The 72,089-nt window shown below is 29.0% G+C and overlaps 3 protein-coding genes and 3 long non-coding RNA genes across 6 annotated transcripts; 1 reads left to right on the plus strand and 5 right to left on the minus strand.

The window, feature by feature from the left end:
- Nucleotides 1-5,019: 5,019 nt before the first annotated feature.
- Nucleotides 5,020-5,934, minus strand: LOC133035460 (uncharacterized). The gene is made up of 2 exons (XR_009686665.1): nucleotides 5,549-5,934; nucleotides 5,020-5,453 (listed from the first exon to the last, which is right to left on the minus strand). It is a non-coding gene; the product is annotated as an uncharacterized LOC133035460 (long non-coding RNA).
- A 3,705-nt stretch (nucleotides 5,935-9,639) lies between these two features.
- Nucleotides 9,640-10,674, plus strand: LOC133035338 (uncharacterized). Its single transcript, XR_009686603.1, has 2 exons — nucleotides 9,640-10,081; nucleotides 10,179-10,674. It is a non-coding gene; the product is annotated as an uncharacterized LOC133035338 (long non-coding RNA).
- Nucleotides 10,675-11,385: 711 nt separating this feature from the next.
- On the minus strand, nucleotides 11,386-12,620 carry LOC133036072 (uncharacterized). The gene is made up of 5 exons (XM_061112539.1): nucleotides 12,573-12,620; nucleotides 12,331-12,459; nucleotides 12,068-12,199; nucleotides 11,813-11,989; nucleotides 11,386-11,658 (listed from the first exon to the last, which is right to left on the minus strand). Exons 1-5 carry the CDS (start codon nucleotides 12,618-12,620, stop codon nucleotides 11,386-11,388), a joined length of 759 nt encoding a protein of 252 aa, XP_060968522.1.
- Nucleotides 12,621-12,646: 26 nt separating this feature from the next.
- On the minus strand, nucleotides 12,647-13,959 carry LOC115723730 (uncharacterized). The gene is made up of 4 exons (XM_061111311.1): nucleotides 13,871-13,959; nucleotides 13,621-13,758; nucleotides 12,888-13,528; nucleotides 12,647-12,801 (listed from the first exon to the last, which is right to left on the minus strand). The coding sequence occupies exons 1-4, from the start codon at nucleotides 13,937-13,939 to the stop codon at nucleotides 12,666-12,668; spliced, it is 984 nt and encodes a 327-aa protein (XP_060967294.1). The 5' UTR covers nucleotides 13,940-13,959; the 3' UTR covers nucleotides 12,647-12,665.
- Nucleotides 13,960-14,812: 853 nt separating this feature from the next.
- On the minus strand, nucleotides 14,813-16,121 carry LOC115696521 (uncharacterized). Its single transcript, XR_009686666.1, has 3 exons — nucleotides 16,069-16,121; nucleotides 14,949-15,057; nucleotides 14,813-14,854 (listed from the first exon to the last, which is right to left on the minus strand). It is a non-coding gene; the product is annotated as an uncharacterized LOC115696521 (long non-coding RNA).
- Nucleotides 16,122-34,489: 18,368 nt separating this feature from the next.
- On the minus strand, nucleotides 34,490-35,399 carry LOC115708788 (auxin-responsive protein SAUR71). Its single transcript, XM_030636797.2, has one exon. The coding sequence runs from the start codon at nucleotides 35,243-35,245 to the stop codon at nucleotides 34,802-34,804; it is 444 nt and encodes a 147-aa protein (XP_030492657.1). The 5' UTR covers nucleotides 35,246-35,399; the 3' UTR covers nucleotides 34,490-34,801.
- Between the last annotated feature and the right edge of the window lie 36,690 nt (nucleotides 35,400-72,089).

The raw sequence follows: 72,089 nt of genomic DNA on the forward strand, positions 1-72,089 counted from the left end.
GATTGAATGCCTCAGATTGTAGAGTAATATGGGTTGGTGATCACATTTAAGTGTGTTGGGCTGATATTAATGGGCCTCTCAAATATTGGAAACTCTATTCCACTCTCTTCGTACGTTTGAACAGTAAAATAGTACAATTACATTTACTTTTGAATAAATTAATTGGAAAATAATGTTATTGTATGATTTTTGGGTTTAGATATTTTGTTGAGTTGTATGGGTTGGTGGTAACATTTAAAATTGTTGGGCTTATATGAATGGGCCTTTACCAACCTTTTTTAATGAATTAAACCACTTCGTACGTCAGGATAAAAGTAATAGTACATTTTTGTATTTCTGGACAATAAAGATTGAAAAGTAAGGATGTTTTTTTTTTGTATGAATTGATGACATTTTTTAGTAGAATGGGTAGTTTCTCCCATTTATATATGTTGGGCTGATATTAATGGGCCATTGACCTACATCTTCTTATGAATTAAACCGTCGTTGTACGTTAGAACAGTACCGTAGTACATTAGGTTTTCTGGGAAAACGGGATTGATGAATAATGTTGACATTTGACCATACTACGTACGCCTACACGTGTATTTAACTGTGTAATTCAGAAATTTAACCACCCCTCTTTTGACACATCAGATGTGCCCAATGGAGTACATCCCAGTTGAGTACGGTAACTAAAAAACGTACTGTAGGGTTAGACTCCACGACTGTTATAAAACACTTGACACGTTTTCCAATCCAGCCTCAAGTTTATAGAGAAATTAACTTGTAATTTAGTTATTAGCATTACATATATCAAGTATGAGTTCGAGTCCACAAGGGTTATTTTCAATGGACCAAATGAAGGTATCTATAGTAGGTACGAAGACGCTGTAAGCAAAAACACTAATTCTGATGCGTCCATAAAAATAATTCGTTATGAATCTTTCATAGAAGCTTTCTCTGCTTTATGTCTACATGGAGAGACGGGACAATGCTTCAATGGGCAGCAAGTTAGACAACTTTGCTGTGTTAATGAGTTTCCCTGCATGTGGGATTCTGATGATGATAATGATGAAGAGGCTATCCTGAATTCTGTTTCCTCACTGTTTGATGAGGGTGAATGCTCTGGTGCAAATAAATCACCCGAACAGGACAACATGAATGATTCGACTGACAAAGGTGAGGACCGAAATGGAGATGATGTAGAAGTTGGGGACAAAGAAGGAGTGGATACTTCTCCAAAAAACAGTAAATGATGCTTTGTGTTAGTGTCCAAGTTATGTTATTTTATATTTTGATGCTATAATGTACTATCAGTATTTGTTATGAAATCTGTACTTCGGTTTATTTTGCAGTATTAATGTCACTTTCCTCATTAATTAATTGTGGAATTAAAAGTGAAGTGAATCATTGTGAAATCACAACTGCAAACAGAAAGAAAATAGACTTAAAATAATATAGTAGAGTTACACACAACTATATATATAATGGAGGTAAGTTCTTCAATCTCATTAAATGGCATAACAAAAAGTTGATAGAACGGCCATATGAGATGAGTTGTAACAAAAGTACACTACATATATATAAAATACCACGATTGAAACCGAACGGATGTTCAATCAAGTTCTATAACTTGAGGGAACTTCCGTTGAGACGGAGGGCTATTGTCTCTGAACGGGGACTTTGGTCGTGAAGGAGTTTCTCTTGGAGTAGTGATTGGTGATTCTTGTTTTACATGAAGTGGGTAGTGGGGTATGGACACCTCGGTGTAGTCGAGAATGTCATCCATGATACCCTCTAATTTTTGTCTTGAAGTGTTGGCTTCTTGCATGAAGTGGGCTGTATGGTACAGGTGTTCCGCCAGTTTGTACGACTCCTGCTTGGCCTCCGTGGCTCGTGAATGAGCCTTCCTTGTCAGCTTTTCGTGTTCGTGGAGAACAGACTCCAGCCTTGCACAGTTTGGACATCCTGACATGGAGGCTGAACGGAGTCTTGGACTCCGTGACGGTGTACCTACGGGTCTTGTGGAAGAGAAAGGATGCGGTGGGGATTTTGGAGGACTTGTTTCAAAAGGGTTGAAGTTTTGGTAAGGGTCCATTTGATTTAGGAAATAGTAAAACGGGGTTTCAAAATAAATGCTTAGTTTGTAAAACCTAACCTTTACTTATATAGTGGTTTGGTGGGTTGATGTACACGTAATTCGGTTCATGTAATTTAATAATGGATTTTTTTTTTCCCAATTAAACCATTTAATAGTTAATAAATTTTGACAATGGTAATATCCACTTACGACAATCTAAAAAATCCCAATTTACCCATTTAGATAACCAATGTTAATAGAGTGAATCAAATCCAAACAAAATCTAAGTAATATAAAAAAAGTACTATGTGATGTGACATTTTTCTATTAAAAAGAATAGTACGTACGGTTTTTTGATTTAAATAATAATTTCCAGATTTGAAGTAAAAAAAAAAATGTCACATCACCATCTTGAAATAATAAGTACATGGTTTAAATGGTGAAATAAAAAATGTGATATGACATCCACTCATTTCAGTAGTCAATAATTTATTAACATTTCACTTGTCCAAATTTTAATAACAAAAATGTGATATTAGTATATTACAGCCCAACAAATATTAAATCTCCTTAAGTAATATACCTAGGTTTCGTGTTTGCATATAGTATCTTAATTAACTCAAATCAGGGAATCCCATGAGATCTGCATGTACTGAATTTGATTTGACGTTACACTGTGACATCTCTGACGTACGTTATTTAAAGCATATGAAATATTCCATTTAACGTCAGTGAGTACACTGTAGGACGTAGACAGAAAATTAAATATTGATAAGACAGCAATTGGTTTTTTTAGTGAGTATGCAGAAATTAAAATTAGAGGAAATTAATAGTCCATACTTGGGTAAGAAGATTACAATATTTGGACAATTTTGAAATAATTCCCAACAATATAAGAATGTGGACTATTAAGAATGGGTAGTAGTCCAAATTTAGTACAACTCGTAAATAGGAAATGGTTGAAACTGTATTAAAATAAGTATTTTACGAATAAATATGTACGAAATTATAGTTTACATTTGACAACAACTTCTAATTATCTCATTAAATTCAAATATTGAGTAAACATAATTGCACCATACTGTATTTACGGTGTGACGTACTGTGCACAGATATTGATGTACTTTATTTTCAAACTTGAACTTATTGAGATATGGGAGATCCATCTTCTGCCGTACATTGAAATACGTCACAAATATATTTGCTAATTAATTTTTGGGAACCACATTACAATTTTTCACATATTTATTTAAACATTACAAATTTCCAATATTAAAAGTGAACACCCAACTACCATTACCATTAAGATGTTATGAATCCGTGTTGGTAAAATTAATATTAAATATTTTCATTTAAAACCTGATTTGACTAGACTGTACACCCTATCAATCAAGATGACTTTGTCAATGCATTGGAAAAAGACATTTGGAAAATCCAACCCAAATTGTGAAGTGAGTTCAAATTTCAAATTAAATAATATTTAAAAATAATAATTAATAATTTCAAAGGTATTACTAATTACTTGATAGTAATTATATGTCATTATTTCACTAATTTTGTACCATTAATCCGTATAAGGTCACAACATTAGGGTGTACCATCTACTTTGAAAACCCTAGCTCATCCACTTATTTTATTTTGGAATTATTTTTTAAAATCTGACATTGCAAGTGTTGTTCGTAACTTATTGGAAATAGTGAAACTCAATGGCACATATTGAGTGAACATATTTCCATTCCAAATAAAATTTAAGTTTTACAGTTACAAAGACATACACAATAGAACGAAATTTGTACATAACTTAGTTGTATCCCAAAATAAATTAATTAGGATGTTTTTTACACTGAAAAATGTAGGTTGTATTGAGATATACTATAATATCAGTACTATTATCACATGATGCTTTATCTGACTCAAGACTTTAGTTTTCCACCCCGCGTGTCGATTTTCGTCCAGTGTTTGGCGCACCGACGGCTGTGTCAAATATGATTACACTCATCCGCCGATGGCCTTGTGGACTACGGGAGGTTGGGTAGGTTCGGTTGGGTGGGAGATTTGGCGGCGTCTCAAGTAGTTCCCTCCAGCCTAATCCACCAGTCCGAACACTTCGTCAACATTACCTGAATATACATGTAGCGCGTACATAAAATTTCTAAGAATCAATTTGTAATAATATAATATTGAAAAAAAGTAGACAAAAATAGTTGAGTTATTACCCAGATTTATTATGAGATGATTGATTGAATTGCTGAAATTTCCTTAATGCATATACAACACACGGTTGTATTGCATACCAATCCTTCTGTTTACACATCTTCACTTCGGTGCAACAACAATACATAATTTATTTTTTCATATATTATCCCTACACATATGTGTACAGGAAGGGAGTGAGTTCTCTAGGAAAGAGAACAATACTAAATTGAGGTGTGAAGGAGTAAGGACGAGTAGAGGGGTATATATAGTACTTGTGGATGTGATTGTGTTGTGTAGTCTTTTCAAAAATTAAAAAATAATAATTAATAGAAACTAGTACGGCTAAAGATGGGGTGATATGACACCAATACAAACCTGATTTTGTCAATGCATTGAAAACCGTTACTTCAACATACCCAACCAACTAATAAATTTTCCTTAGAAGACGTAATTTGAACCAACCTATTGACCGGTTTTGTTATGGTTTGGTTCAGTTTGTACGTGTAAGAAATTAGTACAATTTGTGAGAGAAAAAGTTGTTATTAGTTTGTATTTGAATTCTAATGTCCAATAATCAGTTGACATGTGTAGGATGTATTACCTTCTTTAATAAAATAAAAAATAGTTATTTAAATATACAAACCTTTGAAGTCAATATGAATGAAAATAATGTGTGTCATTTAAATATACATTTTGAATTTTCACTGGGTTAATATCAAAGAAACTTAATGTTAATAGAATCTCAAACAGTACATACGATGTGACATATAACTATGTAAAACTCAGCTAAGTACGTTTTTACAATAAAATAATAATTTCAACACTTAAAGTAAACAACAAATCCTTCAAAACCCTAAAAAACAATTTTAAATAAATGAGGAAGACCTTTTTTGTATTTTAAAATAATAAACATTTTAATAATATTTTCCCATCAATCCATATACGGTCAAATCAGTAGGTTGTACATGAGGAAGCAATTTGACCTAAGACTGTAAAAAACGCTGACATTCGCCTCCCGCATATCTTTTCTTCAAGAGTCTGGCGCACCGTTGTGTCAAATATAATAACACTCATTCCTCGGTCGCCTTGTGCACTCGGGAGGTTAAGGTTCGGTAGGATGACATATTTGGGTGGCCGTTTTGGAAGTAGTTCCCGCCACCCTAGTCCACCCATCCCAAACCTTCGTCAACATTTCCTGAATACACATGTACCACATACATAAAATTTTTAAGAAACAATTTGTAATAATATAATATTGAAATAAATAGACATAAAGAGTTGAGTTATTACCAAAATTTGTTATGAGATGATTTATTGAATTGCTGAAATTCCCTTGATGCACCTACAACACACGGTTGCAGTGCATACCAATCCTTCTGTTTGCACATCTTCACTTTGGTGCAACAACAATACATAATTTATTTTTTTAATATATTATACACACGTCTACATATAGGGAGTGAGTTCTGTAGGGTAGAAAACACTACGAAATTGTGAAGGAGTAAGGAGAGGGAGAGGGGTATATATAGTACTTGTGGATGTGATTGTTGAGTGTAGTCTTCACAAAAATTTAAAAATAATAATTAATAATATAACCCTAGGTACGGCTACAAATAACCTAAAGCTATTTATTTGACTTTTTCAATCCCTTGAAAAACGTAGTATCAACAAACCCAACCCCCTACTAACTTTTCCTTGGAAGACGTAATTGGAACCAATATGCATGCTCTCATGGACAACATTGAATTGGTTCACTGTGCTAAACAAAAATTATGTATTTAAATAAGGTAAATGTTGCTCCCATTGTTATCACATGTAGCAACAAATATCCTAATATTATGTCCAATTAAACATGTGTGGCCAAATGAATAAGAAATTAAATTAGGATGTTTACTAATAATGAAAACTCAATATTTATTTAAATACGATTTTAATATTTCATTAAAATATTATTCGTTGGAGTAAATATTGCAATATTTTTTGTAAGATTACATTAACGTATCAATCGTTGGAATCAAGATTACAATCAGTGGCGGAACCAGCCCTTAGTCTTAGGAGGGGCCTAAGTATGTTGATTTTTTTAGCATAAGGATAAAGATTTTTTGTTCTTTTGTAGGACAAATATGAAGAATTTAGTACATTGAGAGCATAGGGTAAATTTATAGTATACCCCTTAAGGGGTTGTATTTGTTTTAGCATTCAGGACAACTTTTAGTGAACTATTTTTCCATAATTGCGTACATTACAATTATTGAAAATTTTTAGAAAATTTCGAATAGTATATAGTGTAAAAAATAAGGTTTAAATATTTAGTTGAATATACGAATCGTTTTTTCTTATACGTGTGGTAAATAACTATTTGAGCTTTATTTTCGGTACTGTAAACTATTAAAAATTTTTTGAAAATTTTATATATGGTCCTAAATAAGTACATCGTATGCGATTATGAAAAAAAAAAAAGACCAAAAATTTTTGGGTGATTCTACAATGCACCCCCTTAAAAGGGGTGCAGTAATGCACCCTTACCTATTTCGACATTGAGAATAAATTTGAAGTGTAATTTTTTTTCATATTCATATTCGTTTACGTTATAGTTAATTAAGATATTCTATAAAATTGTGACAAATTCGGAATAATTTACAATATAGAAAGTAGTGTTCAAACAATCTATTTCACACGCTTATAAAATAAAATAGTCACGTGTGCAACACACTTTTTGAATCCTATTTTTCGGCGTGTTAAAATTTTTCAAATTTCTTAAAATTTTACAGGATATCTTAAATAGAAATAACGTACACGACCATAAGAAAAAATTTGACTAGAAAATTATTTAGATTCTAAAACAAATATGGTGCATCAATATATTCATTTAAAAAGGAGTGGTGTATTGTAAAATTTTCCAAAACTTTTTTAGATGCCGAAATAGATAGCACGTCTACCAGAACGATATTGATACAATTCTAAACAAAATTGTTTTAGTATAAAAGCATAAATAATCATTGGCCCATTTATGAGCTTTTGAGTTTTGAAATAGTCAATTTTCTATCAAGAAATATATATTTAAAAAAAAAGCAATTAATATAGATATACATTTAAAAATCAAAATGTGAGGAGGGGCCATGGTCCCAGCAACATAGTACCGCCATTGATTACAATAATTTTTTGAATACTATATAAATATAGATATTTAATAACAAAACTGTATAATGTTATGAATACAATAGTACTTTAAGACAAGAAGTGACTCTAGTTGTTGACCGAGGTTTTCGGCAACTAATAAAATATGAATATAATAATGAGCTATAAGAAAGCGAGATGAAGACTTTTTACGTGGTTGGGGCGTTAATGAGCCTTAGTCCACGAGCCACTGATATTTATGGATGTTTTAATACAGCTCTTACACTTGGGAGAATGTTTCTCTCTTTAATACAAAGAATGTTCTTGGTGAGTTTTTTCTCTGTTTGCTCTTAAGCAGCCAAGATTCTCCGACCCCATTAAATGAGCTTTGAGGGGGTATTTATAGTGTTTGAGTGGGGCAATCCCTAGAGTTGTACTTACACATGTGTCTGTAAGTATCCATAAAGTTGGGCATTTCCGATGAATATACCATGGGTGATGCATGGTGAAATCCCTAGGTGCGTAGGGTTTTTATGGAGAATGTCCTTTTTTTCTTATGATTGACGTGACTCTTCGCGAGTAGCCGTCGCTAGACTTAAATGATCATTACTGTAGAATAGTGAATCCGGTACGCTTCATGATGAACTGAGTACACACCCCAGTAACAGTGTGAGTGCTACGAAAGGTTGACTGCCGCTCATTACAACCCTAGCCCGAGAGGACGTTCAGTGAGTTGATCCTGAGGATAGTGACTCTGCTACGCAAATGCTAACCTGAGTACTTACTGTGACTCGCATTAACCGAGAAAACACCGCACCGTAACGGTGTGAGTGATGTGAAAGGTTGACTGCCGCTCGTTAGAACCCTAGCCCGAGAGGACGTTCAGTGAGTTGATCCTGAGGATAGTGACTCTGCTACACCAATGCTAACCTGAGTACTTACTGTGACTCGCATTAACCAGAAAACACCCCAGTAACAATGTGAGTGCTACGAAAGGTTGACTGCCGCTCGTTAGAACCCTAGCCCGAGAGGACGTTCAGTGAGTTGATCCTGAGGATAGTGACTCTGCTACACCAATGCTAACCTGAGTACTTACTGTGACTCGCATTAACCAGAAAACACCCCAGTAACAGTGTGAGTGCTACGAAAGGTTGACCGCCGCTCGTTAGAACCCTAGCCCGAGAGGACGTTCAGTGAGTTGATCCTGAGGATAGTGACTCTGCTACACCAATGCTAACCTGAGTACTTACTGTGACTCGCATTAACCAGAAAACACCCCAGTAACAGTGTGAGTGCTACGAAAGGTTGACTGCCGCTCGTTAGAACCCTAGCCCGAGAGGACGTTCAGTGAGTTGATCCTGAGGATAGTGACTCTGCTACACCAATGCTAACCTGAGTACTTACTGTGACTCGCATTAACCAAAAAACACCGCCCGTAGCGGTGTGAGTGCTTGTGAAAGGTTGACTGCCGCTCATTAGAACCCTAGCCCGAGAGGACGTTCAGTGAGTTGATCCTGAGGATAGTGACTCTGCTACACCAATGCTAACCTGAGTACTTACTGTGACTCGCATTAACCTGTGTGTCAGAGATACTGATAGTAACAGGATGTTCATTGTTACCATAACGAACCCCCCGTGAAGAATTGTAAATTTGTAAAAAATATTCCAACATGTAATTTTCGGCTTCATGACAGAGATACTGATAGTAACAGGATGTTCACTGTAGACAACATTATTTTTTTTTATATATAATATTAAAAAAAACTACATAATTATAAAGAAATATTAATCAAGACTTTTATAAATGTATTTGTTTGTATTTTTATATCATTAAGTGTGGTAATAATATATTCGGGTGTTTGCAGTGTCGGTAGTGTAGTTTTTGACCCTTTTTTTTTTAACCAATCCATACATGCGGTTTTTCCAATTTCTCAAACCGCAGTCGCACCGCGAAACTAAAAATCGCAGAACTCGCACTGCGGAAAATGGTGCGATGCGGTACTGTTTTTTCCATTTGGACTATTACCAATAATTAAACTATCACAAATACAACAAAACTTGAGTAACAATTGTGAAAAATTAAATTTCAATCAACGTAAATTAAAATATTTAATGTTTACTAATATTGGCATCCCTACTAATATTATTTAATGGATTTAACAAATATTTAGTAATGTAATATGGGACGTACACTGTTCAATTGATGGACCTTGTCAATTCACACAACACTAAAATATTATTTTAAAAGAAAGGAATAGGTTGAGACATGACATGATACGCTTCCCAACGAAACAATCAGCCATGCCCTATTATGTTGTACGAATTAGGTTTTGAAATTGGGGTTTATTTTGGCACCAAGATTGATAATGTTAGAAAACTTTTTAAAAAAATTCATTTTCCCACCACTAACTCATTTGGAACAGCCTATATATAAACAGGTGCCCCCTTTACTTGTGAGTGACACACATTATCTCCACCATAGTTAGAAAAAAAAAAAAAAATTTGTACACCTCACTCAGAAATTATAGTACATCGCACATGGTGGCTGGTGGTGGAGAAGACTCATGCGGGTTCGATGGGGGTGGTCCGCCTTGGAGAAATTCACTTCAGGGACACCCCCATTGCTACTGTGGTGATCTAGCTTATGTTTGGACTTCTAGTAGTAGAGCAAATCCTGGTCGTCGATTCTTCGGATGTCCACACTATGTAAGAGTTTTGTCTTTTTAGATTCAAAAGTACTTCTCATTTATGTTTTCTGTACTTAGGCAGCCATGATAAACTAATAGGGTTATTTTCAACTCAGGAGAACGATGAAAGTCGAGGATGTGATTACTTTTGTTGGATCGATAAATCACATGGTAAGAGAAGTACAGATGCTACACCTGGATTGCGAAACCAAATCAAGATTTTCGAAGAAGATAAGAAACGCAATGAGAATGTTATTAGAAAATTAATTTTTATCATTTTTATTTGCCTTCTCATCATTGTCCAACTTATATTGCGTTGAAGATATGGGTTGTCCCAAAATGCAAATGTTTTGTATGTCTTATGTTCTCAAAACTTGTTTAACTTAATTGTGTAGATCTTAATAGAACCGTGTGGATGATGACGAAAATTTCATTTGGTATGAAGTACCCACAACGTTCTCAAAATTTTATGTTTTCTACATTTCTAATTTCTGTAGCAAATTTCGTCAATGGGTTCAATGTGAAGTTGCAAAATTGTATATTATTCACATCTTCGTATTTGTTATGTGAAGTAGCGCAATGAGAATGTTCTATATTCCATATTTTTCCTCATTACTATGTTATGAAAAACCATATTTAAGGGGGCTATTGTTTATTTACATTTGGTTAGAGTAATGGTACATTTGGTTAGAGTAATGGGAGTTGATATGGTATGGTTTCAATCTTTTTTTTTTTAAATGTTCTCAAAACTCAGTTTAAAGTTGAATGACTACAAAGATTTGGTAACTAACATCAAACAATTAACAAGTGACCTTTGTCGTTATTTGTAATGTCATAGTACATGTGTTTTGAAAATACGGTTTAAGGAAAAATCGGTTTAAAGTTTAATGACTACAAAGATTTGGTAAGATTAGGCAAGTAACATGATTTCCTTCAAATAATTAAGAAGAAGTCACCTCTTCACCAAAAAAACAAATAAAGAAAATTAAGAAGTCACCTTTGTTTTCTGGTTAAATAATTTCTGTGAAGTACAGTCAACTACTTTCAAGTATGGGTACATTGTAAGAGTTGTTATGGTATGAGTACAAAGATTTGCTAAGTATGGTTTAATATATTGTCAAAACTAAAATAAACACAAGTCTGTCAACATAATAACCAGTTCCAAACGTGAACTAATAAAAACAGATGTCTAAATCCAAATGCTCCGAAATCCAAACTAAACAACACACAAATAACACAACCTATGCTCCCAAATCCAAACTACACAACACACTAATCACACGACCTATTAATAACACAACCTATTAATAACACAAGTGTTTTTCACACACTATTCACCATATGAAATCTTAGTCTTGGTAGACCGAAGCCTAGGGGAGGCTCTTGACGGGGAAACATGTTTGCATTGCGAGACTTCGCTGTACTGAACCGAGGATCGCGTGGAGACTTTGACGGACTACGCAAAGGGGCCGAGGACGATGCAAATGAGCTGCCTTGTGCAGCCCTACGATCTTCAACCACTTTGGTACGAATTTCATTTTGTTCATCAGTTATGATCCTCGCAGCGATTTCCAAACGTGCCTCAACCGGGTGAAACTGTGCCACAATACAGAAACAAAAACAAAAACTTAGAAAATGTAATTAACTCTAATCAACTTCACAGTAAAACACCGAATAAAATTTAAATTACACAACGTTAATCTCAATCAAACTTGCGTAGTACATTCGAAATATTTAAAAAGTGGTATACCTCATCAACTACTTCTTCCTCATTGGCCACAGCGTCCATGTACTTCATGACGTATACTCCGCAATCTCGGTCATTGTCTTGTTGAGGAAGCCCGCGATCTTTCCTGTCAATTCTGAAATCCACGAAAGTCACATTCTTCGACCTATTCTCCTCAAACAAAAGGTCCAACGTCGACAACTGCAAAGGTATACAATTAGTTAGAGTCAAGTACACAATGAGTTATTCACATCAAACAATGAAACTTTGCAAGTTGACCATTTCTTTCGTAGCCTCCACACGATACTTCTCATTCATTGCGGTGTGTAGGGAGTCCATAAATGAGACAACCTTCGACTTCATATTTACTTCGGCACCAAACCAATGTGGTGCACCTTCTAGAGTCAACACCTAAGACAAACATCTACAATTGAATAGAGGAACAATAAAGTCAAAAATAAATTGAAATTACAGACCATATAGATATTCGACACTACAATGACCAATATGCATCGCTAACATATCTCACTTTTCAAAATTACAATTAAGAACGACCATGTGTATATGATGAAGTACCTTGACGCATTTTTCGAAGTTGTCTTCGTAAAACGCTTTGACCACTCCCGGTCTTTCGCAATCCTCTTCACATTAAACGAACCGAGAGTTTTTTGCTGCAAAAGAATTGTTCATCTTCTCAAGTAACGAAATTACAACCAAACCGAATTACAAAATTTAAAATAAGCCGTACAAAGAAAGCAATTACGAGATGCGAGTGGGCATGTACCAAACACGAGGTTGGTCGTAATCGACTATCACGTTCGTACTTGTTCATTAGTATAGAAAAACAATAATGATCTGCAACAAAATGAAATATGATTTACACATGTACAATAAATGATACATATTTAGTTAATACTTTGACACTTACGGATCCCTCAACTTCTCGCAACGGTCGCAACGATGCCATGCACCTCCTATCCACTTCAAACTTTCGAAATTTCGCAAGCACATATCTGATTCAATTGTAATCAATGTAACTGTTATTAAAAATTTCTACAAGTATATCATAATGAGAAATACGAAAATAACATTTACTTACCCCGGATCTAACGTGTTGCTAAAAATAAACTTGTAAAACCCATATTGGTTACGGGGGATCGCTTCCTTCGTCTTGAATGGCCCGACAACAGTTCTGCCCGACTCAATGAATTGCTCGTACGCCTTATCGTTGAAGTCATCCTCAATTAAAGGCACATTCTCCGACTGTGACTTCTTTGATTTGACGGGGGCTTTGCCTTTATTCCAGAAAGATGCCACTTCGAGTATATCAAAGTCCTCATCGTCGAAGGTCTTATGTGCAGCACCTTCATCTTCAACAGATTTTGTAACAGATAGTGAAGGCGTACTTACAGAATCCACCACATTTTCGTCGGATAGACCAACAACATTAGTCTTCGAACGGACAGGGGACTTCAACGGGGACTCCTCCACGGCCTGGCTGCACTCCGCCTTCTTCCCCGTTTCCGCAGCAGCATCCTCCTCCAACTCTCGGTCAATACCACCTACACCTTCTCCTTTGTCCATAAATTTCAAAGAAAATGATCTCAACTGAGACTTTAACTCATTCGAGATGTACTCCTTCAACTCGTTGATAGAGCTGACAAAGTGGTCACTGCTCTTTCTTCCTTCCGAGTCCGAGTAGTAGTTGGGCAGTATTACGGGATTCGAAGTGAGCGTTATCTGTTAAACATAACAAATTTAATTTTTCAAACCCAAAATAATTAATATCAACTGAAATCACTTTACCACATTGTAACCAAAATTCGATGTACCTTGTCGCTGTTGGGACCCCCATTGTCTTTCACAAATTTGTAAGCGGACTTACATTGTTTACTACCCCAAAAATCAACGGGGAGCACTGTTCGGTCGACATATCCAAAGTTCCACTCCACGTGAGTCAAGTACACCAACTGTCACAAACAAACAATGTATTGGTAATACATTCGACTAATAAATGACAATATTATATTATAAACTGAATAAACACATTTACATAATTGAAAGATAACAAAATCAATGTACCTGGAGGAATAAGGTGCAGCCAGATACATTCTTCGTCGCCTTATTTCGGAATCTGAAAATTGAGTTCATCAGATACCTGAACCCCGCAGTCGCCCCGGTTCTTGTGGCGAATGTCCCCGGTAACCCTAAGGGAGTGCAAGTACCCCGAAGTGATATCGACCCCCGTTTTCTACGGCGCAAGGACTGTCCCTATGACCACCAAAGAAAATTTAATGAGAAATAGGCTGTCTGCCTCAACGCACTCCAACAAAGATTTCTCCAACATTGTCAAGGACACGGTGTACTCGACAACGTTCAATATCTCCTCCAGATATCGAGTGTCACTATCACCCTCGGTGACTACAGGATCCCCTCCGTCGTCCACCCCCATAACATCTCCGAACATCGCGGCAGATAAGTGAATTTTCCTCCCATACAAATCCAGTATGCTAGTGGTTGGGTCAACATGTTTGATTAACCAACTCACTAGTCGGGTGTCAACGTATGGTGCATCCTCTCTGATGAATGATCCAAATCCAGCATTTTGGATCACATCTTTCTCGCTCCGAGGTTCGGGTTCTTGCAAATCCTCATTAAACGGTTGAAGGAGCATCGGCCAGGTACACAGATGCTTCTTCACTATCAGGAGCACCCTCTTCCTCATCCACCTCCACTTTCTTCCCCTTGGCATCAGCTGCCTTTGGTTTCCTCCCCCTTGTTTGCACAGCCTTCTTAGCGGGATTAGGGTTAGGGTCATAGCTTCTCCACTCAGACTTCTCCTCGTCGGTGAAACCTTTATATTGCACTTTTAATTTGTCGGTAGCCTGTAATATGAGGCAAACTTACATCAACTACAGAGTACATGGAAAGAATCGTAAAGTACGTCAAACAACCCTACGTCAATTACAGACAATTGATATAAAAAAATTAAGTAACGATCGACATCAAACCTCTTTCTCGGTTAATCCCTTCTCAGCTGCTCGAAGGGCTTTGTAGTTCGCATTGCTACATATGGACATAATTTCAATCAAATATATAATAAAATAAATGTCAACCATCAATCACACGAGTAAACAACTATCCATCATTCAAAACTTACAAGAAATTTCTCCAACCAACCGCATTATCGTTCGGCTCGGGGGTGACATCCTTCTTTACGGGTTCATTTCCCCCTTTCCTTTTGCGTTTCCCAGCCATGTATGATGAACCTAACCAAATTAAAGATAAACAAATTTAAACAATAAGGACTACATATTTCAACAAATACACTATATAAAAAAAAAAATTGACCAAAACACAATGAAAATCGTGCATTGTAATCACCCAAAATCACAGCAAATCAACTTAACCATTCGGCATTGGAAAAATTCAGATTTCAAACACACATTTCATGCTTCTTGCATGTTACACATTAAAGTACATTAAAATGATGTGAAACTCTTTTCAACTAAATGATTTCCAATACTCAAAATTTATACGACAACACTTCCACAACCAAAACAATGAACAAAACAACACTTAACTACTAACTCTCATAACCAAAAAGTGGTACAAACGAGTTGGTACAATTCGTGAGAACCAACAACATAAAGCACACACATGAATAGACAAAATTCCCCCAAACTTAACCAATCTAGGTACCTTGTACCTCTTAATTCATGATGAACAGAGTACAAAGCCATTTGGAAAACATTTAATATCAGAATTAACAAAACAATGCTTCACTACTAACTGTCATAACCATTTCAATAACTTTTCCAATAATTGATATACACAAAAAAACAAAACTGCCATAGTTTTTATCAATAGTGTATCTCATTAACTCATGAATCTTCTGTCTAAACCATCCAATTTTTCAAAATAAATTCATAACAATAGGAAAATACAAACTACAACTTCTAATTAAAGTACAAAAATCACTCACTACCCAACACATGACAGCCATCACCATTTCATTGTTTTCCTTTCTTTCAATTTTTTTTTTTGGTCAATAAAATTGATTTCCGAAAACAATTATTTTTCAGCAACACTGTACATACCAATGTTTACATTGTTTTTCTTTCTTTCATTACATTCTTTCATTAAAATTGTTTCACTGCAAGGGTATAAATTAATCCAACACACTTTCACAATAAATCAACAAACAAAAAGGGTAAACACATGAATCGAATCAAAACTACTTCCTAGTACTGTGTAAAATTGGGGAACATAAAATGTACCTTCAATTTTCTGCAACCCGTGAATCAAAACTTCTTGAATAAGCAGATTTAAGGCCCGTAAAACGGATTAAAACTACTCGATAAACCAAAAATGGAACAGAAAAAATAAATACGCAATGCAAATACACGGATTGAACACCACATCACAATTTTGACAAATACTTTACTATCCAACTTAACCCAAACTGAGAAACAAATTAAGTTTTCTTTTTCCATGAATGACAAATGCATTACTATCCAACTTAACCCAAACTGAGAAACAAATTAAGTTTTCTTGTTCTATCTGCATAACTTTGAAATTTCCACTTTTTTGACTATATATTTTACAACAAAAATTCCATTTTAATAAAAAAAATAACAATAATATGTAAAATATAACGAAGGAGAACACATACAACGTTTTACTGTAACAACAACTTTTTTTTTTCTGAAAACAGATTAACACCAACAAATTTCTATATAATTTTTTAGTACTTTATTGATTGAAAAATAAAAAATCACGAGGAATGGCAGTCAGGACCTCCTTCCTAACTAGTATCTAACATTATCTAAAGTAAATATCAAACAATATGCAAAAGAATGAGAAAATTACTTGTACAAACCCACCTCGTTCGGAGAAGGAGCCAGAGACAAACAAAACCAAGTGCACCAACTCTGAAAGTACTACAGTTTCCTCTCCCAAAGAAAATGTGAAGAACAAAAAAAAAATGGGAAGAAGAAGAAGAAAATTCGAAGAACAAGAAGAAAATGAGAAGAAGAAGAAGAAAATTTGAAGAAGAAAAAGAAAATAACAACTGCCCTAAAATAAACCTAACTCTTTATACCCACGAAGAAGAAGAAGGAAAGACTAATGTATTTTCAAAAATTGGTAACTGTCACGTACATCAAACGTCAATCGGTGTCAGTTTTTTTAAAAATTAATTAATTTAAAATACAAAAAACCAACCGGTTACCATTTTTCCCCCTAACTACCCCTACTTTAACCCCAGCCCTTAGATCAACCCCCAATTCAATCCAACGGCTACAGTACAATCAGGGATTGTATTCCCTATTTTGGCATAACGGGACCAAATCATGTCCCTATATATATAATATATAATATTTCAAATAATAATAAGCTAGTGATCATATGTCTCATATAATCATATTAGTCATTTATATGTACTTATTATTGTAATTACGTATAGAGAATTCAATAAATTTTAATTTAACAACTTTGTAAAAAAAAATATATTGTTTGGGGAAAGGTTGATATTTTTTTAATTTATTACTATTTTAAAAAACATATATATCTTAAAAGATATAAATTTATATTTATTATAGAGTAAATAGCGGTATAAGTACCCAAAGTTTTGAGTTTGTAAGCGGCATAAATCCAATGATTTTTTTAGTGGCATAAGTACCTAATATTTATAAAACTATAATTTTTTTTTTTATTTTCGTCAGTACAGACTCCGTTTTAAATTTTTAAAAAAAGATTTGGAAGTAACTGATACTACATATTTTTCGTCCAGACTAAATAATCTAAAATTTGGGTTTTTTATGTGTCTTATTTAAGACAATAACAGATCTGTACTAATGAAACTGGAAGAAAATTACAGTTTTATAAACATTGGGTACTTATGCCACTAAAAAAATCATTAAGTTTATGCCGCTTACAAACCTAAAACTTTAAGTACTTATGCCACTATTTACTTATTATTATATAATGTTTGGTTTGTAGATTAGAAAGTGATGAGTAGAAGAAGTAAAAGTTCCAATATTGCATGTGCCTCTCGGCGCCAAGTAAGGCTATACATGCCAATTGCCATGCATGCATTGCATTTTAATTACTATATAGCACGCCTCACATAAATGTATAATAATTATTATTTTTACCCATACAATTTTTTTACACTATTTAGTTGTGTTTTTTATGGTATCCAATTTGTTAATATAATAACTCTCGAAATATAAATTTGACAGTAATATGCTTTTTTTATTATATTTTATTTTATCGTAAAATGAATGACACTATTCATAATAGTTGATAAATAAATTCAAATGAAATATCACTATAAAAAATCTTACTTTTAGTTACAATAAAATTTCTGACTAAAAATAAAAAAGTTACGACTAATTATAAATCATCATTTCTATATCGTAACTAAAAAGTCTGCGGCTAAATGTCAGGGCCGTCTTAAATTAACATTTTAGAAGTTCTGTTCTAATTTTAAAAATTAAACCGCTAACAAAAAAAAAATACAATTTTAATAGTTTTAAATATTATCATACCATTATATATATTTTACAAAATACCAAAACACTCGAATTATTTTATTAAAATTGTGATTGATTTCAATAAAACTTTTTTTAAAAAAAGAATATGAATGGTTTGAAAAAAATAATAAATAGCAGTAACGATTAATTCTTTTTTCTTTTTTTTTTTCTTAAAGAAAATGGGCTTTTAGAATTAAAAATAGACAATAAAGGACTTTGAGACAAGTTGTTAGTCTCTTGAAAAATAAGGTTTTAAAAAAAGAGGAAATTACACACTATACCTTTTTTATATTGTCATTTTTTAATTTTACCCTCTTTTTTAAGATTTATTATTTTTACCTATTTTTTTAAACATTGTACCAATTTTACCTCTGTCACTTCAAAATACTCTCCATGTGACTCTCTTATATCATGGTATTTTAGGTACAATACACATAAAAAAAAGGTATGTTTCAATTAAATATAAAATTAGAGGTAAATTTGATTAATTGATTAATAAAAGTGGTATTTTTTAACTTACCCCATAAAAAAAACCTAAAAGACATTAAAGAAAAAATATATTAGACTCTTTATTTTTTGAGAGCCCTGTGTAATATTCTAATTTAAATAGCTATATAGCCGGCCATGTTAAATGTATGTATATTAGACAAAAAATATAATTTGTTGTGACTAAAACTAAATCAGTCATGACAATTTGTATCTAAATGTTATATTTTAGTCATAAGTAATATTTTGTTGTGATTAAAAGTCACATTTAGTCAAAAAGAATAAAATTATACTGCGACTAAAAAATTATTACTAAATGTAGTAATTTTTGATAGTGTATATTGAAAAAATTATATTAACTATTTTTTTTATATGATGATATACCTTATAATTATAATAGATATATTGTTTGTTTTTGAAGAGTTTTTTTTTATTTTTACACTTCAAAGTAATTTTTTTTACATTTTTATGGAATTCTATATAAAAATTCTTATTGCAACTAGCAGAGCAACCTAAATTGCAACCTAAAATCGTATAGCAACTTACAAACCGTAAATTTGAAAAAAAAGTTAAAAAAAATAGTATATAAAATAATTTTCCGTTTTTAATTAATAAATTTTAAATAATTTACAGTGTATAATCCAAACATACACGCGTGTAAAAAAAATATTTTCAAATTTTATTTTTAAAACTATATAATATTCAAAAGTTTATCAAAAAACGGATGGTAACATCATATAAAGAAAAATATAATTTCGAAAGAGTAAAAATAATGTCCCACCTAATTAAGAAGCACTATATATATATTATTGTTTTATAAATTGTATTGCTAGGTGTCTTAAAATTCTATATTAAATTGCACTTTAATAATTCTGTTAAATATGATTTATTCCCTCTAACGATTCACTTGTTTTAATTAATTAGCTAACTTAATTAGGTTATATAACTTGTTATAATATATATCCATATATTCATTGCAAAAAATATATATACCCAATACCCATATATTAATTTCATATTATAAATTATTAATTAATTTTTCTAGCACGCGTTTAAGCCTGATACATATAATTATATCAATATATACTATATATACATATAATATATAATAAAAAAATGTAGATGTAGTTAACTCGAAGTCGAAGCTCTCTATGGGAAGATATACATATATATAAATATTAGTTAATTAATTATGGAGTTAGTGCTACGAGTATGATATATAGTAATAATCCAAATTTGGCCAATAATGAAATTCACGTTGTACCATAAATAATAGAAAATTTTACATATATTGATTGAAAATTTGAAAAAAAATTACAAAAAAATCCGTTAATACAGAAATTTTTTCATTTTTATTTTTAATTTTTTTTATTTATAAAAATATGTGTAGTAAAAGTAATAATTTTTTTTTTTTTTGTATCTTTTATAATTTATTTTTAGTTGTATTATATATAGTTATATGAAGTTGTTTTTATGGTTGTTTTAATTTTTTTGTTGTTTTATAATTTATTTATAGTTAATTTATAGTTGTTATTAATTTTAATATATTTTTATAATTTTAAAATTTTATAAAATATTTTTATAATTAAAAATTATAAATAAAATATAAAAGAATGATATTTTTAAAAAAATTCCACACATTAAGTATATTTATATTAACGTAGGTGGCTGGGATTTATATTGTTATATATACGTGTACTTTTATATAGTCTGGCAATTTGTATTTGAAAAAGCTGTACACAGCTTATAAATATTCTCCTCTAGTGCTAATATATATAAATTATTAAAACTTCCTAATTATTTTTAAAACAATATATAAGACTTAATTTGGCCAATTTTTTTTCCTTTTCGCATAACTTTATTTCACTTTAAATAATTAACATTATTTGTAACATGCATTTAATTATTATTTTTTTGCTTAATAACTACATACATTTATTAATTAATTGATAATTGATTATCACTATACATATATGTACCTATAAATAAAATCAAGTCACGCGCACATTAGTAATTAATTTAGTATATTTAAAAAATTAAAAAAGAATAATGATGTTAATATTTAACATATAATTAGTCCTAATTTATATTGATATATAAATATGTATATTTCAATATATTAAAACCGTATATTATCTGTGTGTGAACTAAAGAAATTTAAGACACTATCACATCCTAAAAAATTGATATATATATATATAAAAATTTATATATTAAGTCTTGGAACCTTCCAATAATATATTGGGGTATGATCTAGAGGGACTTGTTATAATTCAAGAACAGATCACAATATAGATATTATTATTATTATTATATTATTATTATTATTATTATTATTATTATTATTATTATGGCATTGGATACTGAATTAATTTTTGTGCATCTATAAACTAACAAATTATTCCACGACCGATCTCCATTTCAAGTAATCATTTTTCTCACTCTTATTTTAATTCTGTCAGTTTTTATATATTTTTCTAACCTCTAGAAGATCAACAATATTATATAAATAATAATAATAAAAAAAAAAAAAAAGAGAACAGTGAGTCATCAAATTAATATTCGAAGGACTTATATATATCATCAAGTCAATCGGGTACTACCACTTTTATTTACATCATAGACTATATCTTTTATATATTAAAAGTGTCTAAATATACTTAAAAATAAAAGAATATTCTGTTAAATTTAACGATTAGTTTGATCTCCCGTTAACAAATAAACCCAATAATTAAACCCAAAAATTAAACAATCTTTTAAATATTAATAATCTCTTTTTAAATTAAAAAAAATCATCTTAGCCACATATCTCTCTAACAAACCTATCTTGGGAGAATATTAATAATTTTAAAATTTTATTTTTTTTTAAAAAAAATCTTTATATATTAAAGTTAACCTCACTCTGGATAAGAATAGGAAGCAAAAATACCACTTCTATCTTTGTGTGATTGCATATATACCACTTTTGTCATTGACCCACTTTTTAGCTTTATAAATGGAGATGTTCATATAATATTAACACTTTACAGAATATTTATAGATATAAACTTACATTACAATGCTATGTTAAAAAAAAAACTAAATAGAATAATCTACTACTCCAATAATAAATTTATTTACAATTTTATAATTACACTAATATTATTTTTAATACATTATTAAATAATATTTCAAATATAAATATTTAATTTTTTCAAACAAAAAATTTGTAATCTTTAAAAATAAAATACATTCAAAATCTTAAAAAGACCAAAATCTTAAATGAAACTAGCAGTACGTGGCTCAGCACGTACATTCACCTAGTATATATATATATATATCAATATATAAAAATATATGATCACTACTACATCAGTGACTTGGTCATATATTTCGGCATAAATTTTCAAAATATTAGAATATTGTTGTTGTTTATGTATATATCATAATTATCTGATCATAAAAGGAAAAAGAAAAAAAAAAGCATTATTCATCACTGCCAACCCAAATCTGAACTGGGCAAAAAGCCAAATTAACCATAATGAAAAAGTATGAATCAAATCATGAAAAGTTGATAATGTTTTTCTCTTTCTCTTCCACGTTTGTATACTATTTTAAAGTTAAAATAAATTACGTACGTGCTTCTGAGTTGTGACACATTTCATATAGCACTATATTTTTACCTACTATTATACAAATGCTATACATTGTCATCATCATATATCTATTTTTATGATCTTTATCTTCACTTATATATAATAAATTATTACTATCTTTTTTTTTTCTCTCTTGTGCTAGCTACTTATGTTAGTTATATAATATTGTATTATATTATATTGTGTTGTGTTAAACTAAATTGTATTGTACAAATATTATTTAATACATTTGTATTGTACTATAATAGGTTACATAAAATTATAATTTTTTTACAATAAACTCAACCCTAATCCCGACCACGACCTGGAATCAAACTCAGCCCCAGACAGTAGACCCAAAACATGCCCAGACCCAGACCCGGCCCTGGCCCCTGTTTGGATTCGTGGTTTGGGTCCGTGATATATGAATCATGGGTTCAGGGTCTAGGTCCTGGTTTGGATTCGAGTCCGGGTCTGGGTCTAGGTTCGGGATTCAAGATTCGAGATTCGAGATTTGGGGTCCGAATCTAGGTCCAAGTTCAAGGTTCGAGATTTGGGGTTTCATGAGTCTAGGTCCAGGTTTCGATTCGGGGTCCGGTCCAGTTTCGGGTACTGATCCATGATTTGAGGTCTAACCTAGGGTCCAGGGTTAGGATTCGGGTTTGGGTCGAGGTCCGATTACGGGTCAAGGGTCATGGTTGGGGTTTAGGTGGGGATCCGAGTCTGGGTCCAGGTTTGGGGTTTAAGATTCGAGATTTGGGGTCTGGGTCCAAGTTCAGGTTCGGGGTCCGGTCCGATTCCAGGTATTGATCCATGATTTGGGGCCAATTCTAGGGTCCAAGGTCCGGGTCAGGGTTAGGATTCAGGTTTGTGTGTTGAGGTCTTATTCAGGGTCCAGGGTCATGGTTGGGGTCCGGGTCTGATCTGGGGTTCAGTTCTGGGATTTGGGTCCAGGTGCGGGTTTAGAGTTCGAGTTCAGGTTCGGGTTTAGGTATGGGTCCAGATTCGGGTTCAAGTCTAGAGTCTAGATCTGGGTTTGGGTTCGGTACGGTGTCTAGGTTCGGGGTTTGAGTCTAGGGTCTTAGTCCGGGTTCGAGTCTGAATTTGGCTCCGCGTTTGGGTTCGGGTTCGGGTTTGAAGTCCAAGTCTAAGGTTTGGGGCTGGGGTTGACCCTTAAACCCTTTGCAAATATTATAATACAAGTTAATGCAAGTCATTTGTTATGCAAGTTAATACCATTAACAATTTATTTTATTTTCTCTCTCACACTAATTTTTTTTCAATGAATTTATTTTCATGGTCTCCCAGTCGCGCCTCCTCTCTCCTTAAGGCTAAAGAGTCGTTGTCATCGGTTGGTCGTGCATCTGGCATCCATGGCCATCGTCAGAGTTTGGCTGTGCATTTATAGTCTCGTCGAAATGTGCAAGTCGTAGATGATCTCTCTCAAACGGTCTTTGTGTTTGGGGTTGTGGAGATCTCAGATCTGAGATCTTTATCGTCTATCGAAGACACTGTGGTGGTTGCTAGTGTGTGTCTGATCCACGAAGGGAAGTATTTGTACTCGACGGAGTGGGTCGAATTATAGAGAATCTCCGGTTGGTGGGCTTTGAGCACAGCTCGCGGTGGGTGACCTTGCTCGTCGGTTCCAACTCCTATCTCGTTGTTTTGATATAAACATGGTGGTGCATGAGAAATTCAAATCTAGAAAGGAAAGCTCAAATTTGTGGATGTTGATGCTTGTGTTTTAGATTTGTGATATTTGGGTTTGATCTTTTGTGAAAATTTTAGATTTTGTTTTTTTTTTTTTTTGTGCTTCTAATTCAAATTATGATATATATTGATTATATTCTCATGTGTTTGGTTTTTCGTTATTTAGAGAATTTTTAATACATCATTTCATTAAATTAGTGGAAAATTAGTAGTGGAGTTATTAATTACAGTAAAAGTAATAAATTGTAATTAAATTGGTGAAAAATGTACATCAAACTAGTGCAACCATTACCAATGAAATAATTAATCTTAAGTGATGAGAAGGTAGCTAGTTAATTATTCAAATTCAGCCAAACCTAGCTATAATGTGGGGTATGCCCTAATAATTAACCAACATAATATATATAAAACCAAAGAGAAAAAGACGATTCCCCCACTAATTCTTGTCAATGATATATATATGATTTTATACGATTATATATAATTATATTCATACTTTTACGACAACATAGGCGAGTTAAGCTTGTGTTTAGATCCACTTAATTTAAAGGTTAAAAAAAAAAATTCTTTTTAAAATTATACATTTTTTTATTAATTTTAACGAATATTATTTTTTTCTCTAAATATGTATTTTTTTTCCTATAACCCACTAAATTTTAAAACCTCCTTCTTTAACCATATCCATTAAACAAAACAGAAATTATAATATGAATTGATTTTAAAAAATATAAATGTATATATTTTTTTAATTAACCTATATCATTTTTCTTCCTAAGTACATTTAAGACAATTATTGAGACTGAATAACTTTTTGGAAAATTAAAGAAAGAAAAAAATGTCTGCATGCATGATCATCGATTATATATTATAATATAAAAATTGTATATATATTAATTAATCATAATTATCACCTATAATTAATTTGTCACTTACCATATAATATATTCATATAAAAATATTTAAGTATATATGTAGTCTTTAAAATTGGATTACTACAAAATCGATTATTCTTACAAAAAAAATGAAGAAGTTATCAATTTAACAAAAATTTCTTAGCTACGAAAGTGACTACAAATTTAAACTTCAATCACTAACTAGAATCGGCCTTGTCAATACCGAAAATTTTCCATAGAATCAGATTCTATGGAAGATCAACGGCAAAGCCAATTCTAGTGATCGAGGTTTGAGTTGGAATTGTTTTTTGTTGTAAATTTTTTTTTTTAACTACTAGTCATATTATTCATATATATTGCCTTCAAAAGTTATAAATATGGTTTTGGACTTCAAATTAATTAATTAGCATTTGCTTTTGTGTACAAGAAGTTCATTTTCTTGTCTATTCATTAAATATATTTTGTACATATATAAAAATAAAAATAATATTAAAAATGCATGCAGATCGACATACTAATTTTAAAGGGTTGAAATTTCCAATTGAAGATGGTTATAAATTATAATTAATATAATTAAGTACTTAATAAAATAACACAAATATGACTAATTAATAATACAGTATAGACTAGTCAATAACAAGCTTATAATTAATTAATTTGAAATTTTGAATGGTTCCATTCACATGGCCAATAGCAGCTGTCTAATTACCTTAACTTGACAAGTTTAAGCAACATACATAATATTCACTAAGTAACATATATATATATAAACAATAATTAACATTGATTCGATTATTTGTTATCTAGTCAACCAAGAAATGTAGAAAGTATTATTCAATTAAGCCTAAACAATTAACACTACAAGAAATGTCACTTTTACCAGTACAGTTCGCTACTGCGTTGGTAAAAGTAACTTTTACCAACGCATTTCACAAACTGTGCTGACAAAGAGGTCAAAGTTTTACCAGCGTACATTTGCAGTGGCTAAAATCTAACTTTTACCAGCGCTTTTTATTTTATGCTGGCAAAAGTTCTAATACCAACATTGATTTGCCAACCCTCTTTTGCCAACACATCATAAGTAAATTCTTTTTTACCAGTGCGCAATAATAACTTTCGCCAGCACAAAAATGTACTGGCAAAAGTAATATTTCTTGTAGTTATATATATATAAGAAAAATATCATGATAAGAAAAATGAACCTATAAATTAAGACAATGATACTCACGATTAATGGTGCTTAGAGTAATAATGATTGAGACATACATAAATTACAAACACTTCTTACATAAGTAATGTATGATTAATCTTATTCATATAATTGAAAATGATGTTTATACTATAGGTCATCACATTAATGTCCTTAAAGCGTATTTTTGTAAAAAGACTACTAAATATTTCAATAAAAAATTATTATTCACTCTTAATTGTATTTAATACGAAATCCCTCAAAACCCTCTCGAACCCTAAACATTTTTTCACCTTAACAGAGCTTCGAGTTTCTTCTAAAGAAACTTGAAATCTACAATAACCCTAAATCAAACCTTCACTCCCTTCCCAATAAGACCAAAATAACTAAATCCACACACACACACATGCATAGCAATAAAATAAAAAGAAAAACAAGAGAAAGATAACAACATATTTATAAAGGTTCCCTAAAATTATTACTGGATACTTCCACTTTTGAGCTCGCCTCAAAAATGGCTCGCTTGCTCTATTGGATCTTCAAGATCAGCAAGTTACAAGCTTCGCTTCCAAATCACAGGTAAACGATTGGTAATCCTCTTTATTTTACAAGTGTTTATCTCTCTCTCTCTCTCTCTCTCTCTCTCTCTCTCTCTCTCTCTCTCTCTCTCTCTCTCTCTCTGTGTGTGTGTGTGTGTGTGTGTGTGTGTGTTTGACTCTTTTTCTTTCTTTGTGTATAATATTTCCCTGGAATGGACTCCAAGCCCTAACCTTGGGGTTCAAAAACTTATTTAGGGAAACCACTTTAGTTCCCACGTTTACAAGATTTACTTTTGTAGGCACCTTGTCCCTGATGAAATGATATTTAATTTTTATCCCATATTTGAGGTTCCAAATCTAAAAGTGGGATAGAAAGTCTCAATATATTTTTTATCCCATTTTTTATTTTTGTTAACTAAAAAAGTGGGATAAAAGGTCCCCTTTCTTGTAGTGCATGTTTACAAGATTTACTTTTGTATGCGACCTTGTCCCTGATGAAATGATATTTAATTTTTATGTGTTTTGTTTGATCATGGAACACAGGGTTATTGCATAGATAAATGCTACTCTGGCTGTCTAATTAGTAGATAATAGAGATCTTCTTAACTAGGTCTAGCTCTTCCATAAGTCCTTTTAACCACAGTGCTTCCTTGATTGCCTCATTAGTGGAGTATATTCAGATTCAGTAGTAGATAAAGCCTGTATTCCCCATTTATTTGTGCTCCATAGGCAAGATTGGCTTGCATCTTATTTGTAACGTTCTCGCTTCAAGCCTCCATTGGGTCCTTACACCCACGGAATGAATGGCTCTTATACACGACTACGTCACTCTGGCTGCTTCATGGACTGACGACTGGCCCTACAGACCAACACGAGTGTTTCCAGCATGCTTTGTCCTCACTCACACGCTTCTTGAAAAAACTTCCCAGGAGGTCACTCATCCTTAAATTACCCTAGGTCAAGCACGCTTAATTGTCGAGTTCTTTCGTGATGGGCTACCCAAAAAAAAGATGCACTTTGTTGATATAGGTAGTACCAATTAATCCATTTAAGTCCTCTTCAACTGTGTAGTCCCATACCTACACAATCTCAGGATTATCCCACTTGACCTTCCTCAATGATGTGAGATAGCACAACTTACCCGGTATTCCCCTTACGGATCACAGGACTACTGTCTGTCACAATAGTGAGATCAACAAGAGCATTGTATTGTTCGATATAACTCTCATGGACCATGAGGAGAGCTTAAACTTCTTCAAGAGTCAAGACATCACTTCGAGAGGTTATGCTAGAGAAAACAGAGTCATATTCAGGACCCAAGTCGTTTAACAATTGAAGAATTACATCTTGGCCACCCGTCGTAGAACCTGCAATCACAATTGAATCGAAGAGAGAATGGACTTTTTCCACGTGGTCAGAAATGGATAAGGCACCCATACGAACCTGAGAGCTTTGACCGTGAAGCTGATGGAAATATTTGATCGCATTTCTTCCATTGGAGATACAAAAGATTTGGATCATCATTAATGAGGGTGCAAGGAGGTGGCACACCAGTATAAAGAATCTCATCAAGATCATGGCCTATAACTATTGGGAAAACCTGAGAGGGGGAGTAGCAATAGTTATGGCAGGTGAAGGATCGATTTGAGCAGCAGAGGAAGATGTGTTGTCGTGGGAAGCCATCAGAGACAGAAGTCAATAGCAATTGATACCATGTAAAGCTTCACAATGGCAATAGAGACTGGTACAAAAGAGAGAGAGACAATATGAGAAGAAAGAGAGAAAAGAATTGCCGAAGAAGCTTAACCAATCAGTTAGCTTAGTACCTTCTTATTTATATTGAAAAATAGAGTTGAATAAAAGTTGTTTGAAATAGAAAAATAACACACGATAGTAATGCACCTAACTACTAACTACGATTAACTAACTAATTAGTTAAGTGGTTTATACACATGAACAATTTAATATAGCAATCAACAGTCAAAAATAGATGCAATAACCTGCTAATAGAACACGGGTTTTGAATATTTTTGCTGTCAAAATTTAAATTTTAAATGTTAATTGCTAGCTAAGTAAAAGTATTGCCAATTTCAACACAATTTACTTTTACAAATAATAGTAATACTCTTATTCTCACCAAAAAGATGTCGATTTGAATGACGTCCCTGCGCTAATATTAAAAAATAATTTTGTATTATTATTATTTAACTTTTTCTTATCATAAGAGTGCCTACCGTTATTAAGAACAAGAGTAAATGGTGGTATAAATACTTAATATTTTAGATTTTATACACTTAAATACTTTATTTTTATTTTTAGAGGCAAAAATATCTAATGTTACAATTCTCTTACACATGTTACTACCACTTCCGTTAACTCATAAATATAGACATGTGGAGGGTCCAGACTACAAAAATTGCATAAACCGCACCGCACCGCACTATTTTTTGCGGTTTTTTAATTTCGCGGTGCGGGTGCGGTTTGAGAAATTGAAAAAACCACATGTGCGAGTTGGTTTGAAAAAATAGTTAAAAACTGCAACACCCGCACCGCGAATACACCTACTGCATTGGTTCACTCATTTATGATAATTTAATTTTACATCTCTCTTATTTTTTTTTAAACAAGTAGCATTTAGTTTTTGAAAACGAATTAGCCTAAATATTAAAATAAAAAAAAAATAAATGTAATGCATCTGGATCCTCCACGTGTCCATATTTATGAGTTAACGAAAATAGTAGTAACAGATGTAAGAGAATTGTAATATTAAATATTTTTGCCTCCAAAAATAAAAATAAGATATTTAAGTGTATAAAATCTGAAACATTAGGCATTTATGCCGTAATTTACCATTAAGAACAATAATAAAATAATTGCATGTCTATAAAATTATAATTTTAAAAAAAAGAGTATTTACGGTTAAACCGCCTCAACTATTATTTCACTTGTACTTAACCCTCTAAGTTTAAATTTGGGTGGTAAAATCCTCAAACTAATTTAAGGTATTGTTTATTTTTCATAATTAACTACTAACATGAACTTTTTATGTGTATCCTCTTATACACGTAGCATATTTATATTAGTACACATAATATTATTATTTAAAAATTATAATTTTATTTAGTTTTAAAATAAATTTTGAAATAATAATATTAGTGTACCAATAATATAAACATACAACGTGTACAAGAGTATGCACATAAGTAGACCATGGTAGTAGTTAATCGAACAACACTTTAAATTTACTAACTGTTCAGTAATTTAAAAAATTTTACCACTAAAATTTGAATTTGAAAGATTAAATACAAATAAAATAATAATTGAGAGTTTTTAGCTGCCAAAAACTCTTAAAAGAATTATAATAAGCACAAATATTATTATGTTTGACAATATAAATTACTAAACCAAGATTTTAAGATTTAATTTTTAACAAAAAAAATTAATTATTTTTATAGACATATTAATAGTTTCAAATTTAAATAATATATAAAAATACTAAGTCATAACATAAATAAATACGCAATTTCTTTAGGAGTACCTTTGGTCGAGAAATAAAAATGGAATAGAGTTTAATATGCATAAAAGTAAATTGATAATTTTTTTATTATTTTGCATTATGATGAATTTTTTTTTATCTATCTTTTACGATCCAATTTCTTAAAAGATGAGTGCTAGTATTAATCTTCTATTATAATCTCTTAATTAATTTTCGAGCTCAAACATATATATGGGAATATTTTTTTCATAGTAGTGCTAGTTATATTCATAATATGTAAATTTTTAAAATTTTTTGAATAATTTACGTGTGGTAATTAAGCTAAAATATCATGAACTTTATTTCCCGTACTGTAAATAACTATTCGGATTTTTCAAAAATTTATATGAATGATATTATAACTATAGCGAATACCGTTATGAAAAAATATTCCGACATACAATTTCAAGTATGGAAGTTGACTAAGAGATTGTAATTAGCACCCCTCTACATAAAAATGCAACAAAACAAAACAATATAATAACAAATTTTTTTCTCATTTCATTATTCGCAATAGGGCCGACTCTGAGTAATAATAGGCCGAAGATTTTTTTTTTTTTTTTGTGTTATCTAAAATAAAGTGTGATATTAGGTTTATTTTCACAAAATTTTACCAAAATACCATTTTTTAAAATACTATACACAAATTTTGGACCCTACGTTTGAGTGGCCCTAAGTTTGAGTGGCCATAAGCGCAGACCTAACGAGAAAATTAGACTCTATACTCTTTTTATATTGTCCTCTTTTATTTTTACCTTTTTTTTAAAATCTATTATTTTTACCTCTTTTTTTAAAACATTATATCAATTTTGTCCCTATCACTTTAAAATATTTTTCATGTGACTCCCTTATGTCAGGATATTTTAGGTACAATACATATAAAAAGAGGTATTTTTCAAATAAATAAAAATTAAATGTAAATTTAGTTACTTGATTAATAAAAGAGATATTTTTCAACTTAACCCTAGACCTAACCCGTCTTAGTCTAGGACCGGGCCTCCTCCCAACTAACTACAAACTAATTAAGTTTGGCTTCACAAAACCATTATACTCAAGATCTAAGCCTCCCAACAAATTATATATAAGATATATTGATTAATTGAAAGTAAAAGAGCTAGTAGTACTAACAATTTGATAAAATGTTGATTAATATATGAAAATTATGTTGGACCCAAACAATAGCCGTATCATCAAGGATTGAAAATTTTTGTGTAGATTGGAGCAAAAGTAAAGGAGATTGGAATCTATTCGAGTACGAGCTCGCGTTTGATTAGCTAGTTAGTGAGACAATAAGACGATGATTTGTAGCTGGTCCGAAAAATCAAGGGATTAGAATTTGGAGTGAAGTATGGAGTGGGTGCCAACATGGTAGGTTGAAAAAATTGGAAGAATTTGGGTGATAGTTTTAGAAACATTTCAAATGGAAAAGAATATTGTTTCTGTTGTTATATGAATAGTTGTACTAAATGAATGTGCATAGCGTAGAATATAATCACTTTGAATGTATAGACAAGTCTCTAGAAGACAAATGTATGAGTAATTTTACTTTAAAAAAGAAAAAGAAAATGAAATATTTAAGTAATTCAAACATACTTTTTTATTTTGCATGTTAAATTTAATGTCAGATGCTATTGATATCTAATAACAATATTTTTTATTTATGTTGTGGCGTTGATAAAGAGATAGATAACATTACAAAAAATGATCTAATTAGGGGTGTTTTTGTTTATTGATTGATTTGATCCCAATTTGTAATTTTTTTTAATCCAAATGATTAAATTAAACCAAACCAATTAATAGTTTGGTTCAAAACCATAATTTATATTTCATAGTTATTCTATTTTTTAAAAAAAGAGTAATTGTTCTTTTTTTTTTGGTAAATATTTTTAATTTTAATAAGTATATAATACATAAAGGGGTTTTTTCATTTTTATACATCAAAACAGCTTTTTTTTTTTTTTTTTTTGCATTTTTACGAAATTCTACATAGAAACTCATATTGCAACTAGCGCTGCAACTTAAATTGCAACAAAAAATCTATTAAAAATCCCTATTGCAACTAGCGTTGCAACCACTTTAGAAACCCAAACCGTAAATTTAAAAAAAAAAAAGTTAAAAAAATAGTATATGGAATAATTCTCCATACATAAATAATAATAGCAAAATATTCTCAAAAACAATGCTAAATTAATCAATATTCTACCTAAAATTATCTTAAATATCAACATTCCCTTTAAAAAATTATATATATTAAGTATAAATAAAAGAATTATATGAATTTGGCTTAATTTGAACCGCTAAAAATTTTAAAACCGTGATCGAACTAGAGAATTGTAAACGGTTTAAATTGACCAAACTATTCACTCCAAATTAATTTAGTGAAATCTTAAATAATTTAGTTCAAATTCATTCGGGTTTAAAACTACAAATTACAAATTATATAAAGCCCAAACTCTTTATTGTTTTTCATTTTTTTTTTAAAAAGAACACCATATAGAAGATTGTTGTAATATATATTTGTAATTGATGAATTAAGAGTGAGAATAAATCCAATTTGTAGGTGGGAGATGTTTAAGCCATTAATCATGTTATAATTGACGTTTGCTTTAGGTGGGGTTATTAGATCTTCAAAAGAAGATTAGTATATATAATTAGTGTACTCCTTGATTTATGCAAGTTTGTTTGCCTCTTTTCCTTTTAATTAATCCATATTTATCTCAAAACTTATATCTATAAATAAATCAAAGCAATAAATTATGTTTTATTTGTTGGTGTATGTGTACGGCTCTTTCTTTTTTACTACTTTCTTGAAAATCAATGATGTTGCCTCATTAACTGCCACATTATCTGACTTGTGTTTCACCCAAACTTTTTTTCTTTTTTCAATTTATTTTTTTTATTTAATTAATTAATAATAGTCACACTGCATTGTACCAATGTACGGAATCAGAATTCATTAATTTATTATTAATAATAAAAAAATTACCCAGAGAAAAATAAAACAACCCACATTTGGCTAAATCATGACTTATTTATCATTACCATTATTAATTTGACTAATTATAATTTTTTTCCCCAAATTTATCATGTATCAAATTATAGTAGTGTTCGCGGTGCGAGTGTACAATTTTTAATCATTTTTTAAAATCAACTTACACATGCAGTTGCACTGCAAAACTAAAAAACTGCAAAAATTGCATCGCAAAAAATAGTATTGTGCAATTTTTACAATTTTTGCGGTTTTGACTATAATCAAATAATTAAACTAATCACAAATATAACAAATTTGAGCTAAGACTTATCAAAAATACCATAAAGATTTAAAAATAAATATAAAAAAAATTAAATTTTAACAATAGAATAACTATTGAGTTTTGAATTGAACAGTCACATATTGGGCGTAAGAGACCGTACCGCAAAAATTTTTAAACCGTATTTTTTTTTACAATGCAAACAATTTGATAAACACTCCTACCAAATCATAAGCTAAAAACTTCTGAAACTATTAAAATTAAAAATCATCTCTTCAAATTTTAATATGTTGTTTCATGTAAATAGTTCAAAAAATATTATTTTGATACATGTAAAAATTGAAAAAAAAAAATAATTAGCTTATTTATTTTTATATAATTAATAATGAAATTAAAATATTAGAACTTTGGAGTTTTCAGCTACCACCGTCACAATAGGCATATTCCTATCATTATCCCACGCAGTCCGTACAAGCCACCAAAATTTTTTTTTTAAAAAAACCTCCTAATTTTGCGAATTTACTAAATTACCCTTGTCTCAGATCCATATTCACTTATTTGAAGAACCACCGCAAATCACGGAAATTACTATTCTGACCTGTCTAAAAGCCTTCTTTCCCGACTCAGATCCGTTACGAACGTTACAACTAAGCCCAAACCCAGACCCATTTTGGTAATTTCACCACATTCGAGATCGGCCGTAGCCGTAGCCCAGAAACGGAAGGAAAATTTTGCTACTGTTGTTTGGTTGTCGAGAAAATTACCAAAGAAAAAAACACAAAACTGCTTCGCTACCCCACCCCCGAAAATTTTGGATGTAAGAACTCCGACAAGAGAAAAACCAAACTCATTTTCTTGCATTTTAATCTGACCAAAGAAAATAAAAATTAAATTCTCAATTGCCTCGAATCAAAAATTAATATTCTGAATTTCAATACAGAAAAAAAAAATGAACTACGGCTATATTTATATATATATTCGTTTGTAGTAACAGAGAACACTAATAGAAACAGAGAGTAGAATCTATCTCTTTACACTGAACAAAAAAAAAAAGAGAGAGAAAAAAGAAGACCTAAAATTCTGTGTTCGTTATGAAACTGCGTCGTTTTGAAGGAGAAGAAGTATATTTACAGCAAATCCAAAATCATTTCTCCTAATTTACGAAATCTACTAAGATCTCACTCTTCTTCGTCTCTTAAAAAAAAAGATGAAGAAGGAAAAAAAAAGTTAAAAAGAGAGAGAGGAAGAAAATTCTGATCAGGCACAGATGAAATCATCGGAGGAATATTGAGAACCGAGAAGATCACGTAAGTCACGTGACTGAACATGACCTAATCGGAGAGCTTCAAGGACTCGTTCAAAGACAAGAACATGACAAGGGATCCGAAGAACACCTTTCTGTTCGTAACCGTATTCCTGAGCCGATTTATCGAGAAGTTCAACAAAAACAGGATGATTCAAGAGTTCAGCGTTAACAACAAACCTCTCCATCTCATCACCGACGTAAACCGGAATATGACCTTCAGGAACGACGGTCGTCGGCGCCGGAGTAGAAGAAGAACGACGACGGAGCTTAACTCTGAATGAGTCTGTTCTGAGATGACGACGAGTGAGGGAAGAGGCGGTTGAAGCATCGGAACGGAGTAGACAGTATTGTGATGAGTCGGCGACTCGCGAGAGGCGTCTGATCAAGTGCTTCATGGAGTGTTTGATGAGATGAGATTAGATCGGACGGTTGAGGTTGAATTGAGATGGAGAAAGGAGAGAGAGAGAAGTAGAGGAATGAAATGGGTTTGGGTTTGGGAAAGAGAGAAAGGGAGAGAGAGGTATTTAAAGGGGTAAGAAAGGGAATGTGTGAGTGTGTAATTTGTATTGTAAAAAAGACATGGAAAGGTGATGATGAGAGAAAGGTTGGGAGGTACAGGTAGGCGTACTTGGCAGGTACAATTACTCACTTTTTATTTTTTAATTAATTTTTTATATTTCTTAATTATTTTATTATTTTCAGTCATTTTTTTTAATTATTTTTGGCATTTATTGCGTCTAAAACTTAGGACTCTATCACGGGCAGGTAAAACAGGATGTTTGGCATTCTTTTTGTTTTTTTAATTATTTTTAGAGGATTGTTATAACATTATATTTTTTTTTTTAAAGAGTAATTTATGATATAAATATTTAAATTTAATTTCTAGTTGTAAATAAATATTAAGCTGTTATCTACGTGTTATTTTTTTTATTGAAATATTTAAGCTATTTTTTAAAAAAAATAAAAATTTAATGAATTGGCCAATCGTGGCAATTTACTTAACAGTAATGTACTTAAGTATTTATGCCGCAAATTATTCTTTCGAGCATAATTGGAGCAAAAATAATAAATATGGCTCTCTACTTTAACTTTTTAGCTACTTTACCTAAAATTAGGGTAAAAAAAAAGAACACCATTAGAGATGCTCTAACACTTAGAGTCTTTCAATTGATTTTTATTTTTATGATCATGTATGTTATAATTGTTTAATACTAGCTGTAAATTTTTTATTTTTTTTGAATAGTTTGCAATACCGAAAATAAAATTTACATATTTTGTTACAGAAACGACTGTTTTTTCTTATACGTGTGATAAGCAACTCTTTAAATCTTATTTTTGACTTTGTAAACTATTTAGAATTTTTTAAAATATTTTAAGTGATCATAAATAATTATAACGTACGCAATTATGACAAAAAAATTGACTAAATTTTTTTCGGTGCCGAAACACATTAGGGGTCTGTTGAAAATTATGAGATTCCATCTCAAAACCAATTAGTAATGAGTGGAGTAACGCATGTTTTTATATATGGCTCAGTATTTTACCATTTATTCCATGTGAGACAATTTCTACAATAGGGTCTATCAGAACGACCCTTTAAAGGGGTCTACTATCGAAATTTCCAAAGTTATTATAGTAAATTATATGGGACCAAATACTTAAATGTACAAATATCAATATGACACGTTGGAAGGTACTAGCTACAATTAGTATTTTTTTAACATTTTTTTTATTTTTATTATATTTTATTATATGAGCTAAATTATGTGAGACCCAATAATTAATTAGACTAATAATAATATAATAAATTGTGCTAACTATCACCATAACTTTTAGCATTTCTCTTTTTTTAATGTAAGGTGGTATTTGTATTTTACTATATTTTTGTTCTTGTGAGAAAGATTCAGTTTTGTTTTATTCTAGATTTTTAAGCACTAATTTGTTTAATTAGTTGTATTTATTCCTAATTCGATGTATATATTAGTTGTTAAGATCTGATTTAATTTTAGAAGAAATATATTACTTCTGTCTCTCTATTTCAACAAGCATCTTATTTTAATTTTTGATTTTGCAAAATCTAACTCGATCTAACTTTATTATCTAGTAAAATCAAAAATATTATATAAATGTGATCTTTTTTGTAAATATTTATTATTAAAAATTTCACAAGAAATAGTGAAATCATATTAGTTAAAACCCCACCTACTAAGTAATTTTTTCTTATCTTTTCCATATTTTTTTGAAGAAAAATCTTCTTTATTTAAAATTTAGTGTAGAAGAAAATTTACAGCATATTCCCAAAAAGATTTGACACGTTTACTTGGTACAAATATGGCGCTTGGCTTAGTAATAATCTTCAAAGAAAGGGACATAATTTTAACATTTCATTAGGTTATTTGATTATTCATCATTGGCATATTTACTATTCAAACCAAAATTTACTCATTTTATGAATACAACACAAAAAATTTATACATTTTTATTATAAATAATATTATTATTAAGAGTAATTTGTGTTATAAATATTAAATTTTAATTCTCGTAAGTTTAATTTTTAAAAATTCTGTAAGTACAAAACTGTTAAGTGTAAGTTAATATCCACTTATATCGTTATGGAAACAATGTAGTTTATAAAATCATCTCAAAGGTTTGATCCTCTAATTCTTTTGATTATTTTATAATTGTGGCCTAGCATATAGAATATTCAAACAAGCATAGATCTTGACGAAACTTACCCAAGAGTGAGAAAAATGGTTGAATGGTGTGGCAGGTTTTTACAGAATTAATATAGAGATGCCAATAATGGTAAAGGACTCAACAATTAAGAAATTAAGTAGCAAAGCTAAATGGGTCAGGTCAGATAGGGGCGGCCAGAAAGTTAATGTGGCGAGAGGAGAGCATGGGGAGGTGTTGTATGCAGCAACCACACTGTTCTAAAACAAGGCTTACAGCCGCAAGAGGCTTAGCTCTATGCCATTCATGTCGGTTTGCTAGTTGGTATACAACGAGGGAAGTTCTGTGTTGAAATTGACTGTTTAAGAATTGTGCAAATGACTCAAGAGAAAGAAGATAGGTGTCATGAAATTGACGGGCTACTACATCAGATTTCGATTCTCCTTCGACATCATACTGTTTTGGGTTTATTTTTTATTTTTAGAGAAACTAATTGTGTGGCTCATACTTAAACCAATCAAGTTTTTGAATTTCAAAGCTAGCGCTATATGAATTGAAGTTACAGCGTGTTGTGTTTATTAAATTCTTTGGAATTTAATGAGTCATTTCCTTTATAATTTTGTATCTCTATTTCAACAAGCATCATATTTTAATTTTTGATTTACAAAAAATCTACCTCGATCTAACTTTATTATCTAGTAAAATTAAAAATACAATTAACATCTCATATAAATGTAAATTTTTTATAAATAGTTATTAGTAAAAATTCCACATGTAAAAGTAAAATCAAAATAATTAAAACCCCACCTACTAAGTAATTTATTTTTTTTTTCTCCATATATTTTTGAAGAAAATTCTTCTTTATATAAAACTTTAGTGTAGAAAAAAATTGTCATTGACATAAGGGTCAGCATATTCCCAAAAAGACTTGACACGTTTACTTGGTACAAATATGGAGCTTAGCTTAGTAATAATCTTCCAAGAAAGGGACATGTTTTAACATTTCAATAGTTGATTTGACTATTCCTCATTAGCATGTTTAGTGTTTACTAGTCAAACCAAAATTTAGTCATTTATTTTACAAAAAAAAAAAACAATCTATACATTTTATTATATAATAAATAATATTATTAAGAGTAATTTATAGTTAAAATATTTAATTTTAAGAAATTTTTACACCAAAAATACAAATTACACACTTTATTACATATAAACCTACACACGGTTAAAGCAACTTTTTTACCTTTTCTTTATATTTTATTACACATATACCACATACACATCACATCTATGCACCAGTCACGTCAACTCACCTATCAACCATCATGCATCCCTCAATCACTTCCCTCTCTCTTTTTCTTTTGTTTTCCTTTGATTTTTTTATTTCATTTCAGTTTTTTTTTTTTTTTGAAATAACAAATAACCTCCATTGTTGAACCTTTAACTTCCCACGATTCCTCAACCATTTTCCCTCTCATTTTTGTTCTTCCAAATTTTTTCAACTCCCACTAAACCATCCCATAACCTTTTTCTCTCTTTCTTTTTGTTTCCCAATCTTTATATAAAATGGATGTGACCCGTTCTTCTTCATCTCCTTCCCCTGTTCAAAAAAAAAAAAATTCAAAATGGGTTTGAAATCACTAGCTAATAAAGCTAAGGGAAAACGTCCTTTTATTGAGGAGGAAGACTCTGATTTTGCTCCTCCATTAACGAAGCGTGGGAGAGCTCCTCCTAAGAAGAAAACAAAGGTCCGTGTGCAAGAAAAAATGGCTGAAGATGTTTATGGGAAAAACAATAATGTTGGTCTTCTTTGTTCGAACCGAGGTTTGTTTTCGGTTTCATTTTCGTTTCCCCCCATTTTAAACATTTTCTTGTATTTCCATTTCATCGTTTTGGTTTTTTCTGGTTTGTGATATTTTAGGTTTTTCATTTTAAAATTTCGTTTGGTTTTCTTTGGATTTTTAGGACTTTAATTTTGTTTAATCAATTTTATTTTGTTCTTGGGTTTGGCATTTTAGTTTGTTTCTTATTACTTTCGTTTCATTTTTGTTGTGTTTTATGTTCTGTTTGTGTTTCTAGTTTTTTTTAGATATTTTGAAACATTTGTTTTTGTTTTAGTGTCTCTAATCAGTGGGTTTTAGTTTTTTTTTTTTTTTTCTAGTTTTTTAATAGTTTAATATGTTTATGTATGATGTGTTTTGGGAATATTATTAGGTATAGTTGTTTGCTGTTCTTTTTTAGGTAACAATTCGATTTAGTTGTTTGTAGTTTATATTCGTAGAGTTGTTTCTGCTTGTCAGTTTGTTTTTAGTTTTTTTATAGTTTTATTATAGTTTGTATACTTGTTTATTTACAATTTATATTTATTGCTGTTAATAAACTATAATAAAACTAAAATGAAACTATTAAGAAACGTTTAAATTTATTTCAGAAACTAACTATTTCTCAAAGTGTTTTCTCCTTTTCTTATTTCCAAAATAAATTCTTGCAAACAATTGAATTAAACTAATATAAAATAATGATGCAACTGTAAATCAACTTGAAAAACCACAACACTTAATTCAATTTAATATAGTTGTGGTCATTGTGCTTTTTCATCAGTTTTATTTGAATCAGATCAATTGAATTAATAGTTGTATTTTTCTCGTTTTGGTTTCATTTTGGTTGTTTTGCAGTTTTGAAACGAGCGCGTATTTTCATCTTCATGGTTCGCTCTGTACAGCTGAAGGCTTAGTGCATGTGGTATTTTTGTAAATATTTGTATGTGGACTGTATAAATGTTTAATGGGCCGGCCCAAAGTATTTTTGTAATTTTTTTTCCTTTTTTGTATTTTTTTGTTTTTTTCCCTAATTTTAATTTTTATAAATTTAATTTTTAAAATTTCTATAAATACATGTCCATTACTTTCTTCTTGGTATATTTTAAATAAATATTTAAATAAAAATAAATATTTAATGATCTAGACCAAGATTGTTATTGACTTGATATTTAATAATTAGTTACCTACAAAAATTACATAAATATAAACTTAGGTATTATAATTATAAAAAATTAAATTTAATTATTTACACTGTAAAAATGTCTATTATTAACTTAAAACATATTATTAGAAGAGTTTAAAAAATCAATCAAGTAATTCGAAGCTTAATTATATATATTTATATATTATTTTGCAAATAATGCGTGTTGATGTCACTAAGCAACTAAGTCACAACCCCTCTCTCACTCATAAAATATTAATGTAAATTATTTGTTTCATAATTTATATTTTATAGATTTATTTGACTTGAAATTGAAATTAAATATACTTGAAAGAAAAATAATGATTAAATTTAAAGAATATTTTTGTGTATATTAAATTTTTTGGATATTGATTTGATCAAATTCTCAAATTTATAACAATTAATAATTATATTTATGTTTACATTAGAAGCTTCTAAATTCTAATAGTAGTCATTTCGTGGCACCTTTCCAATAAAAAGAACTATTTTGAGGGAGACCAAATAAGTTTGGATGAGATCATTTTTTTCTATATAATCAGGCTCTTTAAGACTTAATTAAGATATAACCACTGTCATTAGAAATAAAATTACTTAGTCAAAAAGATAAGTTACTGTTTTAATTAACTAATCTGAAAATCACACACGTTTTTATTTGGTCAAAAGAAAAAACAAATTACCCTTTTTATTATTAATCTGAAAACAATATTATTCGTTTCTGTAAATTTTTTTGATTTTTTTTAATAATTAATATTTTGTTTTTGAATTTTTCATTTTGCTATTTTCTACCACTACAATATATGACTTGTTAATATTACCTCTCGAAATATAATTATTACAACAACGTAGTTATATATGAAAATGATGGATAATAACTGAAATGCAAATTTATTTTTCACACTTTTTTACATTAATGAATAATAGATAAAATGTATTTTTCATTTTTAATAATATTGTTTAATTATTTTACTTTTTAATAAAACATTCACTGCATCACTTGTTTCATGATAAAATTAAATAAAATATAATAGAAGGAGAAAGTTATTGTAAAAATTATATTTCAATGTATATTATTAACAAGTGGTATACAATAAGTACACAACTTAATAGATAAAAAGTGTAGGGGCAAAAATGTTATTATTCGTTTATATATAGGCTAATTATGATTTTTGCCTTTTGAATGTCGACATATATCTTATCATGCTCTCTAAATTTTTAAGGTTGTTGGATTTAAAGAATTTTGTCCAATTTTAATAAGGAAAATCTAATATAAATGAAAGTTCAGAGATATAATTTGGTACATGTCAAAGTTTGAGAAATATGATTTGGTAGATATTAAAAACTAGTATATAAATAATCACCGAATTACTAAAATTAAACAAAAATTCTTAAACTCAATAATCTTAATAATTCAAGAGAATTTTTAACAACTATATAGGAGGCGTTTGGTTGGGAGGAATGAAAATATAGGAATGGGAATGAGAATGAGAATAAGAATAGGAATGAAATGAAATAAAATTTAAAATGCATAAAAAAAAAATTGATAAAAAAATCATTAATTTTTTTTTCTTGTTACATTGGAATGGTCATTCCTTTGTTTTTAAAATGGAATAGTCATTCTACCAAAATAGTGGAAAGAGCATTCCATTGGAATGCTATTCCAATACTTGAAAATGCAACCAAACAAAGAATGGAATAAAAATTGTTTCTTATTCAATTCTATTCCATTTCATTACCTCTAATCAAACGCTACCTAAATTTTTTTTTTGAAACTTGTACATTTAAAAAATTTAAGGAGTAAAAATTATATATTATATAAGCTTAATATCCTTATGCAAATATTGGTGTACTATTACTATTTCGGCTAAATATAAAGGAATAATAATCGCCCGTTTTCAACATTTTACAAATTAATTCTCTTTATTTTTATCTTTTTTCCCAAACACGGTCTAGACAAAGTAGACCCTTCTTTTGATTAATTAAAAAAAAAAAAAAGAGAGAGAGATAATAACAAATTTGGGAATATTTTAAATTTAAAAAGCTAAAAATAAAAAAACAGAAAACAAATATGGGTGAAAGTGCGAAAAACGTTTCAAGGTTTTGAATAGGGACAGCTCACTTTTTTTCCGTAGTCCGTTTTTTGTACTACAGTACCTTCACCTTTCTTTTACTTTTCTTTCTCACGCGCCAAACTTAACTACCTCTCATTGCACTTTCAGCGCGTCTCTCTCACTCGCTACCACTTAAATTTGAAAATTATAAAGGTAAATACCATGTCTTTTGCAAAAGTTATTATTAGACTCTCTATTTTTGTTAAATGATAAAAATAGTCTATGTTCTTAATTTTTAACAATTTAATTTTTTAATATAACTAATTTTAAGACAATTTCTATCACGAATTAGAAAATATAACCAGTTTTGTCATAACATCTTTAGATTAGATTATTATTAAGTTTTATCTTGACAAAATCAGTTCATGGTCCTATTTTTACAATTTTAAAAAATATAGAGTCAATTTTGTCATTTAACAAAACAGAAAGTTCAATTAATAACTTTTGTAAAATACAATGTACAAATTATTACATTTTTATTTTCCCTCTTATTTTTATAAAATTTCACATATTTTTTTTACAAAAAAAAAAAACTCTAATATTAATAACTCTACAAATTATATTGATGGTCTCAAATTACATTAAATAATTAATGACTTGTTTTGGTCAAAGGTAATTTTTTATCAACAAAAAAATATAATAAGAAAGTAAGAAAATATTAGGGGGCTATAGTTTATACTGAGTAACATTTTACATAAAATTAGTCTTGAAAATTAAATTATATTGCATATGTAGTAAGACCACTCTAATAGGTAATTACCCCATTAGAGATGCTAATGATAATCTTTAAGAGTGTCAAAAAATTTCATACCACCTTAAAATATAATATATATTTTTTTCATATTATTTTTAGTAACTTTTATTCTAAAAATATCTCAATGATAAACACTTTTAAAAATCATTAATATTATTTAATATATATTAAATGATTAATTTTTCTTAATGACAAAATTTTAATCATTTATTTCGGTAAATTTCTTATTTATTTTGGCATTTAAGAAAAAAAAATTAATCAATTTTTAAGTATGTTAATTATTTAAGACCACATATGAAATTATTTCGAAAATTTCAAGTAGTTTATTATACCGAAAATAAAATTTATATATTTTATTATACACAGGACTATTTTTTTTTATACACATGGACATGGTAAGTAATTATTTAAACTTTATTTTTGATATTATAAACAATTCAAAATTTTTAAAAAATTTACAAGTAATTTTAAATAATTACAACGTACGCAAATATTAAAAAAATTAGACTAAAAAAATTATTTAAATACTAAAACAAATAAGAATCTACAACATAAATTTCCAAACTTTTATATACCAAATTTAAGTTACATAGTGCCCATTTCTTTTTAATTAAAAAAGGTTTGCTTTTTTACAATTCTTGATAAGTCGGCTATCTTATCCAATTGTTTTATTGCTTTTTATTTGTTTTGTTTTAAATGTAGAATTCAAGTAAAGATTCCTATACATTATGTGAATGTATACATTAATAAAAGGATAATATACTCTATAAATATATATATATAAATAATTAATTTATAAAAATTCGTCTATGGTTGTGTTAATCGTGATGCATGGAATTTAACATGTGAAATTTTATCAGCACATAAAATTAAAGTTTTTGTATTTTTAGAAAAAGGGAAAATATATATAATTGGTTCTCTTAATATACACATAGTGAATAAAAATAAATAAAAATAACGTAATTTAATGAAGCTAAGGGTTAAGTAACGAATATATATTTATCGAAATATTATCCATGTGTGAGTTACGTAAAGTAAGAATATATATATATATATACACACCACTATTAGGTTTATTTTGATTTATAGTGTCCACCTTATAGGTACAACTTTATACATAGTGGATCTAAAATTTAAGTAAGGGGGTATAATTTTGTTTTTAAGTGAGATTGAGGAGGTAAAATAAACTTAAAAAAAATAAAAATATTTTTAATGGGATTAGAACGTTTGTCCTCTAAACTATATGCTAAGTAACTTAATAATTTCACTAAAGTTAATATTAAACATATAAATATCATTTTTTATTACAAATATCTGTTTTAACTAACTAAAATGCATATGTATTTTTTTTTCGATTTTTTTTTTCATGGTATGACTACTCCCCCTCGCTTGTATGTGGCTCCGCCCGTATAAAAGCATCCTGTGTTGTGTAGTATAGTAAGAGGAATGACTTTTCTTAGTATCTTTCTTATTTGGGTTAAAGGTTCGAAATCTACTACCATTTTTCTTGAGAGAATTAAAAAAGGTTTTGCTCTCTGAAAGTTAGCTGTTGTAGGTAGAACTATTTGTGACAATCAGTAGTCTCGTGATCCGTAACGGGAAATACCGGGTAAGCTGTGCAATCCCACATCGCCTGGGAAAGGTCAAGTGGGATGATTCTAAGACTGTGTAGGTATGAGACTGCACAGTTGAAGAGAGCTTAAATGGATTGATTGGTACTACCTATACCAACAAGGTGCATCTTGTTTTTCGGTAGTCCATCACGAAAGAGCTCCACAGTTAAGCGTGCTTGACCTGGAGCAATTTTAGGATGGGTGACCTCCTGGGAAGTTTTTCCACGAAGCGTGTGAGTAAGGACAAAGCATGCTGGAAACACTCTTGTTAGTCTGTAGGGTCAGTCATCAGTCCTTGAAACAGCCAAAGTGAAGTACTCGTGTATAAGAGCCATTATTCCGTGGGTGTAAGGACCCAATGGAGGCTTGAAGCGGGAACGTTACACTATTTGTGTGGTAAAAATTCTTAAAGTTATACCCGATAATTTAATTAAAGTAGACTAAAATATAAAACTCTTATACTTGATTCATGGTCTCTAAAATTGTCAAAATGATCGAAAAGCTGAGAAAATAATCTGCACTACCTCCTCTATTTTTTTATAAAAAAAATTTATACATAAAACAATATAATGTCATTCAAGCACATCATATATATAATAAAGACAAAATTTCCAAAATTTAGGGAAATATATTCGTCACACTCATACAACTACACAAATTTATATATGTATAATAATTCTTTTCCCCAACAAATTAATAAAAAATGTGGAATGTTCTTTTTTTTTTTTTTAACAGTTAGAAATGTGAGTCATGAATATATGGCACACGAAAAAGAGGGTGATTCTTTTTGTATTAATTGGATTACGATCAATTGAGCTGGATTCATTTCAAGAACTTTTATCACATGTTTCGTTTGTTTCTTGTTACAAATAAATATTAGAATAAGTAATAAATACATAAAAACAAAAATTAAGATGAGTGTTATAATATTCTATTATAATTTTTTAATTAATTTTTATGTTTAAAATTATATGTAAAATAATTTTTTTATATTGGTATTCATTATATAATTTTAGTTTAACCGTGTGTTTTTTTGATACTGTAAATTGTTTGAAACTTTTAAAAATTTTGTAGAGATGATGTTGTGAGTATAAAGAACATTCCTATGAAAAAAAAAATTAAAATAAATATTTCGGCATATATTTTTAAATATAAAAATTAACTAAAAAATTGTAATAAAAAATTAGTAGTAGTGCATTTCAAAAGTTTATTCAATGTAATTATGATTACATAGCTTTTTGAATGTAATAAGAATTTTATTCTGAAATATAATAATTATTACATTGTAATCCCAATATTATGTTGCTTTTAAAAGCAAATCAAATATTGTAATATGTATTTTAATTTTATTACAATACTCAGTTACAATAAACCAATTAAACGTATCATTATATATCATAATAAATATTAAATAATGAAATAATATTAGAACAATATACATAAATATATATAGCAAAAAAATTTGAGTATGGGAATAATTTTTTAATCGTTGTAGGTACTTTTTAGTTTTGGTATAATATTAAAATTTAAAAATATATTATAATTATAATAAGCATTCTACTTAATTTTCGAGAAATTTTAAATAAATATATGTTGTTGATAATAGAATTCAGATATGTAATATTGTACGGGTGTTTTATATAATTAAATGTGTTAAGTAATTATTTTGAACTTTATTTTTTATAATGTAAATATTTTAATTTTTTTAAAAACGGACAAGATATCTATTATACTTTTAATTTATGCAATCATTTAAAAAAAAATGGGATATAATTCTACCAAAGAAGTTTCCTACAAATAAATAATTAAATATATATTTATGGAGATTGCACAAATAGGAAAACGTGCATAATTCAATAATTTTTTCAAAAATGAAATTTAAGTTTTCATTATCAATATTATCGATCGACTTAATTATACATCTCATAAAGTGCTTGAATTGAATTGAATTAACCAACTTTGAATTTATAATCTAGTTATTAGTGTAGGTTAGTGATTGTTAGGTGTTAGTGGCCGGTTTTTAATTATTATTATTATTTGTAAATTGTAAGGATTTTTTTTCATCGAATTCTTTCAGTATCATATCCCGACCTGTTGCATTGTAATCGGTCAAAAAACCATGTTGTTCAATCTTTAGCAAAATGAGCATTAGATTTAAATGAGGCTCGAGTGTGGTGGCTGGATTTATCCGCTGATTTAGCTGTTTAATTTACCTATCTTTTGTATCCCAATCTTTTGGCTTGATGCCTTTTAAAAGAATTTCTTTGTTTTAAATATTTTAGGTGTTTTGTGCAAAAAATTTAAAATTACAAAAAAATGTAATATAAAAAAAATTGTGTGCAATTAATTAAGACCACAATTTTATTATTAGATCTTTTTTAAAGTGAAGATTTAAACTTTCAATTATAAATTTCTTATTTATTATTTGTATAATAGAAAAAAAAAATAGGTCTTTTCTTAAAAAAAAAAATGGGCTTTCAAAAATAAGAAACTTGTATAATGGTTCAAACTGCGGAATGTTCAAACTTATAGAATGTTCTATAATAATTATTAAATTAAATTATATAAATTTTGATACTTAATTATATTACGCCTAGTACATTTTTAATATTTCTCAATTAATTTAATAGAAACTAGAAAGTACTTATATGCACGACAGATGTACTCAATTATGTTATTAAAAACAACATTGCTATTAAATACATTACACCTATGAAATGAACTCTTACAATTTACAAATAATTAACACTATAACAAAATAGTTATTACAACATAACACTTCATATAAATATGGGTTAAGTACCACTAACATCACATATTACATAACATGTACGTAAATAAATTTCAAATCTCACATATTTTTAATTTAAAATAAATATATATTTGAGAGTGAAAGTTGATATTATTGTCACCTCCGTTAATGTGGAGATATAACTTATGTCCCTAAGAAATACTTTATTAAAATTGAATACATAGAATACATACGGCTGAGATTGATCTAGGGGTAATTAGGGTTAAAAAGTAGAAACGTACATTGACACTCATTTAATGTACCCCAAGACCCATCTAATGTACCACGGAATACATTCCGTGAAAGTACATCACGGGACAAAATCGTATCCCTATATATATTTATATAAATTTGATCATATATATATAATAATTAGCTAGGATGTGTAAATGTAGCTATAGGGTAAGTACGTGCAATATACGGCTCTATATTATTGGTAATTATGTTATTAATAATTATAATTATCTTTGACTATATATAGATAGAAATTAGATTCATGACTTATTATTAACATTAGTTTTTCGATCATTATATAGGTGCATTAATTGTTTGGAGTGGGAACTAATTAGCTTCAATTAATAAAAGTTATCAAAAGGATGATTAATTACACGTATGGTATGGCTGTAAATATAATTATATATATTTGTGAACAACTTTTCTTATAAATTTCTAGAAGGAAAAAGTTTAATTTGAAGAACAAAAATCACTCCACCAACTTAGAGACCAAAAAATAACCACCTAGCTACTCCACGTATTTTTAAAGATGTGTTTTGTAAAAATAACCGATTAAACTATCTAGTACAAGACTGTGTAAAAAATGAAATCAGTTTGATCATAAATATAATCAAGTCTAATTATTATTAAATTTTATTTTGATAAAAATTGAGCTCAAAACACTATTTTAAAAAATACAAAATCTAATTAAGTCAAATCGATTATTTTTATAACACATATTGTAACGCCCGAATTTTATAATAATAAAATCCGAAGTCTAATTTTGATAATTAATATATTAATAATTATATGGATCGGGATCCCGAGTATCAAAATACTAGTTAAAAGTATTTTACTAATATGTACATATACATTTTTTTTTAAAAAAATTTAGCGGACAAGCATCCTCAAAATACAGACTCCAAAATACTAATAAACCGAAACCCTCCAGGTTGCACTGCCGCGATATGTACAATCATGCCGAGTTCCACCTCACTGTTCCTCCAGCTTTGCTTTTCGTTTACCTACACAAGGTAGCAAACTGATGAGTCAACAGACTCAGTAAGATATGCAAGAAATATATAAAAGTAGCACGCTGCCAGCTTTATGATCAAGCTGCCCTGAGCTTAACAACGAAGCTCACCAAATGATTAAGAACGTTCTTAAGGGTAGTACGACTACTATACCAAATGCACTAAAGTACCAACTTGTACTTGTGATGGTAGAGCCCTATCTGTACTCCCGGGAATTACTAAGTGTTGTACCACGAACACGACGTACCCTGGGTACTTGTGTTGGTAACACCGTAATTATATTAACGTGCAATACTATGCTAACACTCTAATAATCATTTTATATTAGTGCTAGTAGTATAATATTCAAAACAGACATATACATTCATATATATACTCTTACGCTATCTTACCTCGTTCCGTGCTCAAGTGTGTCGGTCAGCCTGAGTGGAAGTGCAGCTCGACGTTTAACAGGGCCCTAAACCATTATGTTCAAAAACCGATGAGAGACTCCCTAAAACACTTATCGGGGATTAAAATACAAACTAAGCTTAACCCTATCGATAAAAAGGATGTCACTACCCTAAATTACTTAAAAACGGGAAAAACTAGGGCTCGGGAAAAAGCCCCAACCGGCAGGCCGGTTCCCAACCGGAAGTCCGGTTCCTGGGACCAACCGGTCGACCGGTTGACGCAGGCTCCCAGGAACCGGAATTCCGGTTCTGAACTGGGAACCAAAAATCCGACCCCCACAACTCAAATTAATCCCAAACTCTTCAATACTTTCCAGAACACCTGTATGCACTAAAATAAACCAGTTCCAAGCAACAAACCTCAACAATTCACACAAAATCCAAAAACACCATTAAAGACCTAACTTAGGTTTTCTAAGCTCTAACTTGAATAATTCATAACCTAAGGCTTAAATCTAGCTTAGAACAGTATGAATAACCATTATTCAACTTCAACAAATGAATCCAAACTGAATATACATATACAGCCCCCCAATTCAAACTTAATTTCACTTAGTTCAACTCAAAATTCAACTAAAACTCCAATAAAAGTTAAGAGGATTTACCTTGATTCAAAAAGTTCAATATCTAGTTGAGATTAGAGAACTTCAGCAAAGAAACAATCCTCTCCTAGCTGGGATGGTGGTTCGAAAGAAAGAGAGGGAGAAATGAGGAGTTGCCTTGAAATTTCTAACTTATTTCACAAAAAAAACCTTTCCTCAAGCTTTATCTAATAATTCAACATAAACCTATGGCTGCTTCTAGTGCTCACTACAAGCCAAAATAAAAAAGAAGTAAGGACCTAAATGCCCCTTAACCTAAATAAAATAATTATAACCCCTCAAGGGCAAAATGGTCAAATACTAATCCCCGAAAATTCTAACGCCTCTACTATTTAACAATAATACCCCGATATTATTCTAAATTATATAAAATGCAACTCTCTATAGGCCCAACGTCGCTTTCCACAGCTTCCGAACACAATCACAGAAATTAAGAAATTACATAAATAACATAATAAATATATATATGAACTCAAATAAATTCCCATAATCGTATTATTTATTAATAATAATAAAATCTCATACATAAACCCTAATTATTTAATAATTTAAGGTATTCATCAAATGCGGTCTTTACACATATAGTCTAAAATAATATTAACCTATATAAATTACGTACCAAAATACTAAATTTGATTGTTAATTATTATTAGAATTCTTAAATCTACTCATAAAATATTAAAAAGAAAAACTTTCAAAGTCATATCTATACAAATATGTTATTACAAAGTGTTTAAAACATAGATATTTATTTTTTTAAAAAAAAAAAAAATTGTAATGATTTAATCTGGAGATTTGGCTTAAAAACCAAAACTGCCACACAACTCCACTAATGGCATGTTTACTAATAAGTAATGAGAATCAATAGTAAGGTAATCATTTCCTTACATTTGTTTACTTGCATTATTAAAATTAGGAAAGAGAGAAGTTGATTAAATAAGGGAGAAAAGAAAGGGAGAACTTCCCCCACCAATTTTGTAAGGAATGCCATTAAGGGTAATGGATTTTTATTATTTTTATTTTATTTTTTAATATTAAATATATAATGACAATTTTGTCCTTTAAAATATTTCTTGCAAAATAACTACCATATAATATAGTTTAACTCAAAAGGGTAATTTAGTCAATTTAAGCATTCCGATTACGTTTCTTAATAAAGTAAACAAGATAAATCACAACTATTCCATTTCTAAAAAATTTTAGTAAACAACATATTACAAATATTGATTCTGATTATTTTTCATTTATTCCGTTACATTTCTCCATTAATTTATTCTGATTCTGATTACTGTATAGTAAACGTGTCATAAGTGGAGTGGTGTATAAGAGAGCTTGGATATATCTATTCTATATAAAGTGTGCCTATATAACCGAATTCTTGGTTTATGAGAAATTCATGGGTGACTTTTTATTTATATTAAAAATAAAATAGTTTATTAATAAAAATAAAATAGTTTATGAGAAATTCATGGGTCACTTTTTATTTATATTAAAAATAAAATGGTTTATTAATAAAAATAAAATAGTTTATGAGAAATTTATGGGTCACTTAAATAAAATAAATCTCATTAAATTAAAAAAAAAATACGATTGGGTTTTTGCTGTTCTACATCGGTTTTTCTAAATATACTTATGTTATTTAGTTGGATTTTATTCTAAATAAAAATTTACTACTATTTACTACTTTTTATATATTATAATTGTTTGCCTCCACATCTGAATATATAAAATATGGTGAATTCTTTATTTATGAGAAATTAAAATACGATTGGGTTTTTATCGTTCTACATCGGTTTTTCTAAATATACTTATGTTATTTAGTTGGATTTTATTCTAAATAAGAATTTACTACTATTTACTACTATTTATATATTATAATTGTTTGCCTCCACATCTGAATATATAAAATATGGCGAATTCTTTATTTATGAGAAATTATTGGGTGACATTTTTTTTAAAAAAAAATCATATAAAATGTGGCTATGTAACAAAATTCTTGGTTTAATGTTATTATTTATTTTTCTGTCAAAATGTTAACAGAATATTCTAATATTTGACATAATATTCTGATTAGAAAACGGTAATTATAATTGATTAATTTTAGCTAAATAATCCTACCAAAATTTAATTGTACAAATTTCTCTCTCTAGAGCAAAAACCCTAGCCTCCAACACAACCTTTACCAGTTTATAACCTTAGTTATAATTTCTTAAGCTATATTTTATAATTTTAATTTTTATTTTAAAATTTAAAAAATACTAATGAAGACAACATGCTACATGCTATTATATAAAAGTATTGCATTTATATATCCCACGATGTTTCAAAAATATTATGGAAAGTTCATCTTGAATTAATTATTAATATGTAATAAAAGATATTAGTTATTATACTATTACTTCAAACAAAAGAAAGTTCTAGCGGTGCTTCTACTTTCTAATCATAAACCTCAATTTTGGCTTCTTTAACCAGCTGCCACACACAAGTTACTTACTCTGAATTTATAACCATTTACAATTTGTTAACACTCAAAAAGTTACTGAGTTTGTTTTCTATAGCTGTACTTATTAAGGTAAAAAATATTTTTAGATTGACTCCATTCCGTTTATTAAATGAATTATTTTCAAGTTGACACATTAACTTAAAAATGACACAATAATGACCTACTACAAAGTATACACTCATATTCATTCTATTTATTGAGAATCAAAATTTCAATCTTCTTCACTAGATTAGCCAGACACACACAATATTTGGACATAAACACAGGACACAATATTATAACTCAAACTCAGAAACACTTAGTCGAAACTTGAATGAATAATGCCACTCTTTTAAGTTTTAAGACTGTATATGACTAGACAATTTTGGTTATTGTATTATCATTCCTGCTACATAGTTGATTATTTTTAGATTTTTGATGTGAAATTTCGTTTTGTGAGCTTTTTAGAGTTTCTAATAGACTTCAATGAGTAATAGATTTGTATAATTATACTTGGAATAAATTTTGATAATGTTGTTTGGTGGATTCCTAATTTGTTATTAGGTAACATAATATTATTATTCGTTAGGTCTGTCACAATTATTAAGTGAGAATGAATCAATTTAAAAACTTTTCACTATATTGAAAGGTGAGATTGATTTTAATATGAGCTTAATTATATTTTTTATTTTGTATATCTATTGTTTTATTTAAAAACAGGTGAATAAATGACTACACTATATACAATAATTAAGGACATCACTCCAACTACAAAAAGTTGGAAGAATAAAATGAGAGTGTTAGAAAAATTTGAAAAGCGGACAAATAAGAGTTCACCACTCAAATATCAAAAGCTTAATGTTAGCAGACAAAAAAGTATACAATCAGTTAATTTACTGTTAAAATTGTCAATACTCTACTAATAAATGCTATATTTTCTGAATTTTGTCTGTACTCGCATTGCAACAAATTATTATTTCATAAATATATTTATTTTCCTTAAAAATGAACACAGGGTAATGATGTTGAACCTAATAACTAATAATATTTTTTAAAATTTTTAATTGTATCACTTTTTAATAACATAGAAAAAAACTAGAATAAAATTTAGTATACGTGCCTCGCACGTAACTTTTTGCTAATATATATATATATATTTCTAGTATATATATAAGAATTGAAAAATGAAAAATTTAATACTATGATATAATATATGGAGACAAGATATTTTGAGGTAGTTGTTTCACTAAATTGAAAATGGTAACTAAGTAATTAAACAACAAAAAATATGTGGTTGATATAAGGCATCTCTTCACAGAGGGGATGGACCACCTCTATTCACTAGCCATATATATACCAATTTAATTAGAGTTATATATTATATATAAATAAATTAATGTAACTATATATATAGACCACATGTACAATAATAGTATGAAGTATGAACTTGTTTTCTTAAAAAAAAAAACATGTATAATAATAGTATACTATCAAGTACCAACCATACCAACTATTTAATATTCCTGATAAAATATTTTACTTTTAGTTACAATAAAATTTGTGACTAAAAATTAAAAAAAATAATAAATTATAAATTACTAAAAGTATTTATCACAAAAAAATTACAATTTGTTATGACCAAATATGTTTTTAATCATAATATTTTTTGTGATTAAAACTAAATTAGTAATAATTTGTATCTAAATATTATATTTTAGTCCTAAATAATTTTTCTTCGTGACTAAAAATCACATTTAGTCATAAAAAATTTATATTTCTACTAAAAGATTGTCACTCTATTTTTTTTAGTGATTTTCTGCCCAATATATATGTGTATATATATATCTTAAAACTTCACTACACATGTATTTACTAATTAAACTTAGCTAAATCTAACTTGACAGCTAATATAAATATATAATTTATTATTTAAAGTTGAAGACATTGTTAATATTTGAAAATTTAACATCATATATAAGAAGATGTGTAGATTACTCTTTTTATTGTCAACTAATTCAGTGAGATATATAAAACATTGTACACCTTAACACTTCCATATTAATATTTTATTATGAATTGAATTTTGTTGGAAATTATGTATCAATTTTTTTTACAATCATGTTTATCAAATCATGGGCAGTGCTCATGTGGCGAATAATAAAAACCATTATTTGTATTGATATATTTGCTAATTAATTATATATATAGCTGTACTATATATGATTACATTTTAAAGACAATATTAACTATATTTCTAAAGTAACAAATTATTAAAACTTAAGTAAATAATATATAGTGAAAGAATATCATATTTAGGCATATATATAATTGATGATGTGGAATTTTATTTACCACTTGTTTCGTACGTACAGTATATACATTATATACGTGCATTACACGGTATATTAATTATATACGTATACAGAATATATATATATAAAGAATCTTCGAAATGCCCTTTAAAAAATGAGAAATATATATATAGAGAGAAAGAAATAAAACACATATATAAGATATATAACATCACATGCATATGCATATGCCACAATAAAGAAAGTTCCTTTTATTTTGGTTAATTATATATATATATATATATATTAATTGTATATGTATATAGACGTCTGATTAGAATGTTCTCTTAAAATACAATATACTAATTAATTACTAAATATAGACAATAACTTAATTAATTAACTTATAAACCCTTCGATCATCATCATCCAATAAATGACCACTACATTGTCTTAATTAATTATAACATTTTATATATTATATATATAACTGAAATATATGTAGTACAACCTGTACACTAGTCTAACTATTTATAAATTAATTTAAGAAACCCCTCAAACTCAAACCCCATGTTGTCTACCACTTTCGACTCATTGATCGTCTATCATCATTTTCTTTATTAATTTCTTCATATAAATATTTTAATATATATATAATGATAGTGTTGAACTGTAAACGATGCCAGCTTGAATAAACTCATTGGAATTAATTCAATCATTTCACACACATATTATATATATTTATATATTTAGGTACAGTACTATATATATATATTGTTACATATATATAAATACTATAGTTTTTTTTTTAATTTTTTTTTTCAAACCGCGTGGGGAATGGAAGCTCTCTTATCATGGACAAAGAAACTTGTATTGGCCCATTGAAATATAAATCAATGGAGTAGACACTACTTATAATTTTAATTATATATGTACATTTTAATATATATATATATATATATATTTTGTCTTGTTCCCACTCAACCCGGGAGAAGGGGAACCCCTTTTGGCTTGTATTGATAAATATACATACACTTAATTTGTCCTTTTTAATTTTAAGGTTGTTAATAATTAGTTAAACACTATATATTGTTTTCTTTTAATTAATTACCAACCTCTTACTTTGTGATTTTTTTGGACAATTAACTTTTAATATTAAACTCACCATAAAACATTGGTTTTTAATTATACACAAACATATAAGAATAACTTTTAATTTATTATATAAAATATTAAATCTAATTTAAGCGTATTATAAATAAAATTTAGGTCAATTTTAAATAAAAATAACATCTAAAATATAATAAGTATATATTTTCTAAGTGTCTATTAAAAAAGTATATATTTATATAAAAATAATTATATCTTAATAAAAAATATATATAATTTATAAATTTATTTATGTAAAATTAATAATGCATGTATAAATATTATATTTATTTAAAAATTAATTTTATTTTAATATATATTATTAATGATCACTTATTGTTATTGTTAAAATAATTTGATATTTTTTGATGTTTTGATTTTTTTACCTTTATTTATTAGTTATAACGTCCTTATAATTAATTTGTTTGATCCTAAGTATGTATATGAAAAGTCATTTTAATTTAGTGTTTTTGGTCTTTTGTTTTATTTATTACACTTATATGCATTAATCGATATATATTTTGGTAATTTATGTATTAGTATTGTACGTTATTGGACATTAGTAGTGGTGTCTAGTATTTTCTATATGTGTCGTTTTACAATTGGTTAGCGATACTTCTTAAAAGTTATTGCATTAAATTATATGGGACCTGAAACTTAGTTGGACTATTGTGGACATTTCCCTACACAGAATAAACGGTAGAGTATTAAGCCATATATAAGAACATGAGCTACTGCACTCATCGCCAATTAGTTTTGAGATAGACCCCTATAATTCTCAACATGGTGTGTCAGAGCCATATCCCTTGCAGACAAGTGATTCTATGATCTGCACTTATACAGATAGTGACCATGTCCTCTCTGATACGGTTTAAGATTGGTGAGCAACTCCACTCACCACCAATGGTTTTGAGATGGAACCCCATGATTTTCAACATGGACCAATAACGATATTAACACGTAAAAAGATACTAGACACTACTGGTACTTTATAAGATTTCCTCTTATATAAATGAGCATTGTTATTGGGTATACCTTCTAGCACATTCTAGACGTGTTGTATTGCAATTAACTAACGATACTTTCAAAAAATTATTATATTAAACTATGTAGAATTTGATATTTAATTACACAAATAACGATATTAACACGTAAAAAATTATTAGACACCCCTACTACAAACCAAAATAATGAAAAAATGCTGCTCGTGCTTTATTCGCATGTTACTATCTAATCATTTCCCACTATACATCTTTCATCTACATATCTATATATATATAGATATATTTTTATATATATAGTACTACTACTCATTATTTGAAAAATTAATTTTATAAAATAGATTATAATTAAGGAAAAGAATGTGTGATGATTTTCATAGTCGGCATTCACATCGATCTTGGGAGTTGGAATAAGATGATAACTTAAATTAAACAAAATTATGCAGACATTAATTAATGTATTAACTCATCATCATTAGAAGTGTGAATCATTATACTAATAATTGAATTTAATTAATTGATAAAAATAAATGAAAATTATATATACATATTAATTTATTATTATCAATTATAAGATAGTACTCACATTAAGTACGTATTATATACAGTATTATCTTATAAGTTAACATGCATATTATTTGAATTAATTATTAGGAGAATATTATTTTTTTATTTTTTTTTTCAAATTTACGATTTAGATTGCTCCAGTAGTTTTTATATAATTATTATATGGACTTGAGTTACGATTTAGATTGCTCTGTTAGCTGTTATAGGAATTGTTATGTAGAATTCTGTAAAAAATGTAAAAAAAAAAAAAAAAAAAAAAAAAAAAAAAAACCTCTTACTTATTATAATAGGTAGGCAGTTAATTTTGAAAATGTCTACCTATGTTATTATATATATTACAATAACATGTATATATAAGATTTCTTCTCGAAATAATTAATTAATTTATAATTAATTATTGTTGTCAAGAAAAAAAAAATTGAAATGTTACATTTACCAACTCTTGTAATCGTTGAAACATTGACCTTTTTATTAGGTTTGCACTTGGAAGCTACTTAGAATTTGTGCCTTGCAAGATAAAACTCAAGTACACATCAATTATATTTAAATATTATAAATATATAAAAAATAATTGATATATTGTATATAAAAAAATTAATCATATATTTAATTTATAATTATAATATATCCTATAATAAAATCCCACCTTATTGTATTGATGACCAATATCATCATTGCTACATAGACTGCAGTTTATTTTTTAATATATTATTTAATTTTTTCTTTTAGGGGATTGGATTGTGTGGTCACAATTCAATATATAATTGTTTACACATAATAAGTTATTCAACTTCTAAAGAAAACTAACTAAAAAAATTGATATAATAATAACCGAAATGCAATGTTCAATATCATTCTATAATAACTATATATACTCAAAAATTTATATCTATTAATTCATTTAAATTACTTTATATATATAAATGATACCAATTTTTAATTTATATAATGCATAATTGATAATAAAATAATGAAATAATCCACAAAGTATTCCTCTTTTGCATCATGCATGTGTTGTCTTATTCCCCGCGTTTTATTTTTTTGTTTTTATATAATTATAGGGTTCATACTTACTTCTTAGGTCTTTCCAAAAAATATATGGGAAAAATTATTTCAAAACCCATAATAATAATTATTATTATTAACTATATATCTAGACCCATATATTATTTTTTTAATTTTTTTTTCAAATTTACGATTTGGATTTCTAAAGCTGCAGCGCTAGTTGCAGTAGGGTTTTTATACGATTTTTTGTTGCAATTTAGGTTGCAGCGCTAGTTGCAATAGGAATTTTTATGTAGAATTCTGTAAAAATGTAAAAAAAAATTATGAGAAACCTCTAACAATAATTCTCTAACACTATAAATGAGTGGATTCTTTCTTGTAAATTCATACAATTGATTTTGTAATATATTATTATATTTTATCCATATATGGGAAGTCTCTAAATTTTATAATTACTTGCATTTATAGAAGTAAGTGCATTATACAATTTGGAAGCCAATTAATCTATCACTTTTTATACATTTTTCTTTATGACCACTCTCCTTAATATTATATGATAGATTTTTTTTTTTATTAAAAGGCATTTATATCATCACTTATATACATCAATATTACTACGTTAAAACATATATATTTTGAAAACAAATAAATAAGAATAAAAATGATTGTTAACAATATATGATTAAGAAGAATAATAAGAATGTATTTTTATATTATTATAACAATTATTTTTTTTTGCCTAAAAATAATATCTGTCAAAAATCATATAATTGTCACGCGGAGGAATTTTTGTACCCAATCCATCCGCGTTATTATAATTATTATTATTATTATTTTGATTATATTTGAATCATGATTATGTTATATATAATATGAATTAAAAAAAATTAGGCAAAAATAAAAAATAAAAAATAATAATAATAATAAAGGGAAGGGATTTGGTGAGAGAAAAGGAGTGGTTTGGTTCCGTAATGGGTCGTACAGTCGTATAATGCATGGAAAGTAGTACCCACCACCGACCCCATTCCATACCCAATTGGCCCAATTTCCATCTGGGCCCCCACTCCTCCCATGTGCCTCTCTTCTCTTCTTTCTTGGATTACACGTAAGCAATCAAACTATATTTTATTGTTTGTTTGAAAAATGTTAAAAAAAAAATGATGCTATTGTCTAGTATTTTATTGGATAATTACACCACGAACTGAAATTTTAAATTTTTTTTATTATTTATATTATAGGGCAGAATTTTTTTTTAAAAATACTGTATAAGTTTTTATACTGTGTACTGTGTTAATACGGTTTTTTTAAGTTGTTCCACTGTTGTTTTTAGTTGTTCTGTTCAGCGACGGACCTAGTAGTGTTGATATGGGGACTATAGCCCCCACTAACAAAAATATTGTCTTTTAAAAAATTAAATGTAATTTTTTTAATTTGATAATTATAGATTAAATTAGTAGAAAAGCCCCCACAAAATTAAATAAATCTAGTAAGAGTGATTATAATATAGGTATCAATATTTTTTAATGATAAATAAGCCCCCACAAAATAAAAATTCTGGGTCCGTCACTGGTTCTGTTTTGTGTTCCATTGTTATTTTATAAATACACAGTATTTTTAGAAATAATTCTGTGTGACAGTATTTTTATAAAAATTAACCCAAATTTCAATATTTTTGTAAATTTTTCTATTTTCTTTGGTGTTATATTGTTATTCGTATAATAAAATATTAGATCTCATATAACTTAATAAAATAATATTTAAAGAACATCAATAACTAATCATAAGCCACCATCTATAAAATATAATGGGTATTGAGCACCAATAATACAAACAATAGTATGTTTGTTTAGATCTACTTCGTTCAAATTCAATAAACAAATGACATTTGTCACCACTACCACCAACTTTTTTTATTTATTGCTATTTAATTTTAGAAATAACTATTTATATATATTATAATGATTAAAATTACTAAAGAATTTACGTTGACATTTGTAATTCGCGTAGGAATTTTTTTAAACCAGAATAACTTGTTATTTAATTAAAGGACATGTTTTGATAAATTATGAGCTACAAAAATAAGAGAGTTAGATGGAAGAAAATTGTTCCTGAAATAATATAGAAGAGTTGTAACACTAAAAACCACCACAAAATAAATACCAAAAAATAAATTATATTAAATGGCAAATTGACCATCTACAAATAAAATAATATATATACTTTCCCGAAAGAAAAAAAAAAAAGCGAAATAAAAACTAAAGACAAAACTTAAAAAATAACTAACCTAACGTGTTACCCTTTATAATTTTTTTTTTTTTTTTGCAAAAATAACTATATGAGATTTATTAGTATAATTGCTGTTAAAAAGATGGATGTAGTTATGGTTTTTGTTTTATTTTTAAGTTCACCTTATTATGTTTATTAGTTAGGCATCCAAAAAATTAGAAAAATTACACTTAAAATTTTTAAGAAAAGAATTCTCATTTTATGATAGAAATAATTATTTTTTGTAATATATATTTAGAAACTTGTAAAATTTATTTACAAATTCGTAATCTCTATTTGTAAATAAAATTTGTATTTTTTTTTTCAAATGTATTGTATTTTTAACAATTTTTTTTAGAGTTTTTGGATATTTTTAATATCCCCAAAAGATATTGCAATATATATTATCTAATATAAATGGTAACAAAACCAGAAATCTGAAATTCCAAAAGTTCACATGTGATCAATAAAGTGTTCTCTCTCTTTTTTTTTTTTTTTTTTTGGTGGGGGATTTATTGATAGAAACTTTATTACAAAAGAAAAAAAAACATTATTGACATTGTAAGACAAATAGTTCTTCTGGCTTACCCAAAAGAGAAAAGAATTATTAAGACAAATAATTTAAATTGAGAAATTGAAAATATTTATTGAACAATAAAAATACTTTTAAAAATGAAAATAAGTCAAATATGAGGCCCATGAAATGGAGGTACTAAAAAACATTAATGTCCATACTAAATTTTACAGAGTCAATAGTAGTAATTAATAAGGGAAATTTGAAATTATATGCATATTAGGGATTAAAATTGGTATTCTAATCTAAAACTATACATAATTTGTAAAATGGGATAACTTTTACTTAAACCCAATTTTACCCCCCTCATTTCTAAACTCTCTCTCTCTCTCTAAACTCTCTCTCTCTCTCTCTCTCTCTCTCTCTCTCTCTCTCTCTCTCTCTCTCTCTCTCTAGCGTTTGAAATTGCACCACCACGATTCCCCACTCGAACGAAGAACCCACAGAACCCACCACCCCACGGAGAGAACCCATCCATTGAGCACGCGACGAGCCTTTCCCTTTTCGGTTTTTTAATTTTTTTTTCTTATTGATTATGGTGAAAATGTTGTTAGTTGATAGATTTAGGTTGGATATGTGCATTCTTGATTAGATCTAGGGTTAGATGGAGTAGATCTAGGGTCTGTGATCTTTCTGGGCAAGAAAATCCGATTTTCTGGTTTGATATGAGCTTGAAGATGAAGGCCCGATGCATGGCCCGATGGTCCGATGCATGGCCCGATGTAGGGCCTGATGGTCTGATGCCCATTTTGGATTTTTAAAATTTTTTTTTTCTATTTATAGGACTGGCCCGATGGGCCCGATGTAGGGGCCGATGGTCGGCTCGATGGTCAGATGCCCATTTTGAAATTTTTTAAATTTTTTTCTATTTATAGGACTGGTCCGATGGGCCCGATGTAGGGCCCGATGGTCGGCCTGATGGTCAGATGCCTACTTTATTTTTTTTAATTTTTTTTCATTTTATAGGACTGGCCCGATGGGCCCGATGTAGGGCCCGATGCCCACTTTAATTTTTTTTTTTTTTATAACAAAGAGAGAAGAAGAGAGTGGGGAGGCGGTAATGTAAATGGGGGTATTTCAGGGATATTCTAAAATGTGTCATATCCCACAAATATTAAATGTTATGTGTTTTAAAAAAAAATATTAAGTATATGTAAGTATAGAAAATCAAATTTCCCATTAATAATGTGTTCACGTGTGTTGTTCAACTTAAGGTAACAATTATTTTCCAATTTATTTTTGGGGAATCTCTTCATATGTAATTTTTTTACTTGTACCGTTTAGGTTGTTTCGATATAAAGTTAAGGTTGGCTCGAAGTTAGTTTGGACCTTAAAAAAAATAAATTTTTGAACCCTATTTATAAAATAAATGACATTTTAAAAAATTATTAAAATATATCTATGATTATTAAAAGTTTTTTTTATTCATTTGGGTCCTTGATAGGAGTGGGCCTTAGGTGCGGCCCACCTTAACGTAGGAATGGTCCTGTTTCGGTAGTTTTTATGTTGGTTTGCTGTGTAAATTTGAATTGTGATTTAAATTACTACGTTAGTTGCTATGTAGATTGTTAAGTGGATTTCTATAAAAATATTAAAAGAACTACTTTGAAATTTAAAAATAATAAAACCTCTTAATTTTATGCTAGGGTTGGTGAAATTTTATTTATTTATTTTGTGTAATTATGTACATGTTAATGCAAAAATAAGCATTGTCTCATTTCCATCTAGACCAAACTGATTTTGATATGAAATATTAATTATTAGAATAAAATCAATGTATACTAATCTTTTATTCAAGATTATTAATTGACCACAGAAATATAAAATATATAAACAAATTAAATAAAGCAAGAAAAATAATTATATGAGTAGTTTTGACTTTGGAAATGATAAATAAAATGAAGAAGACATGAGTTTAAATTATTGCATGAATTATTTTTATTAGTTGATCAACCTCGAATATTATTATAATGAATTAACATATAATTTAAATAAGTGATATTATGTATATATAGAAATATACAGTATATATATCATATTCTCCAACCCATTGCTATTTATCTTATAAATCTCATAAAAATATTTTGACTAATTAATGTTATATGGAAGGAATGATTAATGATATATAAACTTAATTAGAATCTAAAATGGAATATTATTTATTTATTAATTCTTTTTTCACAAATAATTAACATAGATCATGTCATTATCATTAAAACAAAAATTATAATTAAAAAGTGATCATCATGATAACTTATAAGTTGCTACTTTCTTTAGGAAATAATGGACACACATTATTAAATTAACAATATAACCTATTTGAATTAATTTTAAGAATTTATAATCGAAGCAATACAATTTACAAACACAATATAATGTGTCTCCATAATGGAAATCTCAACAAACATTATTAATATAAAAAATAATAATACAACAAAGTATTTATACATAAGTAAATATATATAACTATTTTGTATACAATTTTTTTTTATTTTACTTAAATTAATATTTATTATAGAGTGCGAGTCTTGTCATTTTCTTTTGTTCAAATGGTTATTGATCAAGATCACTACCACTAGTCCATAAAGAATTGAAGGTTGAGAATGTCGACATATAAATATATAAATTATTATATTTACATATACGTATACATATACTTTTTTATTTATATTTTTTGTAATTTTGTTTAAAAATCAAAGATTATATATACTTTCTTGACTCTTAAACTTTGACAAAGGTTAACATCAAGAGCACCAAGCAATAAAGATGTTGTCTTGATTTGTATAATTAATTAAACTTGTCTTGACTTTGACTGAATTTTTCTAAAATATATATAAATGATATCAAAATTTGATCGCTTATATATATTTATATATAAGATATTTATTTAATTATTAGTTAATTGATTTTGATGCTACTTTGTACTAATTAGATTGATTAGACTTTAATTAATAGTTAATAATGTTTTTAACTTTTTCTAATTCACATGGTTCACGAACATAACATCACATTCGAATAAAAGTTCTAGGTCAAATGTGAAGAAAATAAGGAATAAATTATATATATTTTTGAAGTTTATTATTTCTAGAATTAAATTTACTTTCCCAAAAAAAGAAAAAAAAATGAGAATTTGTATAGAAAATAAAGGATCGAGAGAAGACCCTTATGAATTTGTACAAACAAGAAAAGTCTCAAAACTTTTAGAGTTGTATATTTTTCTACCCTAAGGAAAAAAAATGTAAATAAAAACAACAATTACAATTATTATACTATAAAATAATGAGAATTTATTTTAATTAGGTGGGTTGGTTTGGTTAATTTAGTGGGTTCCATACATGTAATAAATAAATAAAAAATGTTGGTCCACATTAATTTATGGTGGTAATAAATATAAATAATGGTCCTCCTTATGAAAAGAAAATCTTTTTTTTTTTTGGAAAAATGAAAAAAGAAATAGTGAAAGTGGGGTTACTTTTCAAAAAGTTTCCGTACATCAAATGGTACAAAGTTAGATCTATAGACTATAGCCATGTCATGATGACCAAATTACACTAATTACATATCCTTATTAATATATTGAAAAATTAAATTTTAGAATTCAAAACTAATAGAGGTGTATTGATGCACTTTTTTTTTATTAAAAAATACTCTGATTTTTTTGTATGATCATATACGTTATAGTTAATTAAAACATTCTACAAAAGTTTGAGAAATTCAAAAAAATTTAACAAGCTCAAAAAATCTATTGTAGATGTAAATTTTTTATTTTATATGCGTGTGAAATAGATAGTTTGAACATTAAATTTTATATTATAAATTATTCTAAATTTTTCAAAATTTTATAAAATATCTTAAATAGACTAAATTTTTTTATAAACAGTAAAAAATTACACCAATATACTTATTTTAATAGAGTGTAGCACTCATATATATATGTATAAATATATATGATTAATTAATTTAATTTATTGATTGGCTTGATCCTTTCGAAGTCTCCAAAGGACCAAAGTTATTCATATATATAAAGCCATAACATGCCTATAATATTTTCTATCCTTATATATGCATATAATATATGAATAAACACACCAAAAAAAAGTAACTCCACATTATATTTATGAATGATGATCCCATAATGTCCCATTTGTAGTTATTGTTATTGGATTTTGGATCTCTTGTAGATTTTATGTAGTGGGTAAATGATATTAATTATAGTATGAATAATAATATGAGTAAAGGTATGTGCACGTAAAATAAATTTCAAAATATTAATGATGTAACAGTGTGAATTTTTTTAAACTATGAATTATGTCTTAATTAATCCCTTTCAATTAGCTGAATACCTCACTATAACTAATATAATATATATGCTAATGCATATTTAGTGTGCATATATTTTTACTCTTATATTATATAATATTATTTGTAACTTTTCATCAACTATGATCATTTGAGCCTATTTTTATAGGACATACATGGTTCATGAACGATAGATTTTCAGCTATTTTTTTTTAATAATGTAACTAAATTTAATGACCTAAATTTTATCCATTAGATCTCTAAAATATATATATATGTATATATATATTTATAGAATGGTTATTATATATGAATAAGAAGGGAATTTCTTGCAACTAAGTAATCTCATTTTCAAACTACATACACTAATGTACGACGGCATTACCACTTCACCTTATACATAGAAGACCCATAATCTTTGAATTAGCATATACACAAAAAAAAAATATTATTTTTTTGGAATGGAAAGGAGGCATTTTATTAAAAATTCAGATCAGCCAAAAGTATCATACCTTAATTGATAATGATAAGTAAATAGAAAATAATATTACATGCCTCCATGCTATGATCATAACATCACACGTAAAGATCATAATTCTTATATCATACTCATAGAATAACCATAATACTATGAAATAACCATATCAACACCATATTGTACTATTTATCATATCATGGCCATTACATGCATAACCCGAGCTTATATTAGCCCTACAATAACTTGAGCACATTTAACCTTACCATTGCTAGCTATGGAATAAGGTATCTCAGCAATATTGTCGTCGTATCATACCTACCATAACAATATCATACACATGAATCAGACAAATTTATGCAGGGTAAGGTATCTCTACATTAAACAACCTTGGTGAGTCCGTTGTCTTGGTGCCCAAATTTTGTAACTTTATAAATATGTATTTTGTGTGTGAGAGAGGTATGTGTGAAGAAAAATAGTAAGTTGTGAAAAGAGAAGTGTGTGTGTGTGTGTGTGTGTGTGTGTGTGTGAGAGAGAGAGAGAGAGAGAGAGAGAGAGAGAGAGAGAGAGAGAGAGAGAGAGAGAGAGAGAGAGAGAGAGAGAGAGAGAGAGTTTATTGTGTGGTGAGAGTGAGGAAGAAGCAAAGGGTGTATCGAGATTTGGGCGGAGAGATTGAGATAGAGAGTATATGTAATTTTGAAGTGATAAGTGAAATATATCTCTCTTTGTGGGTTTAGTAGTTTTACCATGAGTAAATTATTTTGCTTTGTTTTCTTTGTTATTTTGTTGCGCTTGTAGTTTATCATTTTTCTCAACAAGTGGTATCATAGCCAATGTTCAGATCTACACCGAATATGCCAAAGATGGTATCATCTATAAATTTTGAGATCAAGCTTTTTGATAGAAAGAATAATTTCAATTTATGGCAGAGTACAGTGAAAGATATGTTGGTACAATAAGGGCTCATAAAGGCACTGCATGGAAAGAAACCTGAGAGTATGACTGATGTAGATTGGAAGGAGTTACAGGCGAAAGCGCTAAGCACTGTTATTCATTTAAGTTTAGCTCATGAATTAAAGTATAGTGTATTGAATGAAACATGTCCGTCTAAGTTATGAAAAAAGTTAGAAAGCTTTATATTTCAAAATCCTTAATAAATAGATTATATTTAAAGAAACAATTATATGATTTGAAGATGATTGAAGGAGGTAATGTTAGGCGTCATATAAATAGATTTAATAAGTGCATAACCCAATTGTTAAGTGTAGATGTCGAAATTGATGAAGAGGATCAAGTTATTATTTTGTTGGCTTCTTTACCAAAATTATATGAGACACTAGTGACTGCATTTTACTTGAAAAGACTACTTTAACTGTGGATGAGGTGTTAACTGCTATTTTGGAGATAGATAGTACTATCAAACAACCAAGTGGTATGTCTCATACTGATCAAGCTCTTGTGACAAGGTCATAATTAAGTCGTGGTAAGAGTACATCGAGAGGAAGATATGATGAAAAGAAGAGATAATCGCACTCATTTACGCTCTTCGAGGGAAGTGGAATTGTCACAAAAAGGAACATCTTAGGCAAAATTGTGAAGAGTTGACCAATCATCTTGAAGTAATGAGGAATCAAGAATGTGAAGACACATCCGATTTCACAAATATTGCTGGTGAAGGCTTTGAAAGTGACTCTGATGTTCTCTCTGTCATAGTTGATGAAAACTTTTATGACTCTTAGATATTAGATTCTGGTTGTTCGTTCCACATGTGCCCGTATATAGAGTGTTTTGACACTTATAACTTATAAGGCACATATATGATGGTTGTACTGTTTGTTAGACTTTTATTTGGGCTTACATTAAGTTTTATTGGTTTTATTAAAACTTGGGTTGATTGGATAGTTCTTTGCTGTGTTAGCCCATGTTGTTGGTGATCAATTGTTAATGGGCTTAGCATCTGTGTGTAAAGTCTAGGTGAAGCAGAAGTGTGGGCTTTTCTAGTTAACTGAAGCCTTTGATGAGCAGGCCCAGTCCAACTAGGGTTTTGTAGCTAAGTCCCCTCCCTAACTCTATAAATACATATTGTCTCATCACAATTGTATACCTTTTGATAATCAGATAAAATAAACTGCTTCTGATTTAGAGATCTAGGGAGGAAGACTTAGTTGATAGTATTGCACTATCGAATTGGAGTAACTGCTGTGGATCAATCAGAGATAATTGCTATGGATCAATCAGGTACACATACCTAATTATTATATCTTATTATTGTGTTCTATGTTATATACAAATAGATCTTGGGTTAATTGTTAATTTATCTAACATGTGGTATCAGATTGCCTATTGTATATGATTTAGAACCTATAATTTGTATATCAATTAATATGTATATGTTAATTTTCTTCAATTACATATTAATTTCGCTATTATTTTATATTGAATTTTTTGTTTTTCAATCTTAAAAGGTTAGGGATTTTATTCATTATTGAATTTTCTTTCTTTTGATATATTACTTGCTTAAAGTAATTGAACAAATTAGGAGAATTTTAATATTAAATTTTTAGGGTTTATATTTTTTTTCTTTATGAAATTTAATTTGGGATTTTTGATTCTATGGTTTATACACTAAAATTGATGGTGCAAATCTCATTACCAATTGATTTAAAATGTTTCTAGACGTTTGATTTTTTCGAATTGGATGAGACACATAGCCAAATCGGTTCTTTAAGTTCTTATATTTTCGGATTAGTTTCATTAAAATTCAAGCATTGTTTTACATGTTTAATCCCAAATTGAACCCATAAATAGAGTAGAAAATCGATTCCGGACAAAACCCCTAGCTTTCCCGTTGTTTTCGTCGATTTTTGGCATTTTTTTTCGTCTCCGACCCGACCGCCTGGAACCGGGTCGTGCGACCCACTTTCAGACCCGGTTCAAGCTTGAAGATGAAGTCTGCCAGCAAAGCCCACTCTCGGCAGCGGCGCGTGGGGGCGCGTGCGGTGCCGTCCGGCGTCGTTTTTTGACGATTCTTTTTTCCAGCGTTATTAGAATTTAATTTCTGATTTTTTGGTGATTTTTAATTAATTTTTTGACTCCGTTTAATAATTATTATTATTTTAATGATAATTATGCAGTTAAAAATTATTAAAAATAATTTTTGATGATTTTTCAAAATCCGTAAATCATAGAAAATTTTTTGGGTTTCTTCTCGTTCCATAAGACATAGTCACTCTCTTATTTGATTTATATTGACTATGTAATCTCCACCAATATTTTTTTTTGTTTCACATCTTTTAATTATTTATTGTTCTAAAGTTATAAAACTTGATTGTTTGATACAAAAATAATGTGTTATGGTGGACACTTTATTTTTTGATTATCAATATAATAAAAGCAATTATATATCTCTTTTGGAAATTTGGTTGAAAATTATTCTTTTTCAATGATTGCTTTATCACCAAATTTCACATGTTGAAGAAAATATTATATCTTTTGGTTGACTATATGTGTAATTACTTGCCCAAAGGTAGTATTTACATATATTAGTTCACATTCCATGAAGTGAGTTAATATTAAATGTATATATTTTAATTATTTGCCCAAAGGTAATAATTTAAATATATAAATTTATTATTATTTTTTGCTTGAATTAATACATATTTTTAAGAAATTTATTTGCCCAAAGGTAATAAAATTCTTAAATGATATGTATTTTTTCTTTGTTGTTAACTTCATGAAGGTAGATCATGTGTGTGTTATATTCTCACCCCAAAGGGGAGTTTATAATGACCAGTTGATTCTACAATATTTTCTAATGCATTGCTCATATTGCTTATTCAAGTTTTAATTTTTTGAATTTTGCGGTCTCCTTTCTGCGAACAACAATAACGTTTTCATCTGAATTCTGAATGCTTCCAACTTTAAGACATGGAAACGAGATGTGAAAATTACTTTAGGCATAATAGATTTGGACTTATGCCTTCGAGAAAAAAAAAAAATCTGCTGATCTTATTCTAATATCAGAATTGTTGCCCAAAAATTCTTCATGCACATTGGAAAAATTCAAATCATCTTAGTCTCATTGCTATGAACCGTTTAATTCCTGAACATCTTTTGATGGTTTGCCAAACACCTCAAATACTAATGAGTTTTTCAAAGTAGTAGAAAAACTATTTCACACTAGTGAAATCGCTAAAGCTGGACATCTTATGGATGAAATGGCAACCATTAAGTATGAAAAATCAAAGGAGTGCGAGGTTTTATTCTGAAAATTATTCATGTTCAGATCGAGTTAAAAGAACATAATATTCCTCTTCCCGGCTTTTACACCATTCTTTAAGTTCTTCATGAACTCCCTATCTCTTTTAGCTTTATCAAGACTGCCTAAACACTTATAATAAACACATGGAGTTTTAGTGATCTAATTTCTCAGTGTGTAGCTGAAACAAGCAAGCTAACAAAGTGAAAAGAATGAGTCTTCTCACTTTGTTTCTCAACTCAAGCCCAACAAAGGATAAAGAAAATATGAAAAGAAGCAACCACAACCAGGGGCTAAGGGATCTCAGAAAGCAAATAAGTGAGAGGGAGTCAAAGCTTAAAGTGGCATTTATGTTGGAGTTGATGTTATCTATGTTGGCACACTTATTCTTGAATTACAGTTTAGTGTTCAGATTATTTTGAACAGTAATTTCTTGATTCCTACTTTTAAAAGGAATTTAGTTTCGCTTCCGCTTTTGGTTAAACAAGGATATTCTTTTCATTTTACAAATGATAATGTTGACATTATACTTCCTCTCGAATTATTGGAAATTGCTTTTATTCTGATGGTCTTTACAAGTTGTCATTGGCTCCTTTAGATTCCTCTTTTAATGTTGTGAATACTGTGGGTAAAAGACCTCATATTAAGGAAACATCCTTATTGTTATGGCACAAAAGATTGGGTCATATTTCTAAAGAAAGAGTTGATCGATTACTTCTAGCTAAAATTCTTCCTCCTGTTGATGTTTCTGGTTGGGATACTTGTGTTGATTGTACTCGTGGAAAATTGACTAAAATAAGAAAGCAGACTGCTATCTATAGTCACTCTTTATAAGAGATTATCCACACTGACATCAGTGGACCTTATTCCACCACGTTGTGCAGAAACAAATATTTATCACTTTTATCAATGATTTTTCTCGGTATGGATTCACCTATTTAATTAAAGAAAAATCTGACGCCCTTGATAAAGTTAAATCTTTCGAAATGTTCTTCAGAAACAATTAGGAAGAGTCATCAAAGTTGTTCTTTCAGATCGTGGAGGAGAAATTATGGTTGTTATTCAGAATATGGACTACGCATGAGGCCTTTTGCTGCATATTTTCTCGAAAATGGTGTAGTTTCTCAGTACACTATGTTAGGTTCACCTGAACAAAATGGCGTTGCTGAAAGGAGAAATCACACTCTCATGGATATGGTTAGAAGCAAGATGAGTAGAACAAATCTTACAGAGTTTTTATGGGGTGAAGCACTTATGACTGCAAGTTATATTTTAAATTATGTTCCCAGTAAATCTGTTCCCAAGACCCCTTTTGAGTTGTGGACTGGGCGAAAGCCTAGTCTGAATCATCTTCGTGTATGGGGTTGTCCAGCTGAAGTAAAGATTTATGATCCTAATTTGAAAAAGTTAGATCCGAGAACAAATCTTTATTATTTCATTGGTTATCCAATGCACTCAAAAGGCTATCGCTTTTACTGTCCTACTCGTGGTACGCGAATTGTTGAATCTCAGACTGCTAAGTTTATGGAATTTGATGTTGCTGAAAAAAAAAAAAATTCCTTCAACATCTCTTGAAATGGGGGAGTCATCTAAAGGAATTTGTATTCCTATGTCATTTTCAAGAGATGAT

Source organism: Cannabis sativa, chromosome 3 (genome assembly GCF_029168945.1).
Source record: "Cannabis sativa cultivar Pink pepper isolate KNU-18-1 chromosome 3, ASM2916894v1, whole genome shotgun sequence".
Taxonomy (NCBI): Eukaryota; Viridiplantae; Streptophyta; class Magnoliopsida; order Rosales; family Cannabaceae; genus Cannabis; species Cannabis sativa.

Coding starts and splice junctions, on each gene's coding strand:
- LOC133036072 (XM_061112539.1), bottom strand. CDS start 12,620: ATGAACAAGTACGAACGTGATAGTCGATTACGACCAACCTCGTGTTTG. Junction 12,460..12,572: donor TACGACCAACCTCGTGTTTG/GTACATGCCCAC, acceptor ATTCTTTTGCAG/CAAAAAACTCTCGGTTCGTT. Junction 11,990..12,067: donor TGGAGGCTACGAAAGAAATG/GTCAACTTGCAA, acceptor ATACCTTTGCAG/TTGTCGACGTTGGACCTTTT.
- LOC115723730 (XM_061111311.1), bottom strand. CDS start 13,939: ATGAACTCAATTTTCAGATTCCGAAATAAGGCGACGAAGAATGTATCT. Junction 13,759..13,870: donor GCTGCACCTTATTCCTCCAG/GTACATTGATTT, acceptor TGTTTGTGACAG/TTGGTGTACTTGACTCACGT. Junction 12,802..12,887: donor AGCAACACGTTAGATCCGGG/GTAAGTAAATGT, acceptor CAATTGAATCAG/ATATGTGCTTGCGAAATTTC.
- LOC115708788 (XM_030636797.2), bottom strand. CDS start 35,245: ATGAAGCACTTGATCAGACGCCTCTCGCGAGTCGCCGACTCATCACAA.